At 36.0% G+C, this 60,948-nt stretch overlaps 1 protein-coding gene across 1 annotated transcript; it reads right to left on the bottom strand.

The window, feature by feature from the left end:
* Positions 1 to 690: 690 nt before the first annotated feature.
* Positions 691 to 52,756, bottom strand: LOC138305015 (GRIP1-associated protein 1-like). The gene is made up of 27 exons (XM_069245429.1): positions 52,696 to 52,756; positions 51,667 to 51,733; positions 51,267 to 51,328; positions 49,559 to 49,585; positions 49,069 to 49,176; positions 48,078 to 48,231; positions 47,444 to 47,546; positions 46,948 to 47,003; positions 46,396 to 46,461; positions 45,706 to 45,776; positions 44,827 to 44,874; positions 44,606 to 44,637; positions 44,086 to 44,133; positions 43,585 to 43,684; positions 42,890 to 42,967; positions 42,418 to 42,552; positions 39,160 to 39,255; positions 31,808 to 31,951; positions 31,210 to 31,284; positions 30,583 to 30,639; positions 29,592 to 29,691; positions 28,921 to 28,978; positions 26,871 to 26,937; positions 25,499 to 25,606; positions 24,724 to 24,817; positions 23,798 to 23,955; positions 691 to 4,974 (listed from the first exon to the last, which is right to left on the bottom strand). Exons 1-27 carry the CDS (start codon positions 52,735 to 52,737, stop codon positions 4,819 to 4,821), a joined length of 2,310 nt encoding a protein of 769 aa, XP_069101530.1. The 5' UTR covers positions 52,738 to 52,756; the 3' UTR covers positions 691 to 4,818.
* Positions 52,757 to 60,948: the final 8,192 nt, after the last annotated feature.

Here is a 60,948-nt window from a genome sequence, read left to right as displayed (position 1 = left end):
ATGCAGCTGGCGTTCATCAATTCATGAACTACCATTCGATTTTAACGTCATTATCATTGTGAACACATAGTTGTTATACCCGTAATCACGGAAGATGGCTGTTTAATTAAGTAGCTGGTCCGTCGTTGACAATACTAAATTATTTATTCATTATGGATGCTAAATGAAATTGTTATTAAACGTAAATATAAGCATTCATACTCCCATAATTGCCAACTGAATGCAGTTCAATGCTAAACTAAACAAGATGTCTACCGAATACATTGTATCTGAGAATCGAGGTCACCTTGCTTTAATCTATAAGGATTTCCAGTGCTATTTTACCGCACAATTATTTGTCATAAAATAATACTATGAGAACACAATTGTTGTTTGTATAAATATTTTAATCTCTGTAGTTATCAGGTTTATTTTTATCACATGATATTTTTGAACATCAAGGGAATGATAAATCGATATTATAAATCACAATGACGGCACCAAATTTTATATAATTTTCCTGTCTTTTTCTGAAAAGAAATTGGCGCGATTGACATGAACCAGCAGAAATAGAAAGGAGACCTGTAAACGCGATCTATGTAAAGGGTTATTTCACGAGATACTCCATTATTTCACACGCTCCAATTAAAATCGACATTTTAAAACCTTTGTATGACGTCAAACGCACCGATCAAATACCAGAAACGGACGAGAAAATGAACACTTTATTATAACGCAATAGAAAATATCAAAGCATTATGATGTGGGAGAATTGATGATTTATATCACTTTATACCCTCTTTTCTTGGTTCATTCACCTCCACAAGATCATGATGTTATTGCATGACTTTAAAGATAATGCTACATCGCTGACGAATGATATTTTCCCTCTATCCAAAACAGGAGCAACGTATTCGTAATTTTCTTCAGTTACAAAAGTTACTTACTCTACACAATTACCATCATTGAAAAGTTTGAGCTTCTAATTTACTTCAAGATTAAATATTAAAAAATAATTAATTGCATCCCGAAACAATTCCATGGCACTATGTCCTATATAATCTCGGAATATAACACACAATATCTGTATCAATATAATTATGAACTCTCATAGAGGTACATTTGTATGTCCACAAAGAAAATCCATGGCGAAACATATCTATCAATTAGAAGTTTTATGTTTTCCTAGAACTGAAGTATTTTCCTAGAACTGAAGTAAGTTAAAAAAATATTGTCCTAGCAAGACTGACCCTAAAGAAAATCGATACACATGTGTTGAGTTAAGTAAACAAAATAGGTCTCCAAAATGCTTTTGCCGAGCTACTAAATCAAAATTTACCATAGAACAATAATTGTCATTATAGCCTAAGTATGACCTTAAAGTGAGCTGAAGATAATATATCTATTTTCATACTGAATCAGCTCTCAATGTGAGAACGATACGTCAGTTCCTTTCTAAGCACAAATTGAACATCGATGATCTAAAGCAAGCATCTATGTCTGAAAAAGAAAGTCATCGATCAAAATGAGGCAAGAATAGAATGATCTTTCTAACTAATGCAATATTAACGGAAAACTAGACTGCATGGCCTGAATATAAGCGTAAAACAGAAATTACTGTACATTGTCTTTTAACAGTATCAGAATTTGATTTTCGCACGTTAAAAATGCTACACACTGATGAAAGTCACATACTTTACACAAATACCACCATTGAAAAATTTGAGCTTCTTGATTTCACTTCAAGATAAAAATGTTAAAAATTCTGCATTGCGTCCCGAAAAAAGTCATGACGCTTTAGCTGTATGAAATGAAGTACTGATTGCGCATCCACCATAAGCAAGATTAACTTTATACATGTATTATTTGTGGTGTTGATTAGACAAACGTTTACACATGTAAACATCAATTATTGTTCAATTGATGAGTATCGTTTATATTCTTCGGCGTTGGAGCATCTTTAATTTTCAATATTGGTATCCATCTCTTTATGATGTTGGGGCGCTATCTGTTTCTATTATCTATATTAATATACTAACATAGTAATTATTAGGGCTTAATGATATGCAGACATTTTCTTATAATGCTGGTCTATTAATTGTGTGAAAATCAGTAGTTACGCATTCTTTTTTAATCAAATCATTTCACGGGTACTTATTAACATACTTGGAAAAACGCGTATTTGCTATAAACATTTGGTTTTAGGTCAGTATCTAACGGTTTATCTGAAGTTATATACCCACCAGTAACGCATATATAAAGCACTGAAAAAAAACCCAGAAAAGGGTTTCAGAAACATCCAATATCATATGGTATGTATATATATAAACATCTGGAAACAACAAAGTCTTATACAACGTAACAAATATGGAGAAAAATAACACAGTTTGGCAACGTAACGTAAATGTAAAACATGGCAAAATTGTAATCTTTCATAGATATGACAGCACTAGGAAACAATATTTCATCTGAACAAACTTTTCCAGCACCAAAAGGTGCAGTGATTCACCTGTAAACATTCATAGAACATTCACAGACGTACCTATTATTTGTATCTGAATACGATTACATTGTATTTAAATGACTTTTGCAATGGTTTATAAAGCTTTTGTGATTTTACGAATGTTTTGGTTGACATTATATTATAAATCAAACTAGTGTTCCTCAGTTGTTTAACTAAATCAGTTACATTTCATAGAGGAAAATAGATAAAATAACGCCTAAAAGACAATCAATCACTTTTGTGGACAGGAACCTTTCGGAACTTTCCTTTTGTCTAAATTAATATTCATTGTCCTCAAGCATTATATTGTTTGTTACAAGAACGCCTAGAATGGCATGCTATGTTTAGAAATATATCTGATAAATCAACAATATAATATGCAAATAAACAACACTATAAAAATTGCAAAATCAAATATTAAATACAAATGCTTCACGCCAAATGGAATTTTATCATAATGAGTTAAAAGTTGTTCATTTTGTTAAAGTTTGAGGTGCATTTTGACGTGCAGTTTTAGGACAGTAATTCTTAAAAAGTAAATCTGGAATTCGAGCAATTTCAATTCATAACTTTCTATACATAGACTTCGACACAAATAACCCTTATTCCAAATTATAGACACACTATAACAGAACCGTTTATTTCCTAATATGTTTTCAATTCAAACCAAGGCATTTTGGCATATGTTTAGAACAAGAGGCCCATGAGCCTGAACGGTCACCTAAGTTTGGAAAAAGAATGAAACAATGACATAAAACACTATATAAATGCCTATCATGCTCTTGAAATCAGTCAATCTGTAACATTTCCTATGAAAACTGAGCAAATAACACTCATAAATGTGTTTTCCCTGTATAAACTAAAGTAAATTTGACCCCTTCCCATTGGAAAAATCTGTGACCCAAGGGCCACCGTTGGTTCCATCACATCTTTGAATTCAGGAGATCTTTTTAAATTTTAGCCATTTTGACCCCTTTTGGCCCCGACCCTCGGGCCCTGGAAGTCAGCCAGGGACCTAAATGGATGCTATGTTAAGATACTATCTTAGGCTAATAATTCTAACCAAGTTTGACTCATTCATTATGAAAATTGAGCAAATAATACTCATACATGTATTATCCCTTTATAAACTATAGCAAATTTGACCCCCTCCCCAGGGGAAAATCTGAGACTATAGGGCCTTGAAATTCACAATTTTTGCAGGGGGTTATGATATACGATGTTAAAATGCTATCTCAGGCTAATAGTTCTAACCAAGTCTGACTTATTTCCTATGAAAAAAAGGATGCTCATAAGTGCGTTTTTCCTATATATATACTATAGTAAAATCACGGGAGAAGTTTTGGAGAATGTAAATTGTTTACTAACACACGACGCGCGACGGATGACGCAGGACGACGGACAAAAGGCGATCAGAATCGGTCACTTGAGACTTCGTCTCAGGTGACCAAAAATATGTATGTAGCCCGCAACAATATCTAGCGATAACATAGTAACAGTGAAAGACTTACAGAGTTAACAGTCAAACCACCCATAGTTTATTTACTATTTGCTTGTTCCCTTGGTAAAAGTAACCACAGGATCACTCGACCATCGATCCACCTGCCATATTTCCCTCCTTTGAACAGTCGACCAAATAATTTAGATGTGTGCCTGGAAAAAAGTCGGTTATTACAGATGAGAATACTGCGTGTTAGGACTGATTAACAACATCCTGATAGCCAACATCTTCTTCAAATGTCGTGCACGTGAAGTTAAGGTGATGTAAATTGTTGATAGGCGCATGACATTCATCCGATATTTGTTTTGGCACAACTGAACTTTGACCTATAAACCTAATTGAGCCGGGTCACGACAGACGTACAAATACGCTTGAATTAGCGTCTTGCATGACAGATGGAAATTATGATTTTGTCTTTTGGGGACAGAGCAGCGTACAGCAGCTTACAATCCAGATTTTGTCGGAGAAGCTCTGATACGCCATGGACATAATAAATAATGGGCATGATGAAAAATATGGCGGCAATGTCTACATATGAGGATGGATAGCAGCAGACGACAGTATAGAGTATTAATAAACAGTGCTATGGCAGCTCTGTCAATAGAATTATGATGACTTTCCTCTCCTTACAACGTGCCCTTTGCGATCCAGCAACCACACGGCGAAGCCTTTGTAAATTGATGGCGCGGTGCCGTGATTCCGTGTTGCGGCGAGGTGAAACACTATGATCGCAAGTCGTCTGGTAGACCTTTCTCTCCCGTCCTCGCGGCCAACTAAGGTAGCGACATCAAGACAAATGTTATTTTAAATAGTCCATCTCGCCAGGTGTTCTGTGTCATGTGGTTTGGGTAATTTTCATTTCCATGGTAACAGTTTCCTCAGATACACTGCTCTGACGACTATCGTCTTGATTGCACTGTCCAGCCTCTGATGTTCCAACATGCTGAACCTTGCTCAGTCGAACAACCTCTTCTGATAACATTTCCAGATCCTATCAAGAAAAGGAGAAAAAAATAATTACGATTTTTGATGTCATTAATACTCTACAAGTCACTAAAGGGGGTGAGCAAATTAATGGATTCAATACAGTTTTTGTCTAAAAGCAACAAGATGAGTGATGACCACAGCACGACGACTTCTCGGACGGGAAAGGTCCCGGAGTGAAGCACTTCATCAATAAATATGTCCGTCTCTCAAATCAATACTACTGTAATCTAATAATCTTACGCTACTAAAACTGGAATCAACACCGCTAACCCTATAATATAAACAAGGACCAACGCTTCTTACCGTGGCCATATCACTGAAATCAGCATGAAATCAGCACTCTAACTCAGGCTATTTCACTGAAATCAGCATTATTAACTATGTTCAAGATACTGAAATAGCACTTTTAACCCTGGTCATAATACTGAAAACAACACTACTAGCCTGGCCATAGTCAGCACTACTCTTTCATGATACTGACATCAGCACTACCAACCCTGATCATAATACTGAAATCAGTACTTCTTACCCTGGTCATGATACTGAAATCAGCACTACTAACCCAGGTCATAATACTGAAATCAGTACTACTTACCCTGGTCATAATACTAAAATCAGCATTACTAACTATGGTCATGATACTGAAATCAGTACTACTAGCCTGGACATAGAACTCAAATCAGTACTTGTTACCCTGATCATAATACTGAAATCAGCACTACTTGTCTGGACATAGAAATGAAATCAGTACTTGTTATCCTGGTCATTATACTGAAATCAGCACTACTATCCTTAGTCTTAATACTGAAATCAGCACTACTAGCCTGGCCATAGTACTAAAATCAGCACAACTTATCCTGGTCGTAATACTGAAATCAGCACTACTAACCCTGGTCATAATAATGAAATCAGCACTACTAGCCTGGATATATTACTGGAATCAGCACTACTAACCCTGGTCATGATACTGAGATCAACACTTCTACTCTTGCCATTATATTGAAATCAACACTATTTACTCTGGAAATAATACTGAAATCAGCCCTAATTACTTTGGTCATAATACTGAAATCAACACTACTTACTCTGGTTATAATACTGAAATCAACACTGCTAACCTTCGTCATAATACTGAAATCAGCACTACTAACTCGTCATAATAATGAAATTAGCCCTACTTACTCTCGTCATAATAATGAAATCAGCACTACTAATTCTGGTCATTATACTGAAATCAACACTATTAACTAACCCTGGTATTAACTAACCCTGGTCATAATACTGAAATCAGCACTACTAACTCGTCATAATAATGAAATTAGCCCTACTTACTCTCGTCATAATAATGAAATCAGCACTACTAATTCTGGTCATTATACTGAAATCAACACTATTAACTAACCCTGGTCATAATACTGAAATCAACACTACTTAACTAACCCTGGTCATTATACTGAAATCAACACTATTAACTAACCCTGGTCATAATACTGAAATCAACCCTACTTACCATGGTCAAAATACTGATATCAACACTACTAACCCTTATCATAAAATGAAATCAACATAATACAGATTTCAACATTACTAACACTGCGAATAATATTGAAATCAATACTACGTAACTTGTTCATAGATAATACTTAAATCAACTCCTCTGTTCCTTTACATAGTACTCAAATCTATGCCGCTAAATGTGAATACTATAGACTTTGATCAGCATTGCTTACACTGGTCGTTACACACGGGGATCAACATTTCTTACTATGGCCGCTACAGACTGGGTCCAACACTGTTAACTATATCTATTTTTATGTGGCCTCTTCAGACTGGGACCAATACTGTTAACTATATGTATTTACATATGGCTGCTACAGACTGGGATCAACACTGCTAACTACGTCGCAACAGACTCTGATCAAAACTGTTAACTAGCTAGGTCGCGACAGACTGAAATCAATACTGCGAACTAGGTCGCAAAAGACTCCGAACAACATTGCTAACTAGGTCGCTACATACTCTGATTAACACTGCTAACTAGGTCTATACAGACTTGGATCAACACTGCTTACTAGGTCGCTATAGACTGGAATCAACGTTGTTAATTAGGTCGCTACAGACTCTGATCCACACTGGTAACTAGGTAGCCACAGACTCTGATAAACGCTGTTAACTAGGCCGCTACAGACTGATAAACACTACTAACTAGGTCAAAACAAACTCAGATAAACATTGGTAACTAGGTAGCTACAGACTGGGATCAACACTGGCAACAAGTTCGCTACAGATTGGGATCAACACTGCTAACTACGTCGCAACAGAATCTGATCAAAACTGTTAACTAGCTAGGTCGCAACAGACTCTGATCAAAACTGTTAACTAGCTAGGTCGCTACAGACTGGGATAATACTGCGAACTAGGTCGCAACAGACTCCGAACAACATTGCTAACTACTAGGTCGCTACATACTCTGATTAACACTGGCAAACAGTTCGCTATAGACTGGATCACGTTAACTAGGTCGCTACAGACTCGAACTAGGTTGCACAGACTCTGATAAACGCTGTAACTAGGTCGCTACAGACTCTGATAACACTGGTCAAACTCAATAAGGTACTGCTACAGACTGGGATCAACACTGGCAACAAGTTCGCTACAGACTGGGATCAACACGCAACAAGTTCGCTACAGACTGGGATCAACACTGGCAACAAGTTCGCTACAGACTGGGATCAACACCGCAACAAGTTCGCTACAGACTGGGATCAACACTGCTAACTACGTCGCTACAGACTGGGATCAACACTGTAACTAGGTCGCTACAGATCGGAGCAACACTGCTAACTAGGTCGCTACAGACTGATCCACACCGCCAACTAGGTCGTTACAGACTCAGATCAACACTGCTAACTAGGTCTATACAGACTCAGATCAACACTGCTAACTAGGTCGTACAGACTTAATCCACACTGCTAACTAGATCGCTACAGACTCAGATTACACTGCCTACTGAAGCTAAAGACTGATCAACACTACTAACTAGGTCGCTATAGATTCTGATAAATACTGTTAACTAAGTCGCTACAAACTTAGATCAACACTGCTAACTAGGTAGCTAAAGATTGATCAACACTACTAACTAGGTCGCTATATACTCTGATCAATGCTGTAACTAAGTCGCTACAAACTTGGATCAACACTGCTAACTAGGTAGCTAAAGACTGATCAACACAACTAATAAGGTCGCTATAGACTCTGATCAATACTGCTAACTTGGTCGTTACAAACTCAGATCCACACTGCTAACTAGATTGCTACAGACTCATATCAATACTATTAACGAGGTCGCTACAGACTGAGATCAACACCATTATCTAGGTTGTTACAAACTCAGATCAACACTAACAGTTAACACTAACACTTACGGGTCGCTACAGACTCTAATCAACACTGCTAACTACGTCGCTACAGACTGGGATCAACACTGTTAACTAGGTCGCTACAGACTCGGATCAACACTGCTAACTAGGTCGCTACAGACTTAGATCAACACTGTTAACTAGGTCGCTGCAGACTTAGATCAACACTGCTAACTAGGTCGCTACAGACTTAGATCAACACTGCTAACTAGGTCGCTACAGACTTAGATCAACACTGCTAACTAGGTCGCTATAGACTGGAATCAACGTTGTTAATTAGGTGGCTACAGACTCTGATCCACACTGGTAACTAGGTAGCAACAGACTCTGATAAACGCTGTTAACTAGGTCGCTACAGACTCTGATAAACACTACTAACTAGGTCAAAACAAACTCAGATAAACATTGGTAACTAGGTAGCTACAGACTGGGATCAACACTGGCAACAAGTTCGCTACAGACTGGGATCTACACTGGCAACAAGTTCGCTACAGACTGGGATCAACATCGGCAACAAGTTCGCTACAGACTGGGATCAACACTGGCAACAAGTTCGCTACAGACTGGGATCAACACTGGCAACAAGTTCGCTACACACTGATCCACACCGCCAACTAGGTCGTTACAGACTCAGATCAACACTGCTAACTAGGTCGTCACAGACTCAGATCAACACTACTAACTAGGTCGTCACAGACTGGGATCAACACTGTTAACTAGGTCGTCACAGACTGGGATCAACACTGCTTACTAGGTCGTCACAGACTCAGATCAACACTGCTAACTAGGTCGTTACACACTCAGATCAACACTGCTAACTAGGTCGTTACACACTCAGATCAACACTACTAACTAGGTCGTCACAGACTAAGATCAACACTACTAACTAGGTCGTCACAGACTCAGATCAACACTGCTAACTAGGTCGTTACACTCAGATCAACACTGCTAACTAGGTCGTTACACACTCAGATCAACACTACTAACTAGGTCGTCACAGACTCAGATCAACACTACTAACTAGGTCGTCACAGACTCGGATCAACACTGCTAACTAGGTCGTTACAGACTCAGATCAACACTACTAACTAGGTCGTCACAGGCTCAGATCAACACTGCTAACTAGGTTGTTACTGACTTAATTCCACACTGCTAACTAGATCGCTACAGACTCAGATTACACTGCCTACTAGGTAGCTAAAGACTGATCAACACTACTAACTAGGTCGCTATAGATTCTGATCAATGCTGTTAACTAAGTCGCTACAAACTTGGATCAACACTGCTAACTAGGTAGCTAAAGACTGATCAACACAACTAATAAGGTCGCTATAACTCTGATCAATACTGCTATCTTGGTCGTTACAAACTCAGATCCACACTGCTAACTAGATTGCTACAGACTCATATCAATACTGTTAACGAGGTCGCTACAGACTGAGATCAACACCATTATCTAGATTGTTACAAACTCAGATCAACACTGCTAACTAGGTCGCTACAGACTCTAATCAACACTGCTAACTAGATTGCTACAGACTCATATCAATACTATTAACGAGGTCGCTACAGACTGAGATCAACACCATTATCTAGGTTGTTACTAACTCAGATCAACACTGTTAACTAGGTCGATACAGACTCTAATCAACACTGTTAACGAGGTCGCTACAGACTTAGATCAACACTGCTAACTAGGTCGCTACAGACTTAGATCAACACTGTTAACGAGGTCGCTGCAGACTTAGATCAACACTGCTAACTAGGTCGCTACAGACTTAGATCAAGACTGCTAACTAGGTCGCTATAGACTGGAATCAACGTTGTTAAATAGGTCGCTACAGACTCTGATCCACACTGGTAACTAGGTAGCAACAGACTCTGATAAACGCTGTTAACTAGGCCGCTACAGACTCTGATAAACACTTCTAACTAGGTCAAAACAAACTCAGATAAGCATTGGTAACTACGTAGCTTCAGACTGGGATCAACACTGGCAACAAGTTCGCTACAGACTGGGATCAACACTGGCAACAAGTTCGCTACAGACTGGGATCAACACTGGCAACAAACTCGCTACAGACTGGGATCAACACTGGCAACAAGTTCGCTACAGACTCAGATCCACACTGCTAACTACGTCGCTACAGACTGGGATCAATACTGTTAACTAGGTCGCTACAGACTGATCCACACCGCCAACTAGGTCGTTACAGACTCAGATCAACACTGCTAACTAGGTCGTCACAGACTCAGATCAACATTGATAACTAGGTCGTCACAGACTGGGATCAACACTGTTTACTAGGTCGTCACAGACTGGGATCAACACTACTAACTAGGTCGTCACAGACTCAGATCAACACTACTAACTAGGTCGTCACAGACTCGGATCAACACTACTAACTAGATCGTCACAGACTCAGATCAACACTGCTAACTAGGTCGTTACAGACTCAGATCAACACTACTAACTAGGTCGTCACAGACTCAGATCAACACTGCTAACTAGGTTGTTACTGACTTAATTCCACACTGCTAACTAGATCGCTACAGACTCGGATTACACTGCCTACTAGGTAGCTAAAGACTGATCAACACTACTAACTAGGTCGCTATAGATTCTGATAAATACTGTTATTTAAGTCGCTACAAACTTAGATCAACACTGCTAACTAGGTAGCTAAAGACTGATCAACACTACTGACTAGGTCGCTATATACTCTGATCAATGCTGTTAACTAAGTCGCTACAAACTTGGATCAACACTGCTAACTAGGTAGCTAAAGACTGATCAACACAACTAATAAGGTCGCTATAGACTCTGATCAATACTGCTATCTTGGTCGTTACAAACTCAGATCCACACTGCTAACTAGATTGCTACAGACTCATATCAATACTGTTAACGAGGTCGCTACAGACTGAGATCAACACCATTATCTAGATTGTTACAAACTCAGATCAACACTGCTAACTAGGTCGCTACAGACTCTAATCAACACTGCTAACTAGGTCACTACACACTTAGATCAACACTGTTAACGAGGTCACTGCAGACTCAGATCAACACTGCTAACTAGGAGTCGCTAGACTTAGATCAACACTGTTAACGAGGTCGCTGGAGTCTTAGATCAACACTGCTAACTAGGTCGCTACAGACTTAGATCAACACTGGTAACTAGGTCGCTACAGACTAAGATCAACACTGTTAATGAGGTCGCTGCAGACTGTCAACTTTATAGACAAAAAATCGTCATTAGTCTTGTTTTAACAAAATTGGTTATATATCCCATACGGATGATTTGGGGCAAAATTCGGTCAAAATATGTTAACAAAACATGGAGTAAACTCCAGATTCTCAAGAATGTTAGTGATCTAAAGAAAAGAAAAGAAAATATATGAAAAGATTGATAAAAATCTTAAATTTTCAATAAGAATAAAGATAAATTAACAGCCATTTCCCAGTGACTACACATAGTGTCATTGATTATGGATACTCTTTAGCGGATTTGAACATTTTTCTTGTTCCATGTGGAATTTCTCTATTTCTGTCATAAGCAAAAACAGAAAAATCATGTAATATTACTGATATTATTTATTTACCATTACACCAAGTCTTTTTTTGAGTGGAATATTTACTTTTACATGTTTTTGCATTGTGGTACGTTCTCACAAGGTCAAGGTTCGACCAGGACTTGATCTTCTTGACAAGGTCATGGCTCACCAAATAATTGTAATGGAGAATTTTTATAGCCAAGGAGCCCGCTATCCTCTAGGGACCTGTGTCTTATCATCAGGCTACAGCTAAATCTTACAAAATGCTTTACAGAGCTCGGGTAGGCCTTACATTGGCTGCTTTATTGATTTCACAGGAGTTGTAGCCTCTATGGGACTGTAGTAGTAGCCCCAACTCTACTCAATACTAAGTGTATATTTACACATCCGCTGGCTTTCCAGAGGTTAAATTGCATGGACACTGAGAGAATCACTGTATTAGCCCAACGTCACAGCAAATACTTGTACCAATTGTAATTCAGTCAGTTTCCCTGGCACCATTATCAGGATTAAAGGTGACTGCATAGGTCAACTGACTTGATCTAAAAATATGTTTATTTTAGATACAAGACCCTATATCATACTATAAAGGTTTATCCCATGGCTATAAGGAAAAGATAACTCTATCTAACAGGGAGTGAAGACTGCTCCGGAGCAATAAATGATAATCTGACGTAATCAATAAGTGTGGCTTAGCCATAGCATACACTGCCAAAGGCATTACCAACTTTGAGGCATAAATATGAACATATTTCATCTTTCCTAAAAACACTTGCATATTTCAACCCCAAAATATTTTGGCTGGTTAGCACTTTGCAAGCACTCTGCTGATTAGCCAAAATCGTTCACTTTTATTATCTTCAGGACATGTTAAATAATTATATTAACCATTTTTTTTAAATTGTAAACTTCTATTATCTATTTGCGAATATTCATAATTAATTTAGTTAGGCTTCAGTTCTGCTTAATATTTTGTCAAAAACTAAGGCCATTTAAGATTGACATCCCCTGTATGCAGTTTGTATATTTTTTTTTGGTCATGCATCTTTTGGAGAGTGCAGCATTCATAATCTAATTGAAATATATATAAATAAAATTAATTTCAATCTTTTAATTTATAAAACTAAATCTTACATTTCATAACACATATCAAACTATCATTAATCAGATACATCTCTGACACGTTACAACTTCTTATGCCTTATGTCTCAATAGTGCTCACTAAAGGGAAGCTTGGAGCATTTGGCAGCTTTATCAATTAAAGCAAATGGTTGGAACATGGGAAACTGTATCAGGCATGGTACACTCCTTTGCTCGAGATCTCTCCGAGATTACTTAATTTCAATTAAAGCTGAGTAATGCAGAGTGACAGTGGTTTAGATTATATAGATAAAGGCAGTCATGGAATCACATGTCATAATTCCGTATGATATATTGACTCCCAATTCATTTGATTTTTCCATGAATTTTATTCATATGTGCAGTGGCACCGCATGATGAAAATTCACTTGAGGGGTTCCTTTTAAATGCATTTGTACAGTAAATTAATTACTGAAGAACTGGAGATAAAAACAAGGTCAGCCCTCCAGCCTACACACACATCTCCTAGTAAGCCGAGGTTTTAAATAAGTTTGTATCAATGATTCATACAAATGTTAACCAATCAGAGAAATGTGTATCATATAATTACAAATCACATAAACCAGCAGTATGATGGCTTATACTCCACAAAATACTACCGTATGTAGCTGTACAAAGGAAAACGCTGAAACAAGAGGCCAAATTGTCCTGCATGCATCAACTCATCCGGTATACTAATGATTATTGTGGGATCATCATTTTATCACACTTTATACCCAAGAAAGTTCAAAGTCAATCACTTTTCATGTTAGCTAACCCTGTATGCAAGTTTATGCTAGGAATCGTCACCATTTTCACATACTTGATACCTATAGCAGTGAAGTTCAAGGTCATTCACTTTTGTTTTCTAACCCTTTCTCCAAGTATATGCCAGGAATTATCATCATTTTCACATACTTGATCCCAAGGCATTGAATAAAGATCAAGGTCATTCACTTTTAAGTTTGATAACCCTTTCTCTCAGTATGCTACACATTTATGATCATAATGGTTTAGTCATTAAGACATTCCTATATAGATAGTCATCCACCAGCTAGTTGCATTACAATTTCAGACCAACTGCGACCAATTGCAAGGTATTCATTCTTGTTCAGTGGTTTTCTTTGGATACTTAAGCTTTCATTCACTTCAAAGACCCCATATCCAGAAATAAGACTCGTTGATGACATGACACAAAAAAAGAAACCAAACCAAATAAATTACTCTTCGAAATAATTGATCGATATATGTGTGGGACATGACATCACACAAACCCGAATTTCTCTTTTTTCATAACCTTGCAATTCAGACTAATCAGAGCTTGATTACATTTATTGACCTCTACTGCTGACTTTGTTGGACCACATACCGATGATTTGGTCAGCAAAATCTACTTTTAAACACTGAAATCGGTCAATTTGATATCGAGCTGTTAAAGCCAAATTTGTCATATACTATCGTCCATCCAGGTCAGATGGCAATCATAGCTGGTGGACCAATTCTGGACTGGAACATTAAACACCTGAGTTAGAGCAGAGGGCCAAGTGCTGATAACTTTGTTGGGCAATTAAGGATTCTGTTGATCCTAATAGGGGGAAATCGTATCTGAATCCATTAAGTGAATCTAATCATAGGGTTGTGTGTGGTCCTGATATGACCCTTGATTATCCGACGAGGTGTCATCAGTGGCCTGTCTCACGGGGATGATGGCTCAGAGTCACTACCCAATAGACATTAACATTACGACCACCATCAAATAGCTGCAAATGGCAAGATAAAATGGATGGACACTTTGGTCATGCACAAAAATAGTTATGGTTTGAACATGTCAAGACTTCCTTTTTTCCTTTCTTGAACCTGTATAATCACATGATCTAATTTCTTAAGACAGCTTAATTGGGAATAGGTATGTTGTAATGAAATTTTATAAAGATAAATGTTCTTTTCTTCAATAGGAAAATGTAATACTTTATAGGTTCTATGGACATGTTTTGTCACATCAATAGGAACTATATAATTATATTGCCAAATCAATGTGTCCTTTAGGGTAGCGGGAAGATGGATATAACCCATTAGGGTAGAGGGGAGTTAGGGTAGAGGGGAGGTGAATTTAGATCATTAGGGTAATGGGAGTAATTGGGTATAGCCAACTAGGGTAAAGGGGTGGATGGGTAAAGCCCATTAGGGTAAAGGGGTAGATGGGTATAGCCCATTAGAATAAAGGGGTAGATGGGTATAGCCCATTAGGGTAAAGGGGTAGATGGGTAAAGCCCATTAGGGTAAAAGGGTAGATAGTATAGCCCATTAGGGGAGAGGGGTGGATGGGTATAGCCCATTAGGGTAAAGGGGTAGATGGGTATAGCCCATTAGGGTAGAGGGGTGGATGGGTATACATGTAGCCCACTAGGGTAGAGGGGTGGATGGGTATAGCCCATTAGGGTAAAAGGGTGGATGGGTATAGTCTATTAGGGTAAAAGGGTGGATGGGTATAGCCTATTAGGGTAGAGGGAATATAGCCACTAGGATAGAGGGTATTACCCTCTAGGGTAGAGGCAATCATAGGTTATTACAGTTATGTGGGTGCATTGAACCTGCTAGACTAGTGTAGAAGAATGGTCTAGTTTGAATGTGGGTGTAGTCAACTAGTGTAGAATTTACAATGGTTGGACTATGTCACACTGGGAAACAAGGGTGATCTCATTAGCTTACTTGGGTGAAGGAAGGGTAGACATAGTCCATTTAGGTACATGGGTGTTTGATGTAGCTCATATTGGTAGAAGAATGATGTGCATGGGGTATAATTGTAAATAGGGTATAGTGGATATCTAGGAATGGTGAGTGTTGTGTATTGAGTAGAAGGATGTGCGAGTGGAGTATTTGGGTAGGCGAATGGAGGGTGTGGGGTATTTGGGTAGAAGGGTGATGGGTGTGGGGTATTTGGGTAGAAGGATGGTGTAGAAGGATGGTGGGTGTGGGGTATATGGGTAGAAGGGAGGTGGGTGTGGGATATATGGGTAGAAGGGTGGTGAGTGTGGGATATTTGGGTAGAGGGACAGAGGGAGTAGGGTATGTGCATGGGTTGAATGATGGTGAGTGTGGGGTATTTGGGTAGAAGGACAGAGGGAGTGGGGGTATGTGGGTTGAAAGGATAGGAGTGAGTGTGGATGTGGGTATTTGGGTAGAAGGACAGAGGGAGTGGGGTATGTGGGGTTGAAGGATGGTGAGTGGTGAAGGATAGGGGTATATTGGGTAGAAGGACAGAGGGAGTGGGGTATGTGGGTTGAAGGATGGTGGGTGTGTGGGGTATTTGGGTAGAAGGACAGAGGGTGTGGGGTATTTTGGCAGAACTGTTTGTTTGTTTGATTATCTTAACGTCCTATTAACATCCAGCGTCATGTAAGGACGGCCTCCAATGCATGCAGTGTGTAGCATGTGTGAAGTGCGAGGTGCGTGTTTTGGAAGACTGTGGTATGTTCTTGGGTAGAATGACAGAGGGTATCAGGTATGTGGGTCGAAGGATTGTGGGTGTGGGGTATTGAAGGGTGTGGAGTTTTTGGGTTGAAGGATTGTGGATGTGGGGTATTGAAGAACAGCAATGGTGGGTGTTAGCTATTTGGATAGAAGGATGGAGGGTGTGGAGTATTGAGGAACAGGAATGGTGGGTGTGGGGTATTTGGGTAGAAGGATGGTGGGTGTCGAGTATTTGAGTACAAAGGACAGAGGGTGTGGGGTATTTTTCTGTAGAAGGATGGGGGTGTGGGTTATTTGGGTAGAAGGATGGTGGGTGTCGAGTATTTGAGTACAGAGGAACAGAGGTGTGGGTGGTAGAAGGACAGAGGGTGGGTTTTGGGTAGAAGGATGGTGGTTGTGGAGTATTTGGGTAAAAAGATACTGATATGAGTGGGTGTGGGGTATTTGGAGGGATGGGAATTTGTGTAGAAGGATGGTGGATGTCTGGAGTTTGGGTAGAAAGATGGAGGGTGTAAGGTATTTGTGTAGAAGAATGGTGGGTGTGGGGTATTTGTGTAGAAGAATGGTGGTGTGGGGTATTTGTGTAGAAGAATGGTGGGTGTGGGGTATTTGTGTAGAAGGATGGTGGGTGTGGGGTATTTGTGTAGAAGAATGGTGGGTGTGGGTATTTGTGTAGAAGGATGGTGGTGTCTGGAGTTTGGGTAGAAGGATGGAGGTGTATGGGGACTTTGTGTAGAAGGATGGTGGATGTCTGGATTTGGGTAGAAGATGGAGGGTGTAAGGTTTTGTGTGTAGAAGGATGGTGGGTGTGGGGTATTTGTGTAGAAGGATGGTGGGTGTGGGGTATTTGTGTAAAAGGATGGTGGATGTCTGGAGTTTGTGTAGAAGGATGGAGGGTGTAGGGTATTTGTGTAGAAGGATGGAGGGTGTAGGGTATTTGTGTAGAAGGATGGTGGATGTGTGGGGTATTTGTGTAGAAGGATGGAGGGTGTGGGGTATTTGTGTGTAGAAGGATGGTGGGTGTAGGGTATTTGTGTAGAAGGATGGAGGGTGTAGGGTATTTGTGTAGAAGGATGGTGGGTGTGGGGTATTTGTGTAGAAGGATGGTGGATGTCTGGAGTTTGTGTAGAAGGATGGAGGGTGTAGGGTATTTGTGTAGAAGGATGGAGGGTGTAGGGTATTTGTGTAGAAGGATGGTGGATGTCTGGAGTTTGTGTAGAAGGATGGAGGGTGTAGGGTATTTGTGTAGAAGGATGGAGTGGTGTGGGGTATTTGTGTAGAAGGATGGAGGGTGTGGGTATTTGTGTAGAAGGATGGAGGGTGTGGGTATTTGTGTAGAAGGATGGAGGGTGTGGGGTATTTGTGTAGAAGGATGGAGGGTGTGGGGTATTTGTGTAGAAGGATGGAGGGTGTAGGGTATTTGTGTAGAAGGATGGTGGATGTCTGGAGTTTGTGTAGAAGGATGGAGGGTGTGGGGTATTTGTGTAGAAGGATGGTGGGTGTCTGGTATTTGTGTAGAAGGATGGAGGGTGTAGGGTATTTGTGTAGAAGGATGGTGGGTGTAGGGTATTTGTGTAGAAGGATGGTGGGTGTAAGGTATTTGTGTAGAAGAATGGTGGGTGTGGGGTATTTGTGTAGAAGGATGGAGGATGTAGGGTATTTGTGTAGAAGGATGGTGGGGTGTGGGGTATTTGTGTAGAAGGATGGAGGGTGTGGGGTATTTGTGTAGAAGGATGGTGGGTGTGGGGTATTTGTGTAGAAGGATGGAGGGTGTAAGGTATTTGTGTAGAAGAATGGAGGGTGTGGGGTATTTGTGTAGAAGTATGGTGGGTGTGGGGTATTTGTGTAGAAGAATGGTGGGTGTGGGGTATTTGTGTAGAAGAATGGTGGGTGTGGGGTATTTGTGTAGAAGGATGGTGGATGTCTGGAGTTTGGGTAGAAGGATGGAGGGTGTAGGGTATTTGTGTAGAAGGATGGAGGGTGTGGGGTATTTGTGTAGAAGGATGGTGGATGTCTGGAGTTTGGTAGAAGGATGGAGGGTGTGGGGTATTTGTGTTAGAAGGATGGTGGATGTGGGTATTTGTGGTAGAAGGATGGAGGTGTGGGGTATTTGTGTAGAAGGATGGTGGATGTCTGGAGTTTGGGTAGAAGGATGGAGGGTGTAGGGTATTTGTGTAGAAGGATGGAGGGTGTAGGGTATTTGTGTAGAAGGATGGTGGGTGTAGGGTATTTGTGTAGAAGGATGGAGGGTGTAGGGTATTTGTGTAGAAGGATGGTGGGTGTGGGGTATTTGTGTAGAAGGATGGTGGGTGTAGGGTATTTGTGTAGAAGAATGGTGGGTGTGGGGTATTTGTGTAGAAGGATGGTGGATGTCTGGAGTTTGGGTAGAAGGATGGAGGGTGTAGGGTATTTGTGTAGAAGGATGGAGGGTGTGGGGTATTTGTGTAGAAGGATGGTGGGTGTGGGGTATTTGTGTAGAAGAATGGTGGGTGTGGGGTATTTGTGTAGAAGGATGGAGGTTGTGGGGTATTTGTGTAGAAGGATGGAGGGTGTGGGGTATTTGTGTAGAAGGATGGAGGGTGTAGGGTATTTGTGTAGAAGATGGTGGGTGTGTGGGGTATTTGTGTAGAAGGATGGAGGGTGTAGGGTATTTGTGTAGAAGGATGGAGGGTGTGGGTATTTGTGTAGAAGGATGGAGGTGTAAGGTATTTGGTAGAAGGATGGAGGGTGTAGGGTATTTGTGTAGAAGGATGGTGGATGTCTGGAGTTTAGGTAGAAGTGGATTGTAGGTATTTGTGTAGAAGGATGGAGGGTTTGGGGTATTTGTGTAGAAGGATGGAGGTGTGTAGGGTATTTGTGTAGAAGAATGGAGGGTGTGGGTATTTGTGTAGAAGGATGGTGGATGTCTGGAGTTTGGGTAGAAGGATGGAGGGTGTAGGGTATTTGTGTAGAAGGATGGAGGATGTCTGGGTAGTTTGTGTAGAAGAATGGAGGGTGTAGGGTATTTGTGTAGAAGGATGGAGGGTGTGGGGTATTTGTGTAGAAGGATGGTGGGTGTGGGGTATTTGTGTAGAAGAATGGTGGGTGTGGGGTATTTGTGTAGAAGGATGGTGGGTGTGGGGTATTTGTGTAGAAGGATGGTGGATGTCTGGTATTTGGGTAGAAGGATGGAGGGTGTAGGGTATTTGTGTAGAAGGATGGTGGGTGTGGGGTATTTGTGTAGAAGAATGGGATGGTGGGTGTATTTGTGTAGAAGGATGGATGGTGTATTATTTGTGTAGAAGGATGGAGGATGTAGGGTATTTGTGTAGAAATGGGATGGAGGGTGTAGGGTATTTGTGTAGAAGGATGGAGGGTGTAGGGTATTGGTGTAGAAGGATGGTGGATGTCTGGGTATTGGTGTAGAAGGATGGATGGTGTAGGGTATTTGTGTAGAAGGATGGAGGATGTAGGGTATTTGTGTAGAAGGATGGAGGGTGTAAGGGTATTTGTGTAGAAGGATGGGGGGTGTAGTATCACATTTCGTGTACAGAGGAAAGGAGAGGGAAAGTGGTCGACTTATGTAGAAGGACATGAGGCAGGGTGAAAGGGTACTATGTGATTGCGAATGGTGGGTGTGGGGTATTTGTGTAAGAAGGGACAGGTGGGTGTGGGGTATTTTGTACGAAGGATGGTGGATTTCTGAGTTTGGTAGAAGGATGGTGCTGAGTACAAGAAGGATGTCTGGAGTTTGGGTAGAAGGGTATGGAGAAGGTGGAGGGTGTATTTGTGTAGAAGGATGGAGGGTGTGGGGTATTTGTGTAGAAGGATGGTGGATGTGGCGGTATTGGTTGTAGAAGGATGGTGGATGTCTGGAGTTTGGTAGAAGGATGGATGGTGTGGGGTATTTGTGTAGGAAGGATGGTGGCATGTCTGGTATTTTGGGTAGAAGGAGGGAGGAGTTGTAGGGGTATTTGTGGTAGAAGGATGCGAGGGTGTGCGGGTATTTTGTGTAGAAGAAATGGAGGCGTGTGGGGGTTATTTGTGGTAGAAGAATGGAGGATGTGGGGTTTTTGTGGTAGAAGGTTGGGAGGGTGTAGGGTATTTGTGTAGTAGGAAGGCGGGTGGTGGGTTATTTGCCCCCCCCCCCCCCCCCCCCCCCCCCCCCCCCCATTTCCTCATGTAGATGGATGGTGGGTGTGGGGTATTTGTGTAAGAAGGATGTTGCCACAGTGGAGGATGTTACTCATGAACATCTTTTAAAGAGTATTAGGCTTGATCAAAACAATAGGCTTCCTGTGAAAGGGGGGATAACTGTACATTTTACAATACATGATTAAATGAATGTCTATAATACCTGAAAGATATATGTAAGAATGGCCTGCATGCAGTGCTCTCTTTTTCCAGCTGGTCCTAAAAACCGGGCTGACCTTAAAAAGTCACTGGTCCTGGATCTGAACATTAATGGTTCCTTTCATAGAACTGCTTACACATAGTTACAATTCATCCTTGGTAGTTTATAGACAAAGTAATAGTTTTACCTAACAAAAAATATCCACATATTTGTTATACTATTATGCGCTATCTCTCAACAAAGTTGGCTTAAAACCAAAATAATATGATTTTTTTTTAGTAAAGTCTGATCTTCAAACCTTTTATACAATTTTACTGCCATTTTTGTTTTGTTTTTTTCCTCTATCTGCACCTAAAAATTTGCCTGTCAAAGGACCAGTTCCATGGCATAAATTGTCTACCCTACTATAAAGTTGCTGGTCACAAGCAGACGACCCAGGCATTGATTTTGAATGCTGCATACCATCGGTCAGTAAGTACCCATCAAAAATCTGGGCTTGCACCCAGAACTTTGCAAAGGACCTTTTCGATTTCTGGTAAATGATCCCTTTAATTAAATTATTGACCCACTGGTGTCTATAAAAGTATTGCAGAACCTATTTACTGCAAATTGCACAACATTAAATTATAGTAACCTGATATTATGATGATTCAGGTCGATGGTTTCTTGTGTTTTTATCTTCTAATTAACTTTCTTGGTACATTTTTAGGGACATGCAATGGACTGAGGAGTTGAGAGGAAAACATAAACAAGATGAACCAAACAGTCCCTGGTTTTCAAATTCAGATCACAGACGATGAAGGGCCAGGTATAATATTTGAACACACAAATCACTTCATCATATACTATCAATATGCACTTAAAGTTACCTCCACTTGTCTTCCTGGAGGTTGAACTGAATAAAATTGTATTTTTATTCTGTTTTATAAGGTCAAACTTGTTTCCAAAGTAACAAGAATCAAAAAACATAACAAATCTCTTTAAGAGCAAAATCACCGAACAAAAAAAAAAAGATTACTGCATTAAAACATCGAACTAATTCCAGAACTTCAGTTCTTGGAGCACAAGGAGCTGGCGCGATACATATACTTGAGAAGGGTATCCAATTACCATATAGAAAGATATCTTAAAATCTTATTAATACAGCTGCAGCTTATATTCTTTCTTTTTTGGTAGGAAATCTGAGACTCATTTTTGAGACCAGCCTATTTTCAAGTTTGTCTTATTTTCAAGTCATTTATCCTGTAAGGCATGATAGGCATACTTTCGAATCATCTTCGCGCTCTTGCATTTAAATTATAATTTTCACATCCACATAAAACAAACGTAGATAAATAAAACTTAAGACCAATGAAACAATGAAGGAATTGATACACAAATATGTTTCATCAACATTCAGGATTTATATCTATACATAAACTTGTATGTAGACATAATTATTATATCATACAGACAGAACAGCAATTATAGATTCAGGTTGATCGTCTGTAGATATTTTTTTGGGTATGGTATTTAGTCATCCCTCTGTAACTTTGACAAGGACTGACCCCTGTGTTAATAGGAGTAGACATTTTTTTTATTTGATGTTTTATAGAACCTTTTTCCCTGTTTTTTACACAATGCAGTAGTAAGTAGAACTAAACTTTTATAATAATATAAAGTTGAAGGTTTTACTAAAGAGAGCTACAGTTAACAAAAGAACATCAATAGTGAAATATTAATTTCGCCCAGACCCCTGGAATCAGGTAGATGTTTTAATGGAGTTAAACTGAACTCATCAAAACATAAACAAGCCTAATTTCGGACCCCTCGAATCAGGTAGATGTTTTAATGGAGCTAAACTGAACTCATCAAAACATAAACAAGACTAATTTCAGACCCCTGGAATCAGGTAGATGTTTTAGTGGAGCTAAACTGAACTCATCAAAACGTTTATCAGAACATCCACATCAGTGGGTATGTAGATACTAATGGAGCTAAACTTAACCAACAGAACCAATAGAATTGTATGAAGGATGAAGGTATGTAGATACTAATGGAGCTAAACTTAACCAACAGAACCAATAGAATTGTATGAAGGATGAAGGTATGTAGATACTAATGGAGCTAAACTTACCCAACAGAACCAATAGAATTGTATGAAGGATTGAAGGTATGTAGATACTAATGGAGCTAAACTTACCAACAGAACCAATAGAATTGTATGCAGGATGAAGGTATGTAGATACTAATGGAGCTAAACTTACCAACAGAACCAATAGAATTGTATGAAGGATGAAGGTATGTAGGTATAATGGAGAACTTAACAATAGAATTCCACATCAAGGTTGAAGGAGCTAGAACCAATAGAATTGTATGAGGTTGGGGTATGTAGATACTAATGGAGCTAAACTTAACCAACAGAACCATCCACATCAGTGAAGGTATGTAGATACTAATGGAGCTAAATTGTAACAGAACAGGTTGAAGTGGGTAGTAGTAGATACTAATGGAGCTAAACTTACCAACAGAACATCCACATCAGTGGGTACGTAGATACTAATGGAGCTGAAACTTAACCAACAGAAATCCAATAGAATTGTATGAAGGTTGAAGGTATGTAGAACCAATAGAATTGTATGAAGGTTGAAGGTATGTAGAACCAATAGAATTGTATGAAGGTTGAAGGTATGTAGAACCAATAGAATTGTATGAAGGTTGAAGGTATGTAGAACCAATAGAATTGTATGAAGGTTGAAGGTATGTAGAACCAATAGAATTGTATGAAGGTTGAAGGTATGTAGAACCAATAGAATTGTATGAAGGTTGAAGGTATGTAGAACCAATAGAATTGTATGAAGGTTGAAGGTATGTAGAACCAATAGAATTGTATGAAGGTTGAAGGTATGTAGAACCAATAGAATTGTATGAAGGTTGAAGGTATGTACCTTTTGTAAGTGCATGTTCTTGGTTAGGGTCTCCTCTAACATTCGTTGTAACTTCCTGTTCATTTCCTTCAGTCCATGCTCGTCTGACTTGTTCACCATATCCAGAACCTTCTTCAGTGTGAGTTTGTCTTCATGGTTTCCACTGTGTGGTTTGGGATCTACAATTTATCAAAATCACATGGAGTTTCAAAACTTCTATTAATATATAATAACTGTTTATTCTAAAGAAAATCTATAATAATATCATTAAACTTCAATTAGGCTCTTTGGGATCTACAATTTATCAAAATCCCATGAGTTTCAATACTTCTATTAATATATTATAATAACTGTTTACTCGAAAGAAAATCTATAATAATATCATTTAACTTCAATTAGGCTCTTTGGAATCTACCATTTATCAAAATCACAAATCATATGAACATTCAATACTTTTGAATTTTTTTATAAGACTTCAATTATGTTCTTTGTTTCTTTTCAGTGAAAATAAGAACTGAAATATTTTTGTTTTCTCAGAATTTTGTAATAGGGTTATGAAATATATGGGGCAAAGTCATACAGTTTTAATGAGCTAAAACAATAAGCATTAGATGAAGTTGTTTACTATTATATAATAAAAACTACATTTATTTTACATCGATTGCAAAATATGTTATATAACTTATAAAAATCACTTCCAATGGCCTGAATGAAAGTGTGCATGGAGTTTTTGAGTGGGAAGAAACCAGAGTGCCTAAAGAAAATACATGTGATCTGGCAGGTTACCCCTGACCTTTTCACATCCATGCTGAGGATTGAACCCCCGATGACTAGTTGGAAGGCAATGGCTTAACCACTACATCCCCTGGTCACCCAATTACTATTACAATTCTCTGATTCACTCAGACTAAAAGCACTTCCCATCAGAGCTTGTACACTATAATTACCTGACCGACTGTCCATAACGTAATGCTCTATGATTTTGGTTTTACTAATTAGGTCCTCTGCCATAGCTGCAGTGCTCATCTCCAGATGAGATACCTAGAACAAAAAAAAACACGATAAAAGAAATTAAATTTTATCTAAACCAGAGGGCCTGTATCGCTCACTTGGGTGTTTTTTTTTAGTAATTATAACAAAGTCTCTACCCCTCAGGCCCCCAGGGGGTCAGCCCGACCAGTTTTACAATTTTCAGTCAGTACCACATAAGGATGCTACCAGTCAAGTTTTGTTTAAATTCCCACCAGCAGTTATGGAGAAGAAGTCGATTGTTGAAGGACAGATGGATGCCACAGTATCGCATAAGCTCACCTTGGTCCTTCAGACCATGGCCAGGTGAGGGAAAAAAAGCGACAAAAGAATGTTGAAGAGAGATTACACACCTCCCTTGTTTTCTTTACTTTGGGTACAACCAGACATTTAAATAACATTTTCATTGTTACTTCACAGTGCTACCTCACTAAAGCGTACAGCTAAAGACATCCAGCAGGGCATCCCACCGGGTCACACTATATACACAAGAGGTGGACATGTTTTCTAAATGGTTATTTTAAAAGAAAAAGGATTAAACTATAGATATAAGTAGACATTATCATGTAACATACCAGGTAGTTTGGCAAGTGTTAGACTGTACAGACCTTCTCCTCCATATTTCATTGCACTACACATATAGTTAGACATTGTCAAGGACTGTATTTTACACGGTAATTTTAATGTACATACCTTCTCCTCCATGTTCCATTTCTCCTGTTGTAGCTCAGCCAGTCTGGATACCAGATCATTATGCTCTTGTTCAAATTCACCCAATGGACTCTGTAGCCGGTCAGGTGACTAAAACAGAGAGGTCACAAGGTCATAAGAGGTGAAATCTCACTAAAACCATACAGCTCATCATAGAATAACAGGAGGGCAAAAACAAATCTTTCTGGATATGATTTAAGCATAAAGACTTAAAATTTTGTATCTATTACTGATAGGAGTAACATTGTCAACAATTTTAACTAATGCAATACTATATGTTACTGGGAAAAAACACTATTGCAATAGTTAAAGGGACAATTCAATCTAAGAGAACGTTAAAATGTATATATGTATCGGAAAAAAACCAGTTCTAATGGTAATTAGATCAGTCGGTTTTTACTGTGATATGCCTGAAAAGCCCACAGGTGGCGACTTGTGGTGTGAAAAATGTTCAAAGTCGCTCGCTGTCCGCCATTACACACTGTGGTCAAACTTCTTGTATGCCGAACCCTGTCCCTTGCTCGTAGAGTAATGCAACTTTTGTCTAGAACTGCTCAAATTGCTCTGACAGTAGTGTGTTTACCTTATTAAGTGCATTGTCTTGCCTACAAATCATTTTATCACCTTCTCAATGGTTATTTAGTTCATATGTTTAACGGGCGTGACTTTGGCTCGGGTAAAGGTACAGCGGTCCATATTGTACCTGCTTAATCGTATTGATCAACGATTTGATATTTCAACGATATAAATTAAAATACTTAACAATGTCGAGGAATTTATAAATGTTTTTCGTTATATGTTTCATAAGAAATGTTTTAGAACAATACATTTATGCTATATTTTGCTTCTTGGTTACGTAAAAGAATTAGCCTGAGTGAATTGTCTATTTAAACTATGATTGCAGACTACAATTGCAAACGTATTGCAATAGTATTGCATTCTGAAATCTATTCCAGTACTAAATTGACCTCCAAGTCATACATCTAGTGCAGTGTTGGTTTAGAGCTTCTTCACTTTATCTACTAGCATCAGTAGCAACTCAAACACATTGACGATCTTGATCGAGAACATTATCAGTGTTTGTTTTTGATTGAACAGCACAGAGAAAGTGACATTTTATTGTGATCGTTTGCCTGTTATCATATCAAACCTCTTTGAGTACATCATTTTTGTCAATGTTGCAGAAATTTATCTGACTGTTGAAACTTTTGATATCTTAGAATACTATTGGCGATTGTTATTGATGTATTGAATTTGCCAACGATTGATCGAGTTGAGAGGCATACAATCGCAACATTCCAATGTATTGCTATACCCCTAATTACCAGTAATCTACAATAAACAGCAGCCTTACCTGTGGCCCACTGGTGTTACTCATGTCTTTAGATAGACTGGCCCCCACACTCCAGGACGACACAGAACTAGCAAAGATAAAAACATTTCATGACAAGTTTGTGATCTACAGGATACTTTGTTTTTGACTCAGTACATCTAGATCTCCTATCAAGTAGTTTATAAAGCTTTAAATATTCTGTGATTCATGTTAAGTTTTATAACTACAGCGTTTATATTATATTTTAAAGAATATCCCTTAGCAAAACAATATCAGGAAATTTCAAGATATTTTTACTTTTAACTTTGGAGTTAATGAGTCAGTAACCCTACATTGCATTGCAAAATGTATTTGTATTTTTTTTCAGTTTACATAACACTCTCAATATAAATTATCATTGATATTGGTAAGATTTTAGTAAATGTATGTGTATATTGTTCATTCATTTCTCACTAACGCCTCGGTTGGTTCCTTCATTCATTACTTATACCACACATATTGTTTAGTAAGCTATCTACCTGTTGCTACAGTGAGACCCTGTCTGAAAATGACCCTATGATTAACAGAACTAACTAAAACTGCCATCAAGGAGGTTAAATTATACCACTTGTTTCAAACCCTCCCCCATCCTACCACTACCTGTTTTGTAACCAAGGGACATAACTCTGAAAAGATGGATAAATATTGTTCCGTTATATAGATTATGCATATCTACACTGGATAAGGATTATTGCCATGAAGTTTCGTTGAAATCACTCAAGTAGTTGTTGATCTTTATGTCTACAATCAACAGACGGACAATCTGAATCCAGTATCAAGAGGAACAAGGACATAGTCATTCAGATCCCCCGCCAATGGAGATATCAAAGCTGAAGTAAGTTTGATTGTGGAGACCTATGTGTATAAAAAAAAAACCAGGAAAAAAGAAGTTGAGCTAAAGAAAGATGGAGTATAATTCAAGTAGAGCGGGGCTGCAATTGTTGAATCAGGTATACAGCCTTGACATTTATATTAGACTATATACACAAAGATGGGTGGAGTTTTGCAAAGTAATATTTACCAATTACCATGATATTTTCAGCAATGTTTCCATGGTAACGGAAAAAGTGCAAAAAATGAAAACCTAAAAATAGCAAAAGGTACTACTAGACCATAAAAAAGAATGTGTCTATGCAGTTTCGTGGAAATATCTCTGCTGGTTTTAGAGTTATGCTCCGGAAATGAACCTGCTACAAAAATATGATATTTTCAGCAATGTTTCCATGGTTACGGAAAAAGTGCAAAAAAATAAAACCTAAAAATAGCAAAAGGCACTACTAGACCATAAGAACAATGTGTCTATGAAGTTTCATGGAAATATCTCTGCTGGTTTTAGAGTTGTGCTCCGGAAACGATTCTTACACAAAAATCTGCTTTTTTCAGCAATGTTTCCATGGTTACGGAAAATAAATGCAAAAAATGAAAACCTTAAAATAGCAAAAGGCACTACTAGACCTTAAGACCAATGTGTGTATGAAGTTTCGTGGAAATATCTCTACTGGTTTTAGAGTTATGCTCCGGAAACCATTCGTACGGATTCGGACGGAACGGTAACAAACTTTAACTATACAAAAAATCCAAGACGGGAAGGAATGGACAGGTGAAACCCATGTTATCCCCCGCCATACTTCACAAACCTAGGGCCCTTAAATTTGAAAATTTGGCCCTTTTGTACTTTCTGGGCCGGTGGGGGAACGGACCGGTAACAAGTCTGATGAATTGAAAACCTTAAAATTGAATATGGCACTACTAGACAGACCAATGTGTGTATGACAGTTAGTCAGGTGTATATATGTTGTTTTAACGCATGAATGCCCCTTGGTCACTGTTTTAAGTTAAAACCATTCGTACGGCAGGTACGGACCCACATATGTATATACCCTCAAACTTCTTGGGCGGGGGATAACAAGGACATGAAAGGATAACATATATGTGTAACAGCTGATGCCCTCATCCTTCCATTTTATGGCAGGAGAAACATTAACATAGTATGATTTTGTTACAGTATGGTGTCAGTGTTTATGATGCCTACCTTCTGTCCTCTCTCAGTGAACTGTCACCATCAAAGGGGCCAAACATGTCCTCCATAGCTATAATGGGAAACAACAAACATCAAAAATAGTATCTATATCTACAGTATTAAACAACAAACATCAAAGATGATATCTACAGTATTAAACAACAAACATAAAAATGATATCTACAGTATTAAACAACAAACATCAAAGATGATATCTACAGTATTAAACAACAAACATCAAAAATAATATCTTAAGTATTCAACAACAAACATCAAAAATAATCTACAGTATTAAACAAAAACATCAAAAATAATATCTAAGTATTAAACAACAAACAGCAAAAATAATATCTACAGTATTAAACAACAAACATCAAAATAATATCTACAGTACTAAACAGCAAACATCAAAATAATATATATCTACAGTACTAAACAGCAAACATCAAAATAATATCTACAGTATTAAACAGCAAACATCAAAATGATATATATATAGTACAATAATTCCTATACATGTAAACATAAAACCAAGATACTATCAACTGAACAAATCCATTATGAAAACATAATAAAAGGAAATTAAAACCTTCGAAACAAACAAAACTTTCTTTTTTTTTTCAAAAAATTTTGTAAACTTATGAAAGTTTAAATTAGATTATAAACATTGATGTGAGACTGACTTTTGCCTTGCTGACTTTCTGTTAGAGTTTGCTGTAGCTTGTCTTGTAACTTCTCTGCACGTTTTCTCTCTGCATGGAGCTGTCTCTTCAGATCTTTGAGCTGACAAAACAATTAATAAGCAATGTTTAAGTGTATTTTGTTTGTTGTTTACATCAGGGGTAGGTGATTTTGTGGTTACCCTATTGTCTGGATTATAAGCTGCACCTTTTTTACCTTGTGATCGGGAGTGTGGCTTTCATGTGTCTAAACACCGAAAAAAGCCTAAAAATGGCCTCCACGGAAAATACAGTACCAATCAGCAGCTCATGGTGCACCAACGATAAATGCATTATAAAAAGACAAAATCTGTATTCATTATTGTTAGAATTGAGAGCTAGAAGGCTGACATGATATCATTACGGATTACATTACACATTCAGTAATATAATTGACTAAGTAACTGACGATTGACTCTTGTCTACAAGATTTGTTTGGTGCAATACTGTAAATCAACTTTCTTTCATTTAATTTAATTTTTTTTTAAATTTTTTTTTTTGTGCTTGTGATCGATGTATTTTCAGAAATTTCGTGATCGAAGCAAATTCGGGAAAATTTATTTCAGTGACATAATATCTACATCAATTATATATGTATTGCTACAAATTTCTATTCAATTTTTAAATCCATGAATGTTAATATTTGTGAACATGTTTTTAAATGGAATACATGTAAATTTCATAGTTTAGCAGTAATGAAAGGAAGCTTATTTACAGCGTTTGGTCAAATAATTTCAACAGATCATCCAATTCTATGTGAATATAGATTTGAAGACATCAAAAACATTTCTGACGAACATGTTTAGAGAAAGTACAAACAGATCAAATGGCAAACAAATATATATTTATAAAGTTTTGAAACAATATCTTTATGTTCAAAGTAAACTTAACATTTCAGTTCTGAGTGCAAGACAAGAAGTTGGGACAATTCTAGCCTATGACTCTAAAGACTTACCATAGTTAAACCTTTCTTCTCATGTATTTTCTTCTCATCAACACTATCAGAAACATCCTGTCAAAACAAACAACAGTTACCGATAACTTCAGAGTTCAGAATATTCAAATTAAAGTATGAGTTATAATTATATATCTAATGAGTAATGACATGTAAACATACAGTGACCCATAATTAAACATCTTTAAACACACTACATATATAGGATCCCTGGTTTTTGCTTTTTCCACAATCTTTCACATTTATTCAGACTCATAAAATATAAATTTAAGTTTAAAGTGAATAGTCGGGCAAAGAAAACCAGTCTAAATGCGTTCATTGGCCTTCCAAAAGTTCTCACATATTAATACGACGGTCAAGTTCTGCTTAGTTTCCCAGTCCTGACCATTAAAGTAAAGAAAAGTTGAAAGCATTGAAACCGAGGCTGCATGGAAATGTAACCACGGACATAGTGAGCCGGGAGGACGTTTTAGAATTTCCATACTTTAAATTAATTTCTTCGTACGCAGACAGATTTTGACGAGAGATTTTATTTTTCCATTTCATAAGAAATTATACTGGATACATTCACACCATTTTTACCGACTTTAGCCATCCTTGCCCGACTGTTCACTTTAATTATATTACCTGTTTTAATTTGCTGATTTCTTTCTCATATGTTTGAAGTTCAGCTTTCAGGGATTCTTCTTTATCACAGCTCAGCTAGAATGAAAGATTTATTTTACAATATTCCTTTGATCTGACCCTTTGAATGTCTTCCTTTGAAACATTATGTATAGCCTTCTTTCAGCTTTATACATATGTTCTTATTTTTTCATCAGCTTCCAAATCTAATATGAACAACGAAGAGCAAAAGAGCAACCTAAATATGAATTTGGGTAAGATCACTTGAGGGCTCTCTGAGAAATAGCGGAAGGATAGATGGTCAATGGACCCCAGATGGAAGGCATTTGATTGACCAACATCTGATGATTTAATAAACAGTGTTTACATATAAATATAAACAAGGTAACTGGTACATATAAAGGAATGCACATTCATCAGACATTTGTTTAATATATTTTCTTCTAACAAAGAGAAAGTCAATGAGTAATAAGATTGTCATTGAATCACATCTCGCTTCTTTCATTCAAACTAAAGCAGCTATGACATAAACGACTAAAAAAGCTAATTCATTGAAAGATACTTATTTTACACTTATTTCTAAATGAAATGCTGGTCTAACCTTTAAATCTTCCTCGTACTTCTCCTTGAGGCTGTCTAACTTTTCCTGGTTTTCGTCTCGGAGCTGAGTCAGGGCCGATTCGTGTTCCGTCTCCACTCGACTAAGAGTTGCAGTATTCTCTTCTTCCTTCTCCTTTAGATTTTGCTACAACATCAAAGTGATAAATCAGCCTCTATCTTACAGAACATTCACATACCATATTTTCTGTCACTTGACTGAATTGACCAACTGTATCATCAAACCCTATCTTACAAAACATTCACATACCATATTTTCTGTCACTTGACTGAATTGACCAACTGTATCATCAAACCCTATCTTACAGGACAGTCACATACCATATTTTCTGTCACTTGACTGAAATGACCAACTGTATCATCAAACCCTATCTTACAGGACAGTCACATACCATATTTTCTGTCACTTGACTGAAATGACCAACTATATCATCAAACCCTATCTTACAGAACATTCACATACCATACTTTCTGTCACTTGACTGAATTGACCAACTGTATCATCAAACCCTATCTTACAAAACATTCACATACCATATTTTCTGTCACTTGACTGAATTGACCAACTGTATCATCAAACCCTATCTTACAGGACATTCACATACCATATTTTCTGTCACTTGACTGAATTGACCAATGTATCATCAAACCCTATCTTACCATCACTATCTTACAGGTATCATCAACCTATCTTACAGACATACCATATTTTCTGTCACTTGACTGAATTGACCAATGTATCATCAAACCCTATCTTACAGAACATTCACATACCATATTTTCTGTCACTTGACTGAATTGACCAATTGTATCATCAAACCCTATCTTACATTCACATACCATATTTTCTGTCACTTGACTGAATTGACCAACTGTATCATCAAACCCTATCTTACAGAACATTCACATACCATATTTTCTGTCACTTGACTGAATTGACCAACTGTATCATCAAACCCTATCTTACAGGACATTCACATACCATATTTTCTGTCACTTGACTGAATTGACCAACTGTATCATCAAACCCTATCTTACAGACATTCACATACCATATTTTCTGTCACTTGACTGAATTGACCAACTGTATCATCAAACCCTATCTTACAGAACATTCACATACCATATTTTCTGTCACTTGACTGAATTGACCAACTGTATCATCAAACCCTATCTTACAGAACAGTTCACATACCATATTTTTCTGTCACTTGACTGAATTGACCAACTGTATCATCAAACCCTATCTTACAGAACAGTCACATACCATATTTTCTGTCACTTGACTGAATTGACCAACTGTATCATCAAACCCTATCTTACAGAACAGTCACATACCATATTTTCTGTCACTTGACTGAATTGACCAACTGTATCATCAAACCCTATCTTACAAGACAGTCACATACCATATTTTCTGTCACTTGACTGAATTGACCAACTGTATCATCAAACCCTATCTTACAGACAGTCACATACCATATTTTCTGTCACTTGACTGAATTGACCAACTGTATCATCAAACCCTATCTTACAGAACAGTCACATACCATATTTTCTGTCACTTGACTGAATTGACCAACTGTATCATCAAACCCTATCTTACATGACAGTCACATACCATATTTTCTGTCACTTGACTGAATTGACCAACTGTATCATCAAACCCTATCTTACATGACAGTCACATACCATATTTTCTGTCACTTGACTGAATTGACCAACTGTATCATCAAACCCTATCTTACATGACAGTCACATACCATATTTTCTGTCACTTGACTGAATTGACCAACTGTATCATCAAACCCTATCTTACAGGACATTCACATACCATATTTTCTGTCACTTGACTGAATTGACCAACTGTATCATCAAACCCTATCTTACAGAACATTCACATACCATATTTTCTGTCACTTGACTGAATTGACCAACTGTATCATCAAACCCTATCTTACAGGACATTCACATACCATATTTTCTGTCACTTGACTGAATTGACCAACTGTATCATCAAACCCTATCTTACAGAACATTCACATACCATATTTTCTGTCACTTGACTGAATTGACCAACTGTATCATCAAACCCTATCTTACAGAACATTCACATACCATATTTTCTGTCACTTGACTGAATTGACCAACTGTATCATCAAACCCTATCTTACAGGACATTCACATACCATATTTTCTGTCACTTGACTGAATTGACCAACTGTATCATCAAACCCTATCTTACAGAACATTCACATACCATATTTTTCTGTCACTTGACTGAATTGACCAACTGTATCATCAAACCCTATCTTACAGAACATTCACATACCATATTTTCTGTCACTTGACTGAATTGACCAACTGTATCATCAAACCCTATCTTACAGAACATTCACATACCATATTTTCTGTCACTTGACTGAACTGACCAACTGTATCATCAAACCCTATCTTACAAACAGTTCACATACCATATTTTCTGTCACTTGACTGAATTGACCAACTGTATCATCAAACCCTATCTTACAGAACAGTTCACATACCAATTTTTCTGTCACTTGACTGAATTGACCAACTGTATCATCAAACCCTATCTTACAGAACATTCACATACCATATTTTTTCTGTCACTTGACTGAATTGACCAACTGTATCATCAAACCCTATCTTACAGAACATTCACATACCATATTTTCTGTCACTTGACTGAATTGACCAACTGTATCATCAAACCCTATCTTACAGACATTCACATACCATATTTTCTGTCACTTGACTGAATTGACCAACTGTATCATCAAACCCTATCTTACAGAAACAGTCACATACCATATTTTCTGTCACTTGACTGAATTGACCAACTGTATCATCAAACCCTATCTTACAGAACATTCACATACCATATTTTCTGTCACTTTGACTGAATTGACCAACTGTATCATCAAACCCTATCTTTACAGAACATTCACATACCATATTTTCTGTCACTTGACTGAATTGACCAACTGTATCATCAAACCCTATCTTACAGAACATTCACATACCATATTTTCTGTCACTTGACTGAATTGACCAACTGTATCATCAAACCCTATCTTACAGACATCACATACCATATTTTCTGTCACTTGACTGAATTGACCAACTGTATCATCAAACCCTATCTTACAGGACATTCACATACCATATTTTCTGTCACTTGACTGAATTGACCAACTGTATCATCAAACCCTATCTTACAAGACAGTCACATACCATATTTTCTGTCACTTGACTGAATTGACCAACTGTATCATCAAACCCTATCTTACAAGACAGTCACATACCATATTTTCTGTCACTTGACTGAATTGGACCAACTGTATCATCAAACCCTATCTTACAGAACATTCACATACCATATTTTTCTGTCACTTGACTGAATTGACCAACTGTATCATCAAACCCTATCTTACAGGACATTCACATACCATATTTTCTGTCACTTGACTGAATTGACCAACTGTATCATCAAACCCTATCTTACAGGACATTCACATACCATATTTTCTGTCACTTGACTGAATTGACCAACTGTATCATCAAACCCTATCTTACAGAACATTCACATACCATATTTTCTGTCACTTGACTGAATTGACCAACTGTATCATCAAACCCTATCTTACAGAACAGTCACATACCATATTTTCTGTCACTTGACTGAATTGACCAACTGTATCATCAAACCCTATCTTACAGGACAGTCACATACCATATTTTCTGTCACTTGACTGAATTGACCAACTGTATCATCAAACCCTATCTTACAGAACATTCACATACCATATTTTCTGTCACTTGACTGAATTGACCAACTGTATCATCAAACCCTATCTTACAGACAGTCACATACCATATTTTCTGTCACTTGACTGAATTGACCAACTGTATCATCAAACCCTATCTTACAACATGACAGTCACATACCATATTTTTCTGTCACTTGACTGAACTGACCAACTGTATCATCAAACCCTATCTTACAGACATTCACATACCATATTTTCTGTCACTTGACTGAATTGACCAACTGTATCATCAAACCCTATCTTACAGACAGTCACATACCAATATTTTCTGTCACTTGACTGAATTGACCAACCTGTATCATCAAACCCTATCTTACAGGACATTCACATACCATATTTTCTGTCACTTGACTGAATTGACCAACTGTATCATCAAACCCTATCTTACATGACATTCACATACCATAATTTTCTGTCACTTGACTGAATTGACCAACTGTATCATCAAACCCTATCTTACAGGTTCACTTTGCATGTAATCTTATATCATACTCAAATTAAAGACAGTTGTTTACTTATTTGCATCAATATCTATATCCTGGAAGATTGTTTAACCAAGTGCCACCCATTTATCAAAACATTTATTATCTTTCATAACTTTTTTTAAATAGCAGAAGCTTGTCAGAGATATTAGGTGAGAGATCAATTGTTAACTGCATATTTCAGATCATGTTACAATAAGTCGGTACACTTTTCAAAACAGTTAACTGTTTGAGATTTGGGTGGTGACACTTAGCTAATGGTCGTCTGTGTCTTCAGCCCTTTGTGCTAATCTAGGCAATGTTTGTACAAATTCATTTCAGTAGATCACTAGCCATTTTTTTCGGCTTCATCAAATTCTTAAAAGTCACAGCCAAATAATATTTTAATAAACAGAATGCAAATCTCTATTATTTGGATATATATTGGATTATAGGCTGATAATGAAATTAACATAAGAGATAAAATATTTTGTTGAAATGAATAATGTTTAACGGGCATTAAGTTACTCTGTAGCAATTAAATTTTGCTATATTCAATTTTTCACCACGTGTAGTTGAAAGATAAACAAAATGCTAGCCAGTTAGAGTTTTTAAAGTAAAATCATGGTCGACATACACGACATGTTGTCAAATATTCCAATTGAACACGACTATTGCTGGTACCAAACATAACTTTCGCGATATTCACGTTGCATATACATGTAGCATATACACGGTAGAATTTTGTTTATCTTTCAACTACACGGGGATATTAAAAATAAAACCGGAAGCGAAGTTGATTGGCTGCCGTTTGCTCTACTAAATGTGTATACGGCGGCCATTACAAATGTGTGAAATAGAAGGGTCTCTGAAGTATTTTCATTGTACACAGTTGTTTTATTTCATAAATGGGATGTAACATGGGGCAAAGGAGTACATAAGATCCTAATATAAAGGTATGTGTACGTTTTCCCCGGCATTGCATGGACGATATATTAGAAATATGCCGCTGATGTTAGCGTAGGCCAAATCTGGCCTACGATTTCACATTTTTAAGAGGTACCCGCGAGCTGACTATACATTAGAGCAAAAAAAAACAAAAAAAAAGCCTAATAATATAGGCAGGTTTAGCGGACTAGAGAAATAAACTGATCAAATCACTTTCTAGTCCGCTAAACCTGCCTATATTATTAGGCTTTTTTAATTTTTTTTTTTTTTTTTTTTTGCCTAATATAGAGTCAGCTCGCGGTACCTCTTAAAAATGTGAAATCGTAGGCCAGATTTGGCCTACGCTACGTCAGCGGTATATTTCTAATATATCGTCCATGAAATGCCGGGAAAACATACACATACCTATATATTGTGATCTTATGTACTCCACTGCCCCCATGTTACATCCCATTTATGAAATAAAACAACTCTGCACAATGAAATACTTCCGAGACCCTTCTATTTCACACATTTGTAATGGCCGCCGTATACACATTTAGTAGAGCAAACGGCAGCCAATCAACTTCGCTTCCGGTTTTATTTTTAAAAAACCACGTGTAGTTGAAAGATAAAACAAAATTCAACTGTGTATATGCTACATGTATATATGCAACGTGAATATCGCGAAAGTGATGCGGTACCAGCAATAGTCGTGTTCAATTGGAATATTTGACAACATGTCGTGTATGTCGACCATAATTTCACTATAAAAACTCTAACTAGCTAGCATTTTGTTTATCTTTTAACTACACGTGGTTTTTTAAAAATAAAACCGGAAGCGAAGTTGATTGGCTGCCGTTTGCTCTACTAAATGTGTATACGGCGGCCATTACAAATGTGTGAAATAGAAGGGTCTCGGAAGTATTTTCATTGTGCAGAGTTGTTTAATTTCATAAATGGGATGTAACATGGGGGCAGTGGAGTACATAAGATCCCAATATATAGGTATGTGTATGTTTTTCCCGGCATTTCATGGACGATATATTAGAAATATACCGCTGACGTAGCGTAGGCCAAATCTGGCCTACGATTTCACATTTTTTAAGAGGTACCGCGAGCTGACTATATATTAAGCAAAAAAAAAAAAAATTAAAATTAAAAAAGCCTAATAATATAGGCAGGTTTAGCGGACTAATCACTTTCAATCATGTGAGCTACGGCGACGTAACTGAAGTGCAGCACATCGGCAGTTTAGGAAACAAACTGACACCTTTTCAACAGATGTTTTGATTATAGCTAGTGAGCATCATCCCAAAAACAAACACTGCCTGCAATTGTAAATGATGTACTCACGTTTTTAATGTAATATACTGCTGAAAGATACCACAAACTTTGCAACCGAAACGCCCGCCATTTTGGTGTTAGGTAATTGTAATAATAGAGCCAGCTGGGTATAAGAAATCCGGATTTGAAAAAATTTCCAAAATTTGTAAATTTTAAGCATAATTGGATGATAATAAACATGTCATAAAAGTGTATAGATATGTGTTATAAAAGACTTAAATTTTAACAATAATTTTTTTATCTCTTTCAAAAGTTACATTTACAGTACCATACAGTAACTACAGTCTGTTTTAAATATTTTAAATACACAAACAGTGATTGGTGCATAATCCCATAATAATCTACAATTGTGAAACACATTAAAATAATTTTAATTTAAAAATTTAAATAATTCTTTATTATTAATCTGGATTCAGTAAATGTGACAGTGAGATCAAAATGTTATTATTTTCTGTTATTTTAATTTTAATTATAACACTAGGTCATTATAATTAATTGTGGCACAAAAAAGAGTATTCGCGCTGCGCCGCGCAGTTTGCAACGGGAAAAAAATTACCATAGCGCAGTGAAAAAATCCTGGGGAGAACACTGGTCCTAATATGCGCTATATCGAAAATCTTGAAATGTTGAACCTGCAAGTCATAGGTGCTATACAGCACACAGTTTCATTTTATGGTTTTATTATAGAATGAACAGGTCCTGAAAATTCTCTCAGTAAATCACTAAGTTTTATCTACTAGTCCCACCTTATTAGCTTCTTGCCACTCCTGTATGCGAGTATCTCTGTCCTTCTGAACAGCGTATAACTGCTCCAGTGTCTCCTGACACGCCTGTTTACTAGCCTGGAAACAACAAAATAAAAACAGGATTTCAAGGACAGTGGGACAAAATGGCTGCCTCTGGTGCATTTTAGCAGAACATTTTAGCATTGACATTCTTTGATATGCAGGCTGTTGTATTTATGTGATTAAAAAGTATTTCAAATTTGTGTTAATTTCATATGAGATTTAATGAAACTTATCTTAAAGGCTTGCAAAATTACAGCCGTGCTACCCCAACTGAGAACGACGCGTGTATATAAACCCCTACCGCTCTACCGCTGAGTTGTATCGATGTATTGAATGAGTTTACTGTAGCCGTGTTATTTATAGACTCGAGTACTGTCGCCAAATCCACAGGTAAATTGGTACTGGATGCTACGCTCCGGCCTATCATCCAGCTTAACGAAACTGAATGGCTAGTTAGCTTAAAGGGACAATTCAGTCTAAGAGAACATTAAAATTTGTATATATATCAGATAAAATAAGTTCTAATGGAAATTACATCAGTCAGTTTTACTGTGATATGCCTGAAACGCCTATGGTGGTGACACGTGTGTGAAATATTCAAACTTGCTCGCTGTCCACCATTACACACTGTGGTCGAACTTCTTGTATGCCGAATCCTGTCCCTTGCTCGTAAAGTAATGCAACTTTTGGCTAGAACTGCTCAAATCACTCTGACAGTAGTGTGTTTACCTTATTAGGTGAATTGTCTTGCCTAAAAATCATTTTATCACCTTCTCAGTGCTTATGTAGTTCATTTGTTTAACGTGCGTGACTTTGGCTCGGGTATGGGTACAGAGTTAATATTGTACCTGCTTAATCGTATTGATCAACGATTTGATATTTCAACGATATTAATTAAAATACTTAACAATGTTGTGGAATTTGTCAATGTTTTACGTTATATGTTTCATAAGAAATGTAGAACAATACATTTATGCTATAGTTTGCTTATTGGTTATGTAAAAGAATTTGCCTGAGTGAATTGTCTCTTTAACCGATCAATATATTATCAACAATGCGTCTGTATCTACTTAAAAACAAAACAAATATTCTTCAAATTGCATCAACATTCAATTGACTAGTATTTCTTTAATTTATATATTTTAACAAATCTTCATATTTCTAGTAAAATTGCATATGAAACTCCTTATAGATCTAGCAATGCTCATTACGTAGGAAACCGCCATACCATGTCCCGTCTGCAGGCCGTGTGCAAAAAGTCAAAACACACGTGGGATATATGAGTCCTAAACTATCCTATATTTAGGATTTTCAATAAGTGGTTTGTAATATTATTACAGCAAAACTGATAAGCTACAAGGTTAGTGACATTTTTAACCGTACTGTTATGTATAATTAGCCATCAGCTTGGATCTGGTGCCGTACAGGTAGTTGAGTTTATTCACAATGTGATTATTGCAAGCCAACGTATCTGCTATCCGATTGCTCTTTAAAGTTTGTTAATGATTCTTTTACTCATCATATTAAATCTGGTACTTCTCCTAGTAAAAAATATTGGCGAAAACTTGTTTATAAAAATGTTTACACATTTGATGAAAGATCACATCTAGAACCCATGTCAAATGATATAGATTTTATTAGATTCAAATGTATTCACCCTAAAAATAGGTTGCACTTTCTTTGGGAAATCGCTGTAAAGTTCCCACAGTATAATAATCATGTACATTGTATTTTGAATGCTTGTGTAAACTCACGAATATCAAATTGTATAGAATTATGTCAATATTGTGGAATACCTTTTTAATGATCATGTTACCCATATTATTTTGCATTGTGAAAAAAAGAGCGAAATTCGTGACGAGTACTGGTGTTTTTTGGTGAATAATTTTGGATTAGAATTCATGTCGTCGCTTCACAATTTAACAGATTTTGATTTATGTAACACCTTGTTGGGTAAAGAATTTGCCTATGATTTCTCAAATAGTGCCTTAGAGGAGTTTAGATTAGGAAATGTATCTTTTTTGTATAGACTCCTGAAAGCATGCGAATCTTATTGCTTTGAATAATATCAACTAATTACTAATTATTAGACTTGAACTTGTACATATTTTGTACATTTCTATTTGCTTTGTTTTGTTTCTTGTTTTCATCTTAAATGTCATTCTTTATGTAATCTTCAATTTTGGAGGTAATAAAGATAATAATAATTATTGCAAGCCAACGTATCTGCTATCCGATTGCTCTTTAAAGTTTGTTAATGATTTCAAACACACTTATAACTTATTGTGGCAATTTTAAGTAACTAAATTATAATATTTTCAAATAGTTCTGATAACTATTCATGTGTAATATCTCCAGACATTGACATGTGTACGGAGTACGGCGGCTGCCAATGTTTTTGACGTGTTCTGCAAGATGTATTTCACTATTTCAGTTACGGTGGCCAATAAAAGAAAACAAACACAGTGCAATTATATTATGTTATTTCTTCTAAATACAACACTTCTTTGTGCAAGTTGTCAAGCATTTATTGTGAATGTTTTGCAATGAAATTACCACCTTTATAACATTGAATTTGTGGTTCCCCGGACATCGTTTTCCCCAAAATTTTTGAATGCGCAAAATCTACCGATAGTAATTTTTTTCCCAGCATTTTAAGTCCTAAGAAAAAATACATGTGCAAAGTACACTGGTGTGTAAGTTACACAAGTTTTTATGGTTTTGTAACAATTACGATTGTGTTTGGTACAGCCAGAGATTTCTGGTACAGCTAATGTAGCCAGAGCGCCCGCGACTTACCTGTGGATTGGCGACAGTACTCCAGTCTATAAATCACTACACTCATCCTGGTCCTCTAGTGACATGTACAGGTCTACATACCCAAAGTATTTTGTAAAACTTGCCATTTTACCTTGAAATTATCATTTTATTCATGACCTTGTACCATTACAAGAATATGTATATTTAAAAGTTAGCATCACATCCTGAATGAAAACAATATTTGTTTAGTATTTACAATAAGCTGTAGTTGCCATAATCTTAAACAAGGTTGTTGGAAATGTTGTAAATATTTGCAAGTTACAAAATTTGTGAAATACACACAATTACTTAGGACACAAATCAGGCGTATGCAACAAAAGGCATGACAATTTAACAGCTATAAGGTTTATTATTCAAATGATACCTGGCTACAAAAAGAACCTACACTACACTGACCTCTAACTGTACTGTAAGGTCGTCCCGTGCCTGCTGTAAGGAAGACACCTGAGCCAGAAGGCCCTCTATCTGTTGTCGGTGTTTGGTGCTCTCTTCTTGTAGTTGTTGGTTTCCCACAATACTGGCAGCATCCACCTACACAGTCGAAACGTTTAGTCATTAATGGTATTTAGTCTTAGATATATAATGATAAAATCAAACATTTCAGAATGAAATGTCACGCCTTCTAACATTTATGTACAAAAACTTTCACCTCAGCAGTTGTAATTGCATAAAAGAATTAAATAAAACATCTGAACATTTAATTTATCGCTAAAATATTAATAAAACATCATAAATCCTTATAAATATAAAAGCAACTATTTAATTTTTCTTTCATTCCAAAAATTTAAATGTCAAACATGATAAAATAATCTTTATAGGCATGTGATATTAACTTTTAATCTATGCCAACTATTTTAGTTATACAGACCTGTTGTTGTAGGGAGGCCCTTTCCCGTTGTAGACCGGTGATAGTACTCTGTGATGTTTTCTCCTTTTCTTCTAATGCCTAAAATAGAGAAAAGTTAACATCAAGTAATAGATTTCTATTTTCTTGTTCAATTCTAAAAACAGATTTTAAACATGAATTTAAATCTAATATTTCTTAACATACTTCAAATATGCCAATTTTTCAGCATTAACATTCTTCTGCATGGCAGAATGTTAAAGATCCACTACTTCTGCCAAACAAGAGGTCTCATGAAAACCAACCATACCATAAGCAAAGTCATACTGATGGCCTAAGATAAGGTTACAACACCAAACAAATGCAATTTTTTCTTCGTAATCTATGTTAACAGTGAAGATCCATTTGCTGTTTCTTCGTCTGGTGCAGTGCTAGTCAACTAGTGCACAGTAACTAGGACAATGGTGGGAAACATAAGACAACCCCAATTATGAAAATTGACCTTTAATTTATTTTATTTACCAGGTAGATTGTTCAGAAGGTGATGATAAGTGACGTATAAATGGTAAGTTAATATCTTAGGAGATTGTACAAAATAAAAAATATCGTTTTACATTCCCATTTTTGAAATTAAAAGTCATCTCGGAAATGTAGTTGGCCTGTAAGTGAGGATGATTGTTTAGTGTAAAACAAACACAGCGTTTTTGGTCTTTACGTACCTGCCTAAGTTTCTCTGCCTCCTGTTGGTGCCGCGACACCTGGTCTGTGTAATATTTCTGGTCCCTGTCTCGTGCACTTTGTAGTTCTTCAGTCTTCTTACTGTAATACAATGTATTTGTGAAACTCGAAATATCCAAGCTTCTTATTTCAGAAAAAGACACATTGTTCCAAATTTAAGCTATTAGTTTGATAGTCAGGAATGATTTGACATTAAAACTGTACAAGAAAGAACTGTCCATTTTACAATTTACCATGCTCATTATTCTACGATATCCGACCATCCTTCTTAGTTTATTTCACTCATAATTTAAATCTTTGAAATACTCAGTTTGAATTAAAATCACAATTTTCGTCATGATGTAATCTTTTAAAGTTTTCTTAATAAAAGAATTATGGAATTTTAACTTGAATAATAATGCTGCATACTTCTTATTTATCGAATAGCTCTGTTATATCTTAAGACTTAGAAACATATTCATAAATGACCTAAATTTGTATACCTTTGTTCTTTAAACAACTGTTCCTTTTCTTCCTGTAGTTGTTTGTAGCTGTAAAAAAAATCTCAGATAATAATTATACACATGACATCAAACTGTAATTTTCATGTAAATTACATATAAATATGAAAATGTTTATTGGTAGTGTACTGTTTGAAATACCCAAAGATTCAAGGTATACCATAAATAAGATCTTATGAATTTTCAATTTTCAAGAAAATGAATTAATATCATGATATACATGTACATTATTTGTATGTATATTTCTTATTTCATTGATCTAAAATCCCACTTTGCTTACAGCAAGTCAACATCAAAAGATACTATCAAATCCATTTATCTACTAATTCAAATAACATGTAGTGGTACTGTTTTACAATATGGACATAGAGGTACTGTGTGCCTGTGCCTATATCAATTACATGTCCTAGAAAATCTACCAAATCCTATTAAAGTACACAAATCCAAATATATTTACTATCGCAAGATTGAGTTATTTTCTGTACACAAAAAGATTACTTACCTCTCTTGTTTTTTCTTTAGCTTCTCAGATAACTGTCATAATAAAAGTTCAAATTTGCATTAACTGATCATGATTAGATTTGATTTTACGATTTACAAGTAAAATGCTCTATTATACATATAGTTGATTTTTTCTCAATTCTAATAGACCACAACATATGTCAAAATAAATCGCACATGAAAATAAATAGTTTAGATTAAATGAACATCATGAAGACTTACCTTATCCAATTCTTCTTGCATTGCAGATATTTTTTCTTTGAAATTTTTCTGAAAGATTGAAATACATACAATATAAACGCTTTACTTAAACAATTAGATAAAAAAACATCATATACTAGCCAAATATATGGACTAGATCTTGGATTATCTATAATTGAAAACTCAATGGTCGAGTTTGGTTTCTTTTCAGTTTCACATTTACTATTTATGGTCATTTAAAAGGACATACCAGACATTATGGTGAAGAAAAATCAGGTTTGCATGAGCAAAACCATAGACCATCAGTCAGTGCAACATTGTATTATTATCTTATTAATATTTGTATTTTCCTTGTCATATTCAATATGGGGAAAAAAAACCAAAAAAAATATCATGTTCAATAAAAATACTTTTGACTTGCAGTCACAAATTTCTTCGCACTTATATCAAAATGGTGGGATATCATAATTGTAAAATTGCAATAAAATGTTAAGGTATGAGAGAAATATGCTCTTTCATATGCCGAAGCATAGGGATGTTCTTTGCAATGCTTAAATTTTAAGTTTTTGTTGGGGGTAGCAGCGGTCGAGTGGTTAAGATGTCTAAATATGTTACTATAAGCCCTCCACCTATGGATCGCCAGTTTGAATCCTGTGTGGGGCAGTTGCCAGGTACTGGCCGCTGTTTGTTGATTTTCTCTGGGTACTCTGGCTTTCCTCCACCAACAAACCTGGCACATCCTTACATTACCCTGGCTGTTAATAGGGCATTAAACTAATAAACCCAAACCCGCTTAAGTTTTACAACATTTTGTGACCCTCGGGTAGAATATCCTATAATTCATATCCACATAATATTAAAGTAAATGATAATGAATTCATAGTTGTAGCCTATATGTACCTCATTACTGGCTAACTGCTCCTTCAGTATTCTCTTCTCTTCCATTTCTGTATCTAAATTCAGCATCAAATCTAGGAAAATTGCAGAAATAAAGTTTAAGTTTGAACAGCATTGACAATTAAATCTTTATTAATTTCTGTCTAAAACAATTGACATTTCATTATTACCAACCAGGTGAAAAATTTAGAATGTTGCAGTAGAGCAATTCATACATTTTGTTCTCTATATTCTTTTAACCTAATATCAAAATACAAATCTATTTAATGTTTATGTAAATATTATTATATATCCATATAAGCCAATTATGGCTTTCCAATGATGTTGGATGTAATAATCACATCTAACGCCATTGACCCCTATAACCTTAATCCCTACTGATCCATATAACCTTAAAATCTATTGACCTCTGTGACCTTTAACTTTGTAGGTGAATCTCTATATGCTTCTGGCTCAAACTTTGTAGGTGAATCTCTATATGCTTCTGGCTCAATAACATGACATTTAGCCAACACAAGCGTAGTAATAGGCAGAGTCATGTAGACCATGAACCAGAAACAATGATTACACTTTGTCTTGATAGGAGAAAACTATTAAAATATTGTACTGCCTTTAGGTTAAAATGATGTCCATCTTTGCTACAGACAACTGTTTCTGATATTGTATGTGTTAATAAAGCTTTGACGATCATACCATTAATCTCACTGGAAAGCCCCTCAGTTACTGGCACATGATTCACAACAGGTTTTTTCTCTGTTTCTGGATAAATGAAAGCAATGCTTTAAATATGCATAAAACATGTTCATAATTTTTTTTTAAATAGAACCTACCTTCTTAATTTCTCAGACTTGCTGTAGATAAGTATTTGGTGAACTTTGTATTAAAGTTTATTGATAATGAAAACAATCCATTCTTTTTCAAGTCAGCTTCTCTACATATAATTATTTAAAATATTGATACATTTTAAATCTATATTCCTTGATTTCCACAATTACATGAGCCTCTGCCCATCTCTGACCTCTGTTCCTGACCTCAAAATACCCTTATCACAATAGCATTACATCACATCCTTGTGTCATTCTGCCCCATCCCTGACCTCTGACATTGACCTATGTTCATGACCTAGATGTACCCCAATCGCGATAATATATTACATCCTTGTGTCACTCTGTCCAATCCCTGACCTCTGCCCTTGATCTTGATCTCCTTTCTATAACCATTCCCCAGCTGAGGACTTTTACATACCTGGTATGCTAGGTGATATGTCATTCTGTTGCTCAACATTATCACTTTGTTCCTCGCTGAAAAAATATTTATATTTTGATTCCATGACATAGTTATCAAGTCAGTGTGTGGAAATAAGGTTTATACCGATAAATTCCCTATTCTTCAAAACTACTAGGTAACAAACAATACCTTTTGTTTTTTGATAACCTCAATCAAAATGCAAACTTGTCCATGTCTTCAATCAACTATAAGATATGTATCTTTGTCTATGTTATAGAAATATGTAAATAACAGGGGTTTCATTATCTTTCGGGAGAGGCGGTACACAGGGGGTACTTTTCTTTACTATCTGTATGCTATCTAATGTGATTTAGCCCAAATCAGGCGGTACCACAGCTAGGTTTAACCAGCAAAAAGTACCGAGTACCTCATGATATTGAAACCCCTGAAATAAGGTCCTATTTTTCAAAAGATTATCCTGAAATACATTTGATTCTGGAAAGCATTATATTACCTAGATATAGGAAGATTTTCAGCATCCGATACGTCAGCAGATTTTTCAGGTGAACTTGGAGGTGATAAAAGTGCCATCTGTTGTTCATATTTCTCTTTATAGACTGTAAGCAAAATATGAAACAAGGATAAAATGTTATAAATCTATTTTAAATAATATAAGTAGACCAACTAGATTATTATGTACTGTAGACTGTATAGTTCATGTATTGAAATGAAAAGGGAAATAAACCTTGAATGTAAAAGAAAAGTTCTGTAATGCTTGCTCAAAATAAAATACAGAATATTCATTATAATGGTTTACCGTTATAAAATCTTTTTAATGATCCCATCCATGAACCTTCTTGTGCAACATAAGACATATATACCAGAAATTAAACTATTTTGAGTTAGATGTATATATTATCTTTATATTATTATACTATATATCTAATATATATTATGAGAGTTTATGCATCAAATTATGACAATACATATGTATATCAAAGTTTCCATTCCTTTTTCTCAGACAATTGAGTATGTTAAGTCTCTGCAAATCACTTTTTTGAAAGTAGTCGTAAACTGTGACTGTTAAGTTGATAACCTTATTTACTTTATTTATTTCATTTTATCCTACTGTGCTTTATATTATTTACCGGTAAGGTTTTTCTGTAAGGCAGTATTCTGTGCCTTGAGGTGACGAATCTCATCATCTGCCTCAGATATTGTGGAAGCATTTAAGTTATCAGGGACGTCTGATCCTTCACTGGACTTGAGTTTCTTCTCCAGATCTTCATTAGCTGACACAAGCTGGAATAAGCAAAGCAAGTCTCAAAACATCCTCAAGTCAAATAAATTGTGTCGTAAATCTGATTTATAGTACATGTAGTTCTAATCCTACACCAACTGTCTTCATCTGTACCTATCCGCAAATGTCTTGCTATTGCTAATACTACATTTAATTTGTTATGATTTAAAGCGACATCAAATTCAAAGAAAACACATCTAACCTTTTGCAGATTACAAGAGTCATAACTCAAAGAAAACATCATTAAGATCAGAAATATGGTATCAAGCTGACAATGGTGAATTGATGAACGATATGTTTTAATTGACAATTTTGTCTTTTTTTGTTACAATTAATGAAAACCATTCAATTTATTTTATGTAAAACTAATATTCACACCAATCAAATTTTGTGCAAAATCAAATTTTGGATAATTTAATGCAATGATGAATTTGAGAAAACACATTTTTTGTTATATCAAAAACACACAGAAATGCCATCAAACTTTGAACTGCATTCAGTTGGCAATTATGAGTATGAAAGCCACCTGAACAGTGACAAATTCAACATGATACGAGCTAACATAAAGTGCGAATAAACAATTCATTATTGTCAGTGATGAAACAGCCATTTGAACAACCATTTCCCTTATCACTGGCTCCACAATTGTGACGTCACAATGATAATGACTTCAAAATAAGTAGATGGCAGTTCATACACTGGTGAAAGCCAACTGTGTTTGGTAAGGTTACATAGTGATGTTGCAATGAAAATATAAATATGGATATTTTTAGCACTGAAATAATTCTGGTGGGAAATAACTGAAGTAAGATAATTCACAGTTCTAGATTTATACATACTGTAGATAGCTCTGTCATAAGGGTCTCGTTCTGTAGACGAAAATCTTCCTCCTGACTCTCCAGTTTTCTCTGCAGTGTATCATTTTCTTGAAGGAGGAGCTCAACTTCCTGTCAATTTATAAATGTAAAACATTTATTGTCAAAATTTCACCATTTTCATGATTTATGCATATTTTCATTGGTTACCATGGCAACTGAAGCTACAAAATTAGAAAACTGTCATTACAACTAAATTAAGGATGTACTTAATACGTCAAATTCAGCAACTTAAATACTAAATAACCATTTTGAAAATTTGACGGATTTGCCAATTTGGGGTCCAAAACAGCCCAATACAATGTACATAAGTCCTTTCTGCATCTATTTTGTGTGTACAAATTTAAATGATTGATAATTTTTTATATAATACATTGAATCTTATAATAAAATGGATTGTTATGTTTATAAAAAGGGCATGCATATCAATTCCTTTTAAGATAGATTAACCTACCTTTGCCTTTTTGCTTTTCTGTATTGCCTGCAAACAAAAGAGGAGTGAAATGTAGTCAAACCTAGACCTGTCCATTAAGACCACCAAAGGGACAAGAAATAGTGTTTATAAACAGGTGGTGATTGGTTGAATTGTGTAGATATTATAGTCATTTTGGACCCTATAAGAGTGGTCTTATTAAGCAGGTTGTCCTAATAAAGATCTGGTCGCAAGGAAGATTTAAAATTTACTGTATATTGAACTTGCGATGGATCTTCAATTGATCAAATACAATGGTATATATCATTCAAAGATTGGGGATTCTCAACAGCTCAAGTCATATGAAGTCTCAAATGATAAGAAAATAGTAAATCCCAATATTAATTATGAAAGTATCCTTTTGAATAAAAAAACATTATTTGAAATTATCACTTTAATTCTATAAATGGGTGGGTTTCTTTTTTAAATATCAATCTCAGTTTTTAACATACAGTCGAGACTGTCTTATGTGACTTTCCAAGGGACCATCACAAAAAAGTCACATAAGACAGGGAGTCACTTAAGGCAGTCCAAGTTCATCCGCAACATCACTCTACAAAAATCTGTCTTAATTGTCTGAAAATTTATTCTTCATTATAAATATATCAATTACCTGATTTTTTTTTAAATAAATAAAAAATAATAATAATAAAAAAAAATAAAGAAAAAACGTTTGTTTTTTTTAATTAAAAATCATTTAAATCTAGTTATAATTAACAAGCAGACATACATTGATGTTTGGTTTTAAACTTTGTTCAAGAAAAAAATTCTATCTGGAGGGGTGTAATTTTGGGTTAAAAATCTCATTTTTTTGGCAATTAAAAAAAATATTTGTGTGTTTTTCAGGCTTGAAAAAAATACAAAAATCACACTTGTCCGAAAACAACCACTGCAAAACAATTGCAGATGTTGTGTAAATTAAAAAACCATTACTACTGTACAGTAGAGGTAACATTTTAAAACCTGGGCTTTATTTTGCTGAATTTTACAAATCTACTGTACACTGCTACCAAATGGCGGCCATTACAGAAGCCCAAGTCGTGTGCATTTGTTTTTACAAGACTTTTTGGTGTTATGAGAAACGTTTGAAGAAAATATAGGGTTTATGACTTTGGGATAGCAGTTGTAATGACTGTTTACTCATATCATGGAATGAAATTATGTTTGGTCGTGAATGCCATGTACAAAACGATAAGAGAGTCACCCAAGCCAAGCCATAGGATGACACGGTAGGCAAAATAAAACATGCTGATTTATTTAACATGTTCCATTATTAATTGTCAATGTTTATCATTGTTTAGTATTGAGAAATATCTGAATGATATCTAGCCTCTTTAATAGTTTAAGGCCAAATTTTGTGGGGAAAAAACAATCTTTCATGATCCGTCAAAAGTGGTTACACAGTAAAGTACTCTTATCGTAGTCAACAGTCGATGTTTAGTTTGATGTTCACACCTCTTTATCGATCATAATTATGGCCTGAGGCCAATGAAAAGTCGCTCAAGACAGACTTTTTATGATGTGTGGGTTGTAAAAACATGGTCGCTTGTCATGTAAGACAGGGAGTCGCTGAAAACAGACCCATTATATAGCAAAATACGTTTGGGGGTCTCAAGTAAGGTCACATAAGACAGGGAGTCGCTAGCTACATACAGGGGGTCGCTCAGACAGTCTCGACTGTATAGTTTACCTTATTTGCCTTCTGTAAATCTTTTTCCAGATGATCTGCTTTTTCGGTCCAAGTTATAATTTCTAGAATAACAGCAACAACAAAAAAGAAACTACATGTAAGTGCATAACCTGCAGTAATGTCTGCCAAAAGCATATAACACTAGCTACAGACTGATACAGATTTATAAAAGCCAGAGTCAATCCAGATTCAATATTAGCTGTGTATATATGAACAAATCATATTCTACATTTTCCACCTCATATAATGTATTTCAATGTTTTCGAATCATAAATGGATAAGAATTATGTTACATATTTTTAAATTAAAGTGCATTTAAATTAATTTTACTGAGTGAAAACATTATTGGTGTATACATGTAGTGTGTAGTGGACTGAAAAAATGCACTAGCTTAATATACCTCTTTCTTGTTTCTTGCATTTTCCTTCTAATTCATAATTGGCAGTCCTCAAATCTATAAGTTGTAGCTGAAATGGCAAATAATGAAAGTTATATAGTATCTTATGTTATTATCCAATTATTTAATTGATTCATTTGAAAATTAATGCATGGAATACAATTTATGATGGGGAGAGGGCTCAAAGGCATACATGTACATACTGTTGAATACATAATATTGTTAAAACAGATATGCTTGTGTAACCATTCAGGTGAAAATGCAGTCCATTGCTACATTCTTTCTTCCTTTCTTCAAGTCTTCACAAGTTCGCATATTCCCTGCATCTGGTCCGTTGATGACAATTGATTAGCTTGCCAATTTGGTAACAGAAGACGATCGAGAAATGAAGCGGCCACACCAAGGCTCAAACCTGGGACCTCCAAACACTATAGCCAGACACTAAAGACTGAGCTACATGTACCTAGTCTCTGATGATCGCCATGGTACAATTCCACTCGGCCCACTTTTTGTAACAACTTCCAAAATCAAAGATATGAAATCAAAGGATGGAAGCAATGTCTCAATCAGGTTAGTCAAACTCCCGCATATGGGGAATATTCCTGCATTTGAGTAACAGTTAATGAATACTCAAATGCATGAATATTCCTCGTATGCGGGGGTGTGCCAAACTTGATGTTAGGTGCTATATTTTTTATAACCGAATAAAACAGATTGGATATTTGAACGGGTCTATCAGTCCTCTACCCATTAGAACTCCATTCAAATCATCGTAAGTCATTTTTTTATATAAAAACGAACATCAAAGTGCGTCGTCCTTCATGAGACACCGTAAATTGTCGGTAGAGAGGAAGCTTTTAGAAGGGGGACGAACTGACGTGACTACCAGGTGCTAGGCCTATGTCAAGGAGACATGGTTATCCTACCACAATACACCAATATCATCATAAAGGCTACCAAGAGTGTTTAATTAGTTTATGATTTTGCCTCTTAAAGATGTCATGTGATCGTAAGATTACGTGGTCACACTACCTGCATCCGATGGAACTCCTCCTCCGACAAGGAGGACGCCATCTTGGAATTGTCAATGTTGTCAAATGAAAACGAGGCTACATAAACAAGGTGAACTCGATCCAAGATTAACTCGTCCCAAATCAATGTCAGCTGCTGCAACTTTGATCAATATAGACCCATAAGTACTGCAAATAACTTTAATAATGGGAAACTAATATAATCCAGATCTGAAAACTTAACATACGAATATTTTAATCGGAAAAATTATTTCCATTCTAATTCATTTTCTCTTCATGCTTACACTCCTGTTACTACAGATTCATTCCGAGATCAGCTGACACCCTGTTCTCCCATCTCTCCACTTTAACTTCCTACCTTGTATATAGTTTTACATATATATTTAAAAATACAAAAAAAAAACCAAGTTTTAAATTCTGCGAATTAGAATGCCATATTTCTTCACGATTGACGAAGCGTTTCTATTTGCTGTCACTTAGTAAATACTATACTGTATCGGATTGCATCGATCGTTATGTCTTCAGGGAACGTGATGATTTTACTTTAGGCAAAAACAAACTTGAAGTTTGTGTATTCAAAATTTCCCGCCGATGAAAACTTTTTTCAATGTGTGCTGAAGGATTCAAAATGGGAACTTACTGTCATTGATAAAATTCCCGGGGGTCGGGTCGTAAGTTTGGACCAAAGGAACATTGTAAGTATTTAATAGCTTTCCAAAAAAGTGTGACTATGAGTTAATAAACTTCTTACAGTCGCTTTTATCAAGGAAATCAAGGAAATACAGTTGGTAGTAGACTAAAGGTTACACCCTTGTGCACACGGAGTGCACTACGTTTAGACTACAGGTAGACACGGAGTGCACTACGTTTAGACTAGGCCTACAGGTAGACACGGAGTGCACTACGTGTGAACACGGTGTCCACTACGTGTGGACATGGTGTCCAGGTACATTCACACATAGAAAGACAAATTGATGTGTGTTATAGCTAGAGATCGGAGGAAGAATATTTCTTCATTTAAAATAATACATAATTATAAGGTTTTTTTTTAAATTACAACATCTACAATGAAGTGTACGGTATATAAAACTACACTTTATTTTTCTCAGTAAATACATCTCTTCTACATTAATAAAACCTTTCCACTGCAAAAGTAAAAAAATATAAATTTATGTCCATTAAGTATATGTCTATTTAATTTTACATCTGTAGTTTCCATTTCACATCTGAAATATATTACGTTTTCAAAAGTCAATGTATTACAGGTAGATCGCATTAAATATGTATATCATTTACATGAAATACAAGCATTTTCACAAGTCAAAAACAACTTTGAATTGCAGCAAAAACCAGTCTTATTGTGATTTTGAGACACTTTTTATTTCATATTAAACTATAAGTAATACAATCATATATATATATCGGGTAATTAATAGCTTTTAAATAAAAGGATTTGATGCATATCAATCAGTTATCTAGCGATACCCTTCTAGATCGTCTTTCATTAAAATATATATACACTTGTATATTATTTTTCTTTGCTATTTTAAGTTCTAAGCGTAGTGTACGTAAAAATAGCTTAATTACGTATCCTTTATTAAAAACTGAAAGTCTATAAAAGACCATGCAGAATTGAATCCATTTCAAACTATATGTGACGTCTTCCTGGAAGATTCTTCCACTTATTGATGGCTAGTCTACCTACAAGTACCCAATTCAGCTTGTTTTGATTCTTAATTACTGGTAAACACAATGTGTTTATGATCCCGACCCCGCAAGTTATCTTGACCGTATATTGCTTCGCGGTTTATTTAGAGTACACTCAGATTTTTGTGTTATATTTCCATAACATAAAAAATCTATTCAAGTTAATCCTTAAATAAAAAGGGGGATCGAAAGGACCCTAATAACTTTAGGGGTATTAGTTTAATTAGTTGTCTTTGTAAACTTTTCACTTCTGTATTAAATAAACGTATTTTAGATGTATGTATCAAATATGACATTTTAACTGATGCACAATTTGGTTTTCGACCAGAAGTCAGTACTATAGACGCAATTTTTGCTATGCATTCAAAATATATCTAAAACTTTGTCATCAAAGAAACGCCTATATTGTTGTTTTGTAGATTTTCGGAAAGCGTTTGACTTTGTTGATAGATTAAGCTTATGGCGTAAGCTGACTAAATTAGGCATTAGAGGGAAAATTTTATCTGTTATTAAGTCACTATATAAATCGGTTAAATCTTGTGTTTTGGTAAATGGTAAATGTTCTAATTATTTTGAGAACAATATTGGATTAATGCAAGGTAAAATATTATCACCGATTCTATTTTCACTTTTTGTTAATGATTTTGAAACTTCATTTATTGAAAATGGAAATTCTGACTATGATTTCGGCGAATTGATTCTATTTCTCCTAATGTACGCGGATGACCTGGCAATGTTCTCTGAAACTGTTGAAGGGCTCCAGTGCCTCTTAGATAGTCTTTATAATTACTTAACTAAGTGGAAATTGTCTGTTAATACTGATAAAACGAAAATAGTCGTATTTAGAAATGGAGGACGTATACTTGAAAAGGAATCGTGGAGATATAATGGCAATGAAGTTGAAATAGTAAACGATTTTTGCTATCTTGGTGTAAAGCTAATGTATAATAATAAATTTAATCAAATTCAAAAACATTTATCTGACCAAGGTCGTAAAGCCATGTTTGCACTTTTTTCTATGTGTTCTAATTTATATTTAAATTTTGAAACCTTGTTACGTTTATTTGACACGTATGTGTTTCTAGCATCTTGCATTATGCTTGCTAGGTGTGGGGATCATCGAAAGGGTGTGATATAGAAAAAAATCACTTATCATTTTGTAAGAAGATCCTAAAAGTTAAGAGATCAACTTGTAACGCCATGGTATATTTTGAATTAGGCCGGTATCCATTAGAATGTTTAAGGAAGTACAGAATGATAAAGTATTGGCTTAAATTAATGGTCTCAAATAACTGTATTTTGAATTCCGCTCTTTTATATTTAAGTAATAGCAACACTGGTAATTGTTTCAATTGGACAAACCATGTTAAACATTGTCTTTTTTTTCTACTGGTTTTGGTCATGTATGGAATCATCACTATCTGTATAACCATAAACATATATTATGTTTGATAAAGCAACGACTATTTGACCAAAGTCAGCAACATTTGAGAGGCTTATTGGATTCCTCATCAAAATGTATATTATATAAGCATATTGTGAATCATTTTACTATACAATACTATTTGACCAAATATATACCTCCGAAATACCGAATTGTTTTATCTAAATTTCGTCTATCTGCTCATAATTTGGCCATCGAAACAGGCAGATATATATCGCAAAGAATTTTGTGATAAATTTTAAAGTGCTTTGATTTCACATTGTACATTTCCTATGAATACCGAGCGAATAGACTCCATCAAAACAGAGGACAATTTAATTAAGACGCGGGACGCGTCTTTCCCGGAGCGGAAGGAAGTTATCACAAAGAATTTTGTGATAAATTTTAAAGTGCTTTGAGCTTGTGTTAATAGTTGCTAAATTTTAACATCAATTATCAGTTAATACTATTGTGCGTAATTTGACATTCCTAAGGTTATATTCTTGATCATATTTACTCTACATATATCGTTTGTGACATTTGAGATAAAAACCCGTATGTGTGATAACTGTATATCCTCTGGCAATTTACTTCGATACCTTTTCTGAAAAATTTTATGTTCCATTCTATTACGTATCCAGATTAATGTCACGGCCATCCTAATTGCCTAAAGGACACTGACCACGACTGATTTATCTCCCAATGAGTGATATCTGTCAATCATGATTATGTAATTTTATTGTCTGTACATTATTTAAGCGTGATATATTTTATTTTTAAGTCAGTTAGGTCTCCAACTTTGTATGGAACACAACGGCTACATTCTGGACACTCCAGAATAGCCATCCGTCAAGTCAAAGGTATCCGTATTAAATTTTAAAGTTCAACTTCAACATTTTCTTACATTATCTTTACTTCTTGACAAAACGTGCGGAAGTTTCCGTATGTTAATTGGTAGAGATAATCCTGGTAGTACCCACTTCTACGCTGGGTACGCTTTCCCGAAACCTCAACTGCCAAGCAAGTATTTCCTGCGAGTGACTCAAAGAAGGACCAATTCTATTCGGAATCACACGGACTGGATTTTAACCAAGACTGTGTTTGCCATACTTTGGAATTAACAAGGGTAACGTTTTGACGGTTACTATTCGGGATTGCATCATGTTACAGATGTGGGAGCCTCTTTGCTCCACACCATCCGATGTGTTGTCCAGCAAACGGATGTTACTGTTTCCAATGTGGAAACATTGGCCACTTTTCGAGAATGTGTTTTAATCGAACCGGACATTGTGCTACAAATGTTGGTACAACAGGATATTATCCCTGGACCAGTCAGCGTCCGAAACTGCCTATCCATCTTGTTCCTGTCCCGAAGAAATCAAAGGCCACCCTTTCATAAAGCACTGTGTATATGCAGCAAAAGCCATACAGCAGAGATCGACGTTGATTGTTAATTAAAGTTTTTATTTATTTGATTTAAAAAAAAAATTGTGATCCTGCACATCCCGGCCATGAAACTGTAGCCTGCGTGTACGTAGCTGTTAGCCCGAGCTAAGGAAGTGTACAACGAATTATTAATATATATAACCGTGTGTTGAAAATTCGTTTCAAAGCTGTGTGTGTGTTTTGTTGATTGCCATTCGTACCAAGTCCATGTAGTACATACCGTACTATACTATATTAAAAGAATGAATGAAAAAAATAATAAAAAAAGATTCTTTTATGTTGTATTTTCTTGTGAATCCCGAAAAATACCAGTTACGTAATGCCATAAAGGTCACAGTACAGGTACACAATACACATTGGGAAACCAGCTTTACTTGTTAGCCTGGCCTGTCCATATATATATAATATACATAAATATTTACATCCCTCGATACACTTATATAAAGGCACAACGAATTTTTGTTACGGTCTCAATGGTCAGATACAACCTTTGGGCTAAAAATCCTCCAGGGACGCGGTTTTAAACTCCCAACTCGCGATACATCTGCATCTATTTTTCGTAGTAAAAACATGCATTCTTTGTAGTCAAACGTAGTAAAAAAAAAAGTCACGTGCTTGTACCACATTCATACCATTGGCCGGAATATACAATTGTATTATGGGTAACTAGTGATCACGTGATTTTGTGTTTACTTCCAAATATGGTGATAGTTTGCTTGCCATTTCTTCGGGGAAATTGATTTATTTGAAAATATTTAGACTCCAAAATGCTATTAATATTGCATGCATATCATTTTGACTTGCACATATGGACTGTTTTACTATAAATAATGAACTGAAATGAGTTGTAAAACTGCCATTTTCCCGTTTTGGAAATAAATGATACAATATGAATTGACCAATTCAATAGGTCTAACCGTCTTATCTGAAATCAGCGAAGATCGGCTACTCCCGGCTAAATTCGTAGAATTCTAAATTTATATTTATATATATTATTACCTGCTTTAGGGTTCAGAACATATACATATAACACAGAGAAAATAAGATCTTCTTCAAAAGGCCTAATTATGTATAAATACCAGGTCAGAGAAATCACTCTATTTGGAAGTAAACACACAATCATGTGATCACTAGTTACCCACTAATACAATTCCATATTTATTTCAGCCAATGGCATGAATGAGGTATACTCACGTGACTTGTTTTACTACGTTTTACTACAAAGAACGCGTGTTTTGTACCATTATGGGGGGAAATCCTCCGCGGATCGTGGTTTCATTTCCACCATTTGAAATTGTTAGCAATACTATCATATCATAGTTTATTTTCCATATTATTTCCAAACAAATAGTATAAGCTTCCGCATAGCCCACTTAGCTTTTTGGGAATCTAATACATACATGTATGTACACATATACTAAGAAACACGGGTTTATGTGCTTACATGGCAGCTTCCCGCCTGGTAAATTGGGACCTAGGACCTAACTCATTATTTGCTTCGGTAGGTTCCGTACGAAAATGTATCATTTTGTTTGTCAGAATAACTCTTCATAGATTGAAAGGTCTCAAGGCCCTCTACCAATATTGTGAATTTCATGGCCCTGGGGTCTCGGAATTTTCCCCAGGGGATAGGGTCTGTACCATAGTTTATATAGGGAAACACATTTATGAGCATTATTTGCTCAATTTTCATAGGAAACAGATGCAATTGAATCAAATACTCTTCATATATTAAAAGGTTAAATGGGTATCATCACTGGCTGATTTCATGGGCCTGATAGGCCAAATATATGGTGCTTATATACAGTGTATGTATTTGTTTCATTATTTATCCGAACTCGGGTGACCAATCAGAAAAAAAAAAACATGCATGGCTGACAGGTGGCTATGTGTTTTGTTATTCCTGCTATATAGACTTCATTTTTAGTTTTCCCATGTTATAAAACATTTCCAAGAGGAAAGAAAAAGGTAAAGAATAACAGAAATAGAGAAAAGATCAATCTTTTATTGGCATGATTTACATCAGTCAGTAGTGGGTACCAAGTTCATTAAACTTTTTAAATGTGCAACTGCAGGGGCGTAGGAAGAAAAGGGTCCTCCTGCACATTTTTCGTACTTCATTTTAGAAAATTTTGCCGCTTTGCGGCGCATTTCCTAAAAGTTCAAGCACGTAATGTTCAAACCTTTAATAATAATAATAATTAAATACACATGAACTAGACTAAAAATGTCCATCAAGGGATTCTACTATTTCAAAAATGTTTCTTAAAATATTATATTGTTTATATGTCTAAGCAAGACAATTAAATCAATTCATTATTTTTTTTAGTTAAACAACAATGTGCTGATGGTGTGAAGTCGTATGTTCAGATCGAGCAGGGTTGCATAATGATATGACGACATTCACAATTATAATTTCTAAATGCAGGTAAATGTAAATCGAAAAATTACCACGTTAAGAACGCATTAAAATCCTCAAAATACACCGTAAAACTCATATTGGCCATTCCAAATCGTAATATGTTTCGCGGGGAGACCCCCGGACCCCCAGAACACCAAAGTCTCGCGCATTCGGCGCTCGCAAAATCATCAAAATCGTATTTTTTTCCGGGGGAGATCCCCAGACTCCCAAAACACCAAAATCTCGCGCATTCGGCGTTCGCAAAATCATCAAAATCCTCAAAATACATCGTAAAAATTATCTCAGCCATTCAAAATCGTAATATTTTTTTTCCAGGGGAGACCCCCGGACCTCCAAACACCAAAATCTCGACCCTTCGACGCTCGCACGCCATTTTGCATATTCATTAATTTCCTGTTAGCGTCGCCATTGATATGGATGTGTACAAGGATTATATGTAATGATTTATGAGAAAAAGTATATAAAGTATATATGGTTGTGTGTTGAATTAATCTCCCCCTGTGTGAGCTATTGCAATTGTCTTTTGGCCGGCAACATCCAGTGTCTGTTGTAAACAATTTACAATCTTCTTAATAACCAAGAACCTCATACATGGACATGTTATTGGGCCATAGCATGCTGGGATGAAGGAATACAAAGTTTGTTCAAATCAATGATCTTGACCTATGTGCCAAGTCACAGGGCTGAGACATATTTATTTGTTTGTTTAAAAGCAAAACATTATTTATAACTGTGCATATCGGAATTCAGGTGACTGTTAGACATATATATCCTTGTTGCCTTCTGCTCATTCTCAACTCTCATCCATTTGTAAACAATTCAAATTTTAACAAACTTCTTCTCCACAACACGGTTTTTCTCATTTTACAGCAAGTACAAAAACAACAACAATCAAATTACAATCATGAATATTTTGTATTGATATTATTTTTTTTGCAAATTTTCAGCAAAACAAACATGTTTCAAATTAAATTAATACACATATTTGATTAATATATTTGATCTGCATTCATTATTGAATTAAAAAAAAATGAAAAAAATTCAAGTTTTAATCAAGGGAGATAAATCCGTTTTGAAGGATTTTCCACAAAGTGGAAAAGTTAAGATTAATCAGAGATTTACTATTTAAATCTCTGGATTAATTCACTTCCCATGCATTATTCAACTAAAATTTAGCCTGGTACATTAACACAAATTTATTAGATGAAGTAATTGTCGAGTATATATACATGAACTTTGACATCTGCCATGGCACA

This window comes from Argopecten irradians, chromosome 12 (assembly GCF_041381155.1).
Source record: "Argopecten irradians isolate NY chromosome 12, Ai_NY, whole genome shotgun sequence".
Taxonomy (NCBI): Eukaryota; Metazoa; Mollusca; class Bivalvia; order Pectinida; family Pectinidae; genus Argopecten; species Argopecten irradians.
The sequence above is the reverse complement of the archived record's forward strand: the minus strand, read 5'-3'. Positions and strand labels throughout refer to the sequence as shown.

Coding starts and splice junctions, on each gene's coding strand:
- LOC138305015 (XM_069245429.1), bottom strand. CDS start 52,737: ATGGCGTCCTCCTTGTCGGAGGAGGAGTTCCATCGGATGCAG. Junction 31,285..31,807: donor AGTACGAGGAAGATTTAAAG/GTTAGACCAGCA, acceptor CTTTCATTCTAG/CTGAGCTGTGATAAAGAAGA. Junction 29,692..30,582: donor AGAAGAAAGGTTTAACTATG/GTAAGTCTTTAG, acceptor TTGTTTTGTCAG/CTCAAAGATCTGAAGAGACA.